General features: G+C 36.4%; 4 protein-coding genes, 3 non-coding genes and 2 pseudogenes across 11 annotated transcripts; 2 read left to right on the forward strand and 7 right to left on the reverse strand.

The window, feature by feature from the left end:
- Positions 1-6,584: 6,584 nt before the first annotated feature.
- On the reverse strand, positions 6,585-9,582 carry LOC136069287 (uncharacterized; annotated as a pseudogene).
- A 7,629-nt stretch (positions 9,583-17,211) lies between these two features.
- Positions 17,212-19,629, reverse strand: LOC111983109 (small ribosomal subunit protein mS80 (rPPR6)-like; annotated as a pseudogene).
- A 122-nt stretch (positions 19,630-19,751) lies between these two features.
- TRNAD-GUC (transfer RNA aspartic acid (anticodon GUC)) lies at positions 19,752-19,823 on the reverse strand. Its single transcript has one exon. It is a non-coding gene; the product is annotated as a tRNA-Asp (tRNA).
- Positions 19,824-19,919: 96 nt separating this feature from the next.
- On the reverse strand, positions 19,920-24,986 carry LOC111983095 (uncharacterized). 4 transcript variants are annotated; one of them, XM_065777698.1, is made up of 6 exons: positions 24,882-24,986; positions 24,654-24,780; positions 22,812-22,875; positions 21,706-21,767; positions 21,064-21,475; positions 19,920-20,705 (listed from the first exon to the last, which is right to left on the reverse strand). In XM_065777698.1, exons 4-6 carry the CDS (start codon positions 21,733-21,735, stop codon positions 20,188-20,190), a joined length of 960 nt encoding a protein of 319 aa, XP_065633770.1. In that variant the 5' UTR covers positions 21,736-21,767; positions 22,812-22,875; positions 24,654-24,780; positions 24,882-24,986; the 3' UTR covers positions 19,920-20,187. The 4 variants fall into 4 exon arrangements, with proteins under 4 accessions (XP_065633770.1, XP_065633769.1, XP_065633772.1 ...); XM_065777697.1 differs by having other exon boundaries at positions 22,812-24,520; XM_065777700.1 differs by lacking the exon at positions 21,706-21,767.
- Positions 24,987-25,440: 454 nt separating this feature from the next.
- Positions 25,441-26,919, reverse strand: LOC111983096 (uncharacterized). Its single transcript, XM_024014760.2, has 2 exons — positions 26,495-26,919; positions 25,441-26,056 (listed from the first exon to the last, which is right to left on the reverse strand). The coding sequence occupies exons 1-2, from the start codon at positions 26,883-26,885 to the stop codon at positions 25,557-25,559; spliced, it is 891 nt and encodes a 296-aa protein (XP_023870528.2). The 5' UTR covers positions 26,886-26,919; the 3' UTR covers positions 25,441-25,556.
- A 3,938-nt stretch (positions 26,920-30,857) lies between these two features.
- Positions 30,858-35,972, reverse strand: LOC111983097 (uncharacterized). 2 transcript variants are annotated; one of them, XM_024014761.2, is made up of 4 exons: positions 35,779-35,965; positions 34,109-34,179; positions 33,770-33,856; positions 30,858-31,073 (listed from the first exon to the last, which is right to left on the reverse strand). In XM_024014761.2, exons 1-4 carry the CDS (start codon positions 35,891-35,893, stop codon positions 31,050-31,052), a joined length of 297 nt encoding a protein of 98 aa, XP_023870529.1. In that variant the 5' UTR covers positions 35,894-35,965; the 3' UTR covers positions 30,858-31,049. The 2 variants fall into 2 exon arrangements, with proteins under 2 accessions (XP_023870529.1, XP_065633773.1); XM_065777701.1 differs by lacking the exon at positions 30,858-31,073 and adding an exon at positions 32,017-33,060 and having other exon boundaries at positions 35,779-35,972.
- LOC111983114 (U6atac minor spliceosomal RNA) lies at positions 33,406-33,535 on the forward strand. The gene has a single exon (XR_002879841.1). It is a non-coding gene; the product is annotated as a U6atac minor spliceosomal RNA (small nuclear RNA).
- A 267-nt stretch (positions 35,973-36,239) lies between the features above and the next one.
- On the reverse strand, positions 36,240-36,311 carry TRNAD-GUC (transfer RNA aspartic acid (anticodon GUC)). Its single transcript has one exon. It is a non-coding gene; the product is annotated as a tRNA-Asp (tRNA).
- An 8,392-nt stretch (positions 36,312-44,703) lies between these two features.
- Positions 44,704-45,114, forward strand: LOC111983094 (uncharacterized). The gene has a single exon (XM_024014754.1). It carries the CDS (start codon positions 44,704-44,706, stop codon positions 45,112-45,114), a length of 411 nt encoding a protein of 136 aa, XP_023870522.1.
- Positions 45,115-72,089: the final 26,975 nt, after the last annotated feature.

Consider the following 72,089-nt stretch of genomic DNA (forward strand, 5'->3'; position numbering starts at 1 on the left):
ACCAAACTTGATAATTTGCGTTACTCAAAAAAAAAAACTTGATAATTTGCAAATAATAGAACCATTTGCAATAATATTTGCATAGTTATATAGTTCCAGGAAAAGCAATCAAGCAAACTTTTAGTCTTCAAAAAACACATATTTTCCAGTGGTTAAACGTTCATCTTGGGTAGTTTTAAGTTTTCATATAATTTTACTTCTACATATTCATCTATTTTAATTAAAATTAAAAAAAAAAACTTTCATTTAGATATTTATAAGTAAGCAATGAAATAATGATTCATGAAAAAAAAAAAAGTCATCTATACATATTTATCTTAGTTGGTCTACTATAATTTAGATGATTACAACTTAATAATGAAGTCTATAAAGAAGGTATTTAAAACAATCATATTTCTATAATTCAAAAGTTCCCATTTATTTTTTCAAAAAAAAAAATGTCTTTTAAATTTCCTTGGAATTTAAAAAAAAAAAAAAAAACTTTGACATACCACTAACCTAACCGCTTCATACATTAAAAAAATTTAATGCTCATTATTACTTCCGTTAAGATATTATGGATGTCTTAATTGATTGAGACCAAACTAGAGAAATGTCTTTCATATTTCCTTAAAAAAAAACCTCTGATATACTACTAACGTAACTACATCTATAACTATTTAAGTCATCCATGATATCTATTTCTTATTGATAACTATAAAAACTACAACTAGCAAGTGAACATACAAAGTAATCAAGAAAAAATGATGGAAGAAAAAATGAAATAAAATTAAACGTCAATATTAACCATTATTTGAAAAATAAAAAAGTGACCAAGAGGAGTAAGAAATAAAATAGAAATGACCATACAAAAGACATTGAAAACTTTATAGTGCAACAAAATCAACCATTACATTCACTTAATTAAATCAATAATCAACAATTAAATATAATAATACAAAATGTAAACTTGAAACTAATCAAACTCTAACTAGGGAAATTATATCTCCTATCATAGCTAAAAATGAGATGTTCTTTAGTAATTTAGAAATTATATTAGAAATAAAGTTGGAATTTTTTTTTTTTTTTTTGGAGAAGGAAGTTGGAAAATTTTAAAATCTCATTTTTTGACATTTCATTTAACCTTATATATATATATATATATATATATATATATATATATCTATACCATGACTTAAAAAAAATCTAATGAAAAATTCTATCTCTTATTTAATGTTTATGTTATGCAAATTGTCAACCAATAAATATATGATAATGGTAAGAAACATTATAACAAAAATTATAAAAAAATACGATAATTTTTTTTTAAGTTCTTTAAAAAGTTTAAGAACTGAAATAATATTTTTACCTAAAAATATCACGCGCAACGCGCGGATTTACGACTAGTCTATATATTACTAAAAGCTGAAGCGTAGCGTTTAATGTTGCTACGCTCCAGTGAAGCCACGTCAGCACCATGTCATCATTTATTTTATTTTATTTTATTATTTTATTTTTTGTTTTATCGATTGCCATTTATTGAGTCTCTTTTTAAATTCAGGTATTACTTTATCTCCATATTTATCGCTTGTCTCTCCATTAACCCATAACCCATACTCTTGAGATGTTGCTATTATATGAAATTCTTATAGTCGCCAATACTTTATCTCCATATCTACCGTGTGTCTCTCCATTAACCCAGACTTTTGAAATGCCGTTATTATATGGAATTCTTATAGTCACTAATACTTTATCTCCACATCTATCATTTGTCTTTCCATTAACCCAGACTCTTGAGATGCCGCTATTATATGGAATTTTTATAGTCACCGATAGATTGCAACCTCCTCACCTCCTCACCTCTCATTTTTTTTCTATAAATTTTCAATTGTTCTCTGTTTACAAATTGATCGGTATGGCCTTCAATGCGATAGTTTCTTGAGTGTTTTTTCCATTCTTTTGGTCATGGCTCAAGTTCGTCTACCAAAACCCAATCAAGTGAGCGCAAGAGATAGATAATGACTCTAGAGCTTGCAAACGAAACTAAAGTAGATGAGAGGTGAACATTGGTAGCCCAAGTCCAAAGGGTATAAACTGAAAATGAGTTCTGCTATTTGTATATCTTCTTTTTTTTCTTTTTTTATTCCCATCTCATTATTAGAAAAAAAAAACGTAGTTCAATTTTGAGTTTTCATTATTAATGAGATTGAGTTTTCAATTTTGATCATGTTTGTTATAAATTGTTTTATGGTTGCCATTCTCTAGACTGTAGGAATGTTACTCTCAATATGTTTGTTCAATGTGATGTTTTTATTTTGGTCTTTGTTTTATAGTAAGAGCGTTATTCATTTTCATCAAAGAGAAATTGTTATTGTTCTCTTTTTCCCATCGTCTTATATGCTAAACTAAATTTCATTTTTATCTCTGTTTTGTTTGTTAATTCTTCGACAGATGTCAAAGATCAAGACTCGCAATCATTGGAGGCTTTTAATCTATCAAAGGTCATACTAATCAATTGGTAACCATTCTTTTCTTAGAATATTTTGAAGGAAAGAGGAATAAAATTGTTGCTTTTCTTGGGTGGTGCTTGATAATTTGTTTTTTATGGTTCAATACACAGCTATATTAGATTTCATTTCCTTATACTAATAATTTGTTTTTTATTGTTTAATTTGACTATTTGGTGTCCCAGAAATTGTGGGAAAATGGAAAAGAAAAGAGAGTAAAGTTTGAATCTTATTTATTTTTTATTTTTTTTTTTTTTTGTGTATGGAACTTGGGATGTCATAGTTTAAATTTTTTTATCTTAATATTTAAAGGAAACTCTAATTCTTCAAAGTACATTAGCTTAAGTAGATTGTTGTATTGTGGCTAGAATTTTTGTGTTTGGGACCTAAGTTGGCCTATTTGGTTGACGAATAATTTTGATTATTTAGCTTATGAGAAATTTTTTGGTATTTTAGGAGTGAGGAAATTCAAAGAATTGAATTATTTAAAATTCCATTAGTACCTAGCTTTATGCTAACTGTTGTGAGGATAGAAAAATTAATTGGTTCTTGATTTTTGAATACCTATCTTTAATACTATGTACATGAACAATAATTGGATTTTTAGTTTTAGATTTTGAATTATGCTATTTTTCAACAACTTGATTTTCTTTTTTGAATATCTAGAATACTATGTACATGAGTTTTAGACAAATCTTAACAATACTATTTCTTTTGGATTTTACTATTTTTTTCCTTATTAAACACAATATGATATAGTTGATGTGTTCCAATGAAGGCAGAAGCAATTGCTATTTTTGGGCATAGCAACTGATACAATCTGATAACTTCCTGTAGCCATTTGAAATTCATAACTTGGAATGTTAATAGACATCTTTCTGAGGTAAGAACAATTGGCCGAGTTAGTCAAGTTTACAATTCGTATACGCTCTATTTTGATTTTCTGTGGGAATTCAAAAAAAATAAATTGAGTGATTTGTATAGGAACACATTGATAAATGTCTGTAGTAGACATGGGTGGAATCAATGGCATATTACTATTTGACAATTTGGTGGTCTTTGATGGAAATTGATATAAGTGAGGATCTATTAATTTGATCATTTTGCTGAAGTAAGGTTTATTTAATATGTATTTTATTTATATACCTTATTGTAAATAAGTTTTTGTACGTGATGACTCTAACCTATAAAACTTCACTTTCCTTTTTTTTTTTTTTTGCGGTCTTATTCTTTTTTGTTGGCAACTAACTAGATATCACTTTTGGGAATGAAGGATTTAGCAACTGGTACGAAGGTTGCACCTCAAAATTTAGAAGAATTAAAATATAATACAATCTCATCATGGGAAAAAATAGAAATCTAATGTTGTGTTGGCATGTCCCTCCATTATTGGTTTTCAAATATCATATCTATAAACTTAAAAAAATAAATAAAATAAAATATAAAACCAAAATAATATAATGATATATTTGTAGAGATAGAGAGTTGGAAAATAATTTTAGAAATAGTTCAAGTTTTTAGGAAAAAACTATCTTCAATAAATTTTAGAGAATAAATTATGAATTGTATCATATTACAAAATATATATTCCCATGCATCGCGTGGGTCTGCGACTAGTATATATATAAAAGCAGAGACCTCATGCAGGAGTGCATGAGGTCATGCCATGTGGTGCTCTAATTTTACTTTTAGTTTTTTTTTTTTACGTCTTTTTATTAAGTATTTTTTACTGTTACCCAAATATTCATTAACTTATTTTTACTGTTACCTCATTAATTGACTAAGTTTACAACACAACTTTCTTTTTTCTTCATGTCTTTTACCATACCCACCATTTTAGTATTAAAAACAAAAGCACAAAAATAAATAAATAAATAAGGTACTAACCTAATAACTAAGGGCTAATATAACTAATCCAATAAGGTACTAGGGAGAGATAGAGAGACACAAAAATATTTTTGATTGTTAAATGAAATGCATTGTTCCACAATTACCGAAATAAAAAATTTGAGATTGACAAAGCATTTGTAAGAGAGAGAAAGAAAGGAATTTGAGGGCCACCACCATTGTCATGCTGGCTAGCCTCCCACCACCACCATGCTAGCCGGCCTCCCACCACCATCAAGCCAGCGAAACCTCTACGGGTATTTATTTATTTTTATGTTAATTCTTACCATGAACTCATTACTACCAAAATTCTATAAAATTATGCTATAATATATGTATAATATTCTCAAAACCATCAGTAGAATGTGATGTTTATAAGAATTGTAACAAAAGTGCATTACCTGAACTATGCTAATCTTATTTAAATGGTTAAAAATTAACTCTTTTTATTGAGATCATAGTCCTAGAGACAAAAGTCCAAGGTTAAGTTCTTTTGTTTTTGTGATAAGTTGCGAGTAGTGAAGCGTAATGCTCTAAGAGACCGTTTGGATTGAGAGGGAAAAAAGTGAAAGTGGAGGAGAGTAGAGTAGAGTTGGCTGAAAATAGGTTAATTTGGGCCAAATCTACTTTATTCACCCTCCCTCTCTTTCAATCCAAACGGACCATAAAGTAGAGACCTCATACTGGAGTGCATGAGGTCATGTCATGTGGCGCTCTAATTTTGCATTTAGCATTTTTTACGTTTTTTCATTAAGTTTTATTTTTTATTTTTTTTACTGTTACCCAAAATATCACATTAACTTATTTTTACTGTTACCTCATTAATTGACTAAGCTTACACCGCACCTTCCTCTTTTCTTCATGTCTTTTAGGCTTTAGCATATCCGCCATTTTAGTATTAAAAAAAAAGTACCCCAAAAAAAAAATTTTAAGGACTAATATAACTAACCCAATAAGGTACTAGAGAGAGATAGAGAGACACAAAAATATTTTTGATTGTTAAATGGAATGCATTGTTTCACAATTACCAAAAAAAAAAAAAAAAAAATTGAGATTAACAAACATTTGTAAGAGAGAGAAAGAAAGGAATCTAAGGGGCCACCACCATTAAGCCAACGAAACCTCTACATGTTTTTTTTTTTTGGTTAACTCTTACCATGAACTCATTACTACTAAAATCCTATAACAATTATGCTATAATATATGTATAACATTCTCAAAACCATCAGTAGGATATAATGTTTATAAGAATTGTAGCAAAAGTGCATTACCTAAACTATGCTAACCTTATTTAAATGGTTAAAACGAACTCTTTTTATTGAGATCATACTCCTAGAGACAAAAGTCTAGGGTTAAGTTCTTTTGTTTTTGTACAGATAAATTGCCAGTGGAGGAGCGTAATGCTCTAAGGGCCCATTTGGATTGAGAGGGAAGGAGGAGAGTAAAGTAGAGTTGACAAAAAATAAGCTAATTTTTGGTCAAATCCGCTCTACTCCCCTCAATCCAAACGGCCATAAAATATTGAAAGATAATCACAAGCAGCATATGCAATTAGTGCTTCCTAAGTCCAACACATTCTTTCTTCTATTTTTTCCCAATCAAAATAAGTGATTCCCCTATTTAACTTCAAGTGAGTTAGTGCTTCTTTTTTGTTTTATTGCAGTCATTCATAATTTGCAGTGTTAAAGATAAAAATTATGTTAATGAAAAAAAAAAAAAAAAAAAAACAAGACCTCATGCAAGAGTGCACGAGGTCTTGCCATATGGTGCTCTAATTTTACATTTAACATTTTTTTATCTCTTTTTATTAAGTATTTTTACTGTTACCAAAAAGTTTACATTAACTTATATTTTACTGTTATCTCATTAATCTCCCATTGATTGCCTTAGCTTATACCATGCATTTTCTCTCTTCTTCAATTCTTTTAGCATACCCACCATTTTAGAATTTAAAAAAAAAGAAAAAAAAAATAATTAAGGACTAATACTAATAACTAACCATGTTCTCTCAAAAAAAAAAAAACCTAACTAACTAACAATGTAAGGCACTAGGTAGAGATAGAGAAACACAAAAATATTGTGGACNAAAACAAAACTTACCAAAGAAATGAACAGGATCCTCCACTTTACAGCTAAGTCATGAAGTGCATGGCAAGTTTTGAAAAATCCAACTATTATATTGGATTTTCTCCTCCATTTTTTACCTTGTTGCTGGTGAAATAGTATAATGATTAAGGTGGTGGTTTCCCTTACAATGTTTGTTAGGACATTTTGGCAAATTGAAACTTGGTAAATTTGGCTAGTTGTTTATAGTCTTTGATTAGTCTCTTTGAGCAGAAGTTAAATTCATGTATTTTTCAATAATCATCTCTGGTGAAAAATCAGTCCACTTCCACCCCTTCTTCAGCTGCTAGCATCTCAACTTGGTTCTGTACCCTATCTGCACCAATTTGATTTGGCTCCAAGAGCATGCAGGCAATCTCGGTTGAATCCTCTCCATGAACCAAGCCTAATGTCTGCATCGTGGGCAGCCCACCACCTCGAGCACTCACCATCCTTGCAATTCTTCGAGCCATTGAGAAATTTGTGGACAAGATGGGTATGTTGTACAATGCAACCCATGGACGTGCTCCAATCATTATGATGCCTCTTGCTCAAGACACCTCAGACGGACCTTCATTGGGCTTCTCCAAAAGCATATCAGGCATGGTCCATCTTGCCCATTGGTTGCCCATAAAGTTAGGCCGATAATATCCAAGCTCACGCCTAATGGTGTCTACAGCCTTGCTTGTTGGATGTGCTGCAGCATACAAAAACACTGGCACTGCAACTAAAAAAGAAAATGTTGTCATCGAAATTACTAGTGCAAATACATTTCAAGTAAGAATAGTTTTAGGGACTATTTTCTAGAACACTTTTCACAATTGTTGATATAGCCTATTGTGATCGAAAGAATATCACTTTTACTTGTCTCCACTACTGATATTATTTTTATTATGTATTAATAACATGTTATGTCAATAACCGTGAAATAAATTGTCTTTAGACTTACTCTTCAAGTAAAACTGCATTTTTCTGTTATTAAGTCTAAGGACACAAATTTGTTCGTGACTGTTGACATACTCTGTTATCCATGGTATATCTAGGTAAAAGTTATGTTCAATCACAATAGGTCGCATCAACAATTGTAGAATTTTTTGTCCTACTTAACTTGGCAACAACTGGAGGATGCTTTAGAAGGGTTCAACTGACCTTGGAATTGATTTGCAATGTCTGTTGCCACTGCCTTTGCAAGCCAAGCTGCTTCATCCAGTGATGCTCAAGCCAATGGATGGAAAAGAATTTCGTCCACAACACCAAGCGGGGGGTAAGTCCCGGAGTGCAACTCAAGGTTAATGGCTCCAAATGCAGCCTCAACCATGGCTAGGACAGCTTGTTGCAAGGGACTAGAAATGGCCCTCCCTGTGATATCTTGCACAACATATCATACAAGAGTGTACCGAGCCCTATTATATGCTTGGTCCTCAAATTTGCTGACGATGATAGTTTCTGGGTTAAGCCTTGCAGTTAGTTCAATAGCATCAAGGGCAGCACGGTTACGTGATTCAGAGATAAAGAGCTTGCAGCACAGTAGCACAGATTGGTCTATGGTTTTCTTCTTATCCTTTTGCAAGAGAAGCCAACATTCAAGTAAAGCAATTCAGCCTCTTTTTGTTACTATGATATATGAATCTTTATTGATGATAAAATGAGGGTTATTTGCCTTCAAACAAAAAAAGAGGGGTTATTTCATTTCCCTTTAGACCATATGTGATTATTATATGTTAATTATTAACAATGGAATGACTAAATTCTAGTCTAATTGTCAATCTATCGTATCCTTCCTTTATCTAGATTTAGATTCGACTATAAACAAAATTTATGACACTAAGCACATACATATTTGGAATTGATTTTTTTAACTGGTAAGTTATGCATGCATCCATTGGGTCTTGAACTCAGTACCACACCTGCCACCTAATACTTATAAAGAGAGGAGGTGCTAGTTGAGGCAGAGTTAGTTGGCATTCTACAGATTTAAAGCCCTCTTTCAAGAGTCAAGGCCTAGGACAAAGTAATAAAATATCTTACCCACTTTTCATTATTAGTGCCAATCCATTTTTTTTCCTCATGGTTGATTAGAAAATATGTTTGGTCTTTAGGCACTCTTCAAAGCCAAGTTCATCTATCTAGATAGACTGCACGTGTGTCACATGTTCACAGCTAGCTTCCACTACCACTAGTCAATGAACAAGTGTACGGCATTTTTCTTCATGTATTAGAGGGTTTGAGGGTTTGTCAGTTGTTGCTTTGTTTGTTTGTTTGTTTTTTTTTTGCTTGCCTTTGGTAATTGCTTCAAATCCTCAGCTACCACCTCAGATATCTGTCTTATTACTGAGAATTAAAATTTCCACATTTAATATTGTATATATTGTAAGAGTTAAATAATGAAGATAGGCATAGAATAAAGCTTGATAATTTAAATAGATACTGGATAACGAGGTAGGAACTACTGCATGATGGATTTATTATTATGTAATGCATAAAACTTAATCAAAGGATGAGTTTTCTTAGAATATGTTTCTTTGAGGTAGTACTTAGGGGTGACATTTATGAGTTTTGTCCACTCATCTTTAGTTATCCAAAAATGGATAAGTGAACCTAAATTATAATATATCAATAGAAAAAGTTGGTTGAGATTCTTTTTTCTTTTTTGTCAAATTACATATAATTAAAAAAAAAAAAAATCAGAAAACTAATTTTCCTAGTTGCGTTCAAACTAACTACACATTAAACCCAAGGTTGAATAGAGTATGGATAAAATTGGCTAAAGCTCCAAATTAGATCACTTCTCTTCCCTCACCTATTTCATTTTTACCATGATTTAAAGGAAAATAACCAAGGTTGAGTGAAAATGTACACAAATATTTTAACTTTGAAGGACCCTTGTAGTGATATAGCACCTAGACAAAGAAGGAAAAAAAAGAGAGAGAGAGAGAGAGAGAGGAAGAGTCCTTACCTTGCAACTTGGGCTGAAATCCATTCCTTGCACCACTGCCCTGCTTAACCTTTTTCTGCTACCACCTACTTTGTATCACAAAATCTGAATGGGTAAGTGCTTTGAGAAATTGAGACTGAGATGCATATAAAAGGCATTGAGGTTGTGAGTCAGCATTGATACAAAAACCCATATAATCCAATGTTCCCACTTCCCACTGCTTGACGTGTCAGTGCTCAATAATAATGAGAGGCACGTTTGCTAGAGCCATGAATCATATGGTGCTACTAAGCATCATCACCGACTATGGTTTACTTCAATCAAATTCTTACACCACAAGCATTGCAGAAAATTGATATCCATTTACTAGGAGATGACCCTGTCAATCAATGACGGTCCATTGTATGTGATTATGTGTATAATAGGAAATATTAGTCCAAAGTGATCATTTTTTTTAATGCAATAGAATTAAAAACCTATATCATGCACTCCATAATGATTCAAGTCATGACACCAATAAATTTCTTCTTTTGTTGTAAGTGGAATTTGAACCTAATCGGTGAAAATAAATGTTACCATACCCACCAAAAAGTGCTAAATCATGAGGTTTGGAGCTTTATGATACTCTACATAAATGTGGAAGCATGCTTTGTTTGTCATATATGCACTTTGAAGAAAGAATTTGCATGTTTATTATCAAAAGATGCCTGCTTGAAAGCAGTTTCTCCCATTTCTAATCATGGAAAAAAGATATTATACAAGCCACAGAATCAAGGTTATAAATAAATAAAATGAAACCCATTGTATTGGATTCTTTCCAGATTCCTTTAGGTACGCATGTGAAAACCCAGAAAGCAAAACTAACAGTGGTCCTATATATTCACTTATTCAAATTAGTTGTTTGATAATTAATTCACCTTTTGCAGAATAAACATAAGAAATATATTCACATATCATATGGTATTATCAGACAAGAACACGTATATGTCAGATATCCTTGTGCACATATATTTAAGTTTTTCTCGTGCACAACATGGTGATTATACAAATGGAGCTACGATGTTTATCTGCACAGTACTATGGCCAAGTTGATAATTATTAGATATTATTAATTACTACTACTACAAACAAAATAGTAAGGCATTAGAAATTGTACTTTATTTTTTTCTTTTGTGAAGGTGTTACTATATATATTTAAAACTAAATCACTGCCCTAACTAAATAACAAGGTAACTAATAGTCTCATACAAGCTAACCAGATGAGGTGTAGAAGTAAAAAACTTTAATACTTTCAGTAGTAATTACAATACAACACTAGGCTTACCAATTTATACTGCAAAAAATTTAATGAAAAGGCAAAGGTGAGATGCAGATGGTTCTCATAATATTTATGGACCCTTTTACAAAAAAACTGCTGGAACAAGTTTCAAAGCCTCCAAGAACTTTCAAAACTTGTCTAATTCAAGCTTGGGAGCCCCGAAAAACTTCTAGATCAAAATTTTCGTATTTGAAAAACATCTATCTCTCCAAGCCTTATAGTTCTACTAGAATCAAGCTCTGCCAAGAATTTCAACCGCTGATAAGTTAGAAAGTGGAGAGAGTGCATTGAAAGTATCACATTCTACTTCTAGAATAATAATATGGCTGAACTGAGCTTGAACAGAACATGTGAGGGTGAATAAATAAGGCTAAGTTTTAGCTTCTCTCCATAGTGAGCAACCTGAAACTTACACTCCAGGTTATTTGTATTTGTTTTTAGATTTTTAGGTAGATTAAATTACACTTATTTACTAATTGAGCTAATTGGACCCTATATTTGTTGTAACTTAAAAAAATATAACATTACTTAAAGTTTTAATGGAATAAATATTTTGAAAATTTCACGATTGAATTCCAAGTATGCTAAATTTCATGTCAATAGGATATATATATATATATATATATATATAAAAACACACACACATTTGACTGTTAGTTCTTTAGAGTTTTGGCCTTATTTGTGCCTTCAAGTTTATTCATATTTAATATATTTGAGCAGTTTGGTAGTTTAGGACACTCAGTCACAGCTGGGGATAAAAAATTAAACCTTCTTCACATTTAGTTCTTGATTTCAGAATTTGGGAGTTAAGTCACTTCATTTGTGCCATTGTCAAATGTATGCACTTTACATAAAACCCATGTTTTATTCTGAGAAACATTGAAACCTCAGGCTTTAAAATGTTGTTTATATACTCATTATGAAGTTGACTTTGGTTCTGCTACTTAGCTTCCTTGCTTCCCTTTGGATCTCTTCTTCTATTCAGAAAATTGGTGGGTTTTGCTTTATTTCTCAACTTTTTTCAGGGATTCTCAGCTAATTCGGGGAATTGGGTCTTTAGCCAAAAAAGAATATAGTACAAGAAATTGATGTCGGGAAAAATGTTAATTCTCACCAAAGAAGAGTTTACTGATAGGAGTTGGTTTCTTCCATTTCTTAAGAGTGTGATCATATCAATTGTGCTGTTTTAGACAGCATCTTTTGGGCTATTTAACTCTCCCTATGTTGGAGAGCAATTGTCATTCAACATTATCTTGTTTGTTAAATGAATCTTAATTGGGTATTTTGTTGAATTGGATTTGAAAAATTGTTGGTGGACAGTAATGGGGTATCCAAAATAAAAGCACGTAGATTCGTATATCTGATTTTTGGGACTAAGGGTGATAGTCATAGGATGATGAGGACCTTAGAGGCAGTGTATTAACCAAGATGCCAATATATTGTATATTTATATCTTGAGGCACTGCCCTGAAAGATTGGAATTGTCAATTAGGTTTGAATGCATGCTAATTCTTTGAAGGTTATTTACCTAATGTTGCTTTCTTGACTGTTTTACTTTAAGTAGTAAAAAAAAAAAATCCTTTTCTTGTTCTCTTTTGTGTTATCTATATAAAACTCTATTTTGTGGAAGTAAAATATCATTTGCTCTTTAAATGTACATATTTACTCCATGTTTACTGGGTGGACATTGTCAGTAAATAGCATGAGCAGTGTGCAACTACCTAAGAAGATTCTTTCCTTTTTGTTTAATCATATTTATAATGGGGCCATGCAATAGTTAACTATGTTGTAGGAGCCACAAAGCAAATCATTCATCAGATCCAGGACAGGACCTATCAGAAAATCCGTACATTGCTTGGACCACTCAATGTCAATTGCTTCCCATTTCATTTAAGATATTTACAGGTAAGTATGATATATGATGTAAAATTCTTATCTGAAAATGAATTTTTTGCCTTTCTGTTTTTGGATGAATTCTGTTTATGCATTTTATAGTAGCATGGATAGAAAATGGTCCCACCTTATTTCAAGAGTCAAAGCCGGCATTGTATTGTAGGACAAAGTAATAAAATATCTTATCCACTTTTCATTATTAAGTGCCAATCCATTTTTTTCCTAATCATTGATTAGAAGTTATGTACGGTCTTTAGGCACTCTTCAGAGCCAAGTTCATCTATGTAGATAGACTGCACTCTTCAAGTGTACGGCTGTTTTCTTCCTGTTAGAGAGGGTTCGTTAGTTGTTGCTTTGTTTTTTTTTTTTTTTTTTTTGCTTCCCTTTGGTAATTGCTTGAAATCCTCAGCTACCACCTCAGATCTCTGTCTTATTACCGAGAATTGAAATTTGCAGATATAATATTGTAAGAGTTAAATAATGAAGATAGGCATAGAATAAAGCTTGACAATTTAAGTAGATACTGGATAACGAGGTAGGAACTACTGCATTGATGGAATTATTATCATGTAATGCATAAAACTTAATCAAAAGATGAGTGCGCTTAGAGTATGTTACTTTGAAGTAGTGCTTAGGGGTGACATTTATGAGTTTTGTCCACTATCTTTACTTAGCCAAAAAAGGATAAGCGAACCCAAATTATAATATATCAATAGAAAATTTTGGTTGATATATATATATATATATATTTTTTTTTTTAATGGTGGCAAATCACATATAAAAAATAATCAGAAAACTAGTTTTCTTATCTGCACTCAAACTGTATATTAAATCCAAGTTTGAATGGGGTATGGACTAAATTGGCCAAAGCTCCAAATTAGATCACTTCTCTTCCACCCCCTGTTTGATTTTTACCATGATTTTAAGGAAAATAACTAAGGTTGATGAAAATGTAGAAATTAATATTTTAACTTTGAAGGACCCTAGTAGTGATCTAGCACCTAAAAAAAAAAAAAGAAAAAGAGTGCTTACCTTGCAACTTGGGTTGAAATCCATTCCTTGCCCCACTGATCTGCTTAACTCTTTTTTTTTTTTTTTTTTGCTACCACCTACTGTTTATCACAGGAACTGAATGGGCAGGTGCTGTGAGTCTGAGATGCATACAATAGGCATTGAGGCTGTGAGTCAGCATTGATATAAACACCCATTTAAGCCAATGTTTCACTGCTTGACGTGTCACTGCTCAATCATAATAAGGAGACGCACGTTGGGTGGAAACATGAATCACATGGTGCGACTAAGCAGCATCACCGACCATGGTCTCCTTCAATCAACACCATACACACTGCCTAGATTACTAGAAGATGACCCTGTCAACCAATGATAGACCCTTGTATGTGCTTATATGTATAATAGGAAATGTTAGTCCAAAGGGTACACATATATATATATATATATATGTTACGTTTAAGAAAGATATAGCATGGTGTTCATTTCGTGGTGATTACTCTTTGGCATGAGATTATGACACTAATTAGTTTTTTTTTGTTTTTTTTTTTGTTTTTTTAGGCATGATTTGAATCTAAATCTACTCCAACCCACCAATTACTATGCAGCCCATCATCCCACACACACTAAGTTAAGCTAACTTCAACTCATCACATGGGTTAAATTACTATTATGCAGTCCGTCATCCCTCATACACACTACGTTAGTTAAGCTAACTCTAACCCATCATATGAAATCCTTTGGGGGTGGGCCTAAGATGTTGGCAAGAAGCTTCAAGATCTCATGGATATCATGAGAGCTTTAGAATCACTTAGAGGCTGTTTGGCTCCACATTTTTCATCACTCAATTTCCGTCACTCATCACTCATCACTCATCACCCATCACTCTAAAATACCACACCCGTTTGGCACCATCACTCAATATTTTTCACACTATTTATGGGTCTTATACCTGTTATTTGGTCAGAGAAAAAATGTTTTGTGGGCCCACCATTTTCTCTTTTCTCATTTCCCCTCCTTCACCCCTGTTACTCTCCCAAAACACAAACCCGAACCCAGCTAAGCTTCAACCACAATAACGAAAACAAAAACAGCAGCAGCAGCAACAACAGCAACAACAACAACAAAATGTGGCCAATCAGACGGCTAATTCCACCTCCACCTCAGCCGGCGACGACGATGACGAGCCGATACAGAACCGATATGGTGACGGTCTTCGTCCACGGTCCACGGTCTTCGTCCATCAACCGATATAGAACTGATGTGAGATCTTCGTCCATCAACCACCGTGTTTAAGGAATGGGTATTTAGAAACCCATTCATGTGGGTATTTTGAAACCCTAAATCTAAATCCAAACCCATCCTTACCCGGTCATGGAGTGCGGTTTCAGACCAAAAAATTTTGTGATGAAGAACAACCAAAAAAAAAAAAGAAACTCAGAAACCCGAACCCAGTGAAAAAAAAAAAAGAAAAAAAGAAAAAAAGAAGAAGGAAGAACTGAAGACTGAACCAAGTAAAAAAAAAAAAAAAAACCCAAAAACCCGAACCTAGTGGAAGAAGAAGGAAGAACAATGGAGATGAGAGAGCTTTGCCAACTGAAGAGAGAAGTCTGAGATGAAAGAGCTGAAGAGAGCCGTTGAGGAGAGCATCAAAAGGCGCGCCTCACGTGAATGCCTCTGACTGTGTGACCGGGTGTGTAATGTTATTTACAAGTTTGCCATTGAAAACAGAGAATTGGAAACTGAAAACAGCAAAATGTGTTTTCAGTTTCCATAACTCATAACTCACAAATTAGAGAATTGAGTATTTTGCTATGGGTCTCACCATTTTTGAGAATTGAGTTATGGAAACAGAGAATTAAATCATGAAAACTAATGAACTAAACAGCCTCTTAGCCCCTTTGGGTTCAGTAGTAATTTTTTCTTTAGCAATTCAATAGTAATTACAACACAAAACAAGATCTACCAATCTAAACTGCAAAAATTTTAATGAAAAGGCAACGGTGAGATGCAGATTTAGTACGAAGGCCTAATTATTTGGTTCTATTGGGTCCATAGGACTATGTTGGTAAACTGCAATCTTGTATAATCAATTTAGAAATCTTAAGTGGCTCGAGTGTGTTTTGAAGACAAGTTCAAAACAAGCCAAGGTTGAAGCTTGAAAAGACCCAAGGTTTCTGGAATCTTAAACTTACCTCGATTCCAGCTCAATCCATCAAGTTTTTCCACCTCTCTTGAAACATCAACCGGAGATCCAAATTAAGTTCTAAAAAGCCGGTGATTGGAGTGAAGTTGCTGCAATTCAGTTCATCAAAGTTGCTAGTACAAAACTTCAAGTGGGAGGCTCACTTGCCACAAGATCCAAAATAGAAAAGTCTGTGGATTCAGAGTTGCATGAGGTCTCATTAGTAAATAAATAAATAAATAATCCATGAGATAGCAGCAGATTTAGGCACGTCATTTGGTTGTAGTTTCAGTGGTTGGGAATTGATTAAAATAGGAAAACTTTCTTTTCCATTTGCTATGTGGAAACTCCTTACTAGTTGGTTCCCATGCTTATAGTTTCCCTCTAGCTAGTTAATACAATATTTGTTGCACGAAATCTAACAGCTTTCTGATTAAAATTTGGCGTATTAATCTGGTTTATAATTGGAATGAATATTTTGAATGAGATGATCTGTGAATTTAATTTGTTTCAAAAGCTTCTTTGCTCTTCTTGTACACTGGTTCAACATGGCTAATGCTAACCCAGCCATATGTTGAGCACTGTGTATGGGGATGGGATAACCTCCCACAACGATCATTTATCTAATACACAAAATTCAACTCTCCAGGGGGTTATTTTCACTGTTATTTGCAACAGTCCAGAATTCCACAGCACCGCAAGTAGCAGTGGCGGCGCCACGTTCATGTCAGGGTGTTCCCACGTTCATGTCACACTGTTATCTTTAGTTTTTTCTTTTCTTTTCCTCTTTCCAATACACAATTTTCTAACATTGGTAATCCGCATAACTCATTTTCAAGAGTTTGCTCTGCCCTCCCTGAATAATACAAATACCATATAACAATGTGTATGGACCTTCCAAATCCAATAGAAAAGTAATAAAAACAAAAAAATGGTAATAGATGGTGAAACATGAAATGTCTAAAGGATGAACAGACATCTCAAGATAAAACAGGTTAAAATTTTATAGTAATAATAAAATAAATAAATAAGGTAAAAAGAAGTGCATGTAAAGGTCAAGTAGAGGAATGTTGAATGAACTAATTAAATTTAAGCAAGTCAAGATATCATAGTAACAAAAAACAAGATCACGTGATAAATTAAACAAAACTTGACATTTGCATTGCTGCAACCAAAACCATTGTTTCTACAGTCTGTAGAATGCATATCCCTCACTTGGATAAGACAGCTGCTTAACAGAATGTAAGTGAACGCGAAATAATAGAGAAAGAAAAATAAATGAAGCTTCTCTGTCAATCTGACTGATGTGAAGGAATATATAATGCAATCCTTCAAAGAAGTCATACACAAGGCTTCACTCTTTATGTCATTTAAAGAGGAGGAGGAAGGGGGGGGAAGGGGTGGGGGGGGGCGCGTGTGAAGTCTACAAAACTGGCCCATCGGTGTCTTTGTATCACATCTACTTCCTACAACCAGCTAAACAATTTAGGCCCCCGGCCCTCCACAATTATGAACCCAGCACTAGCTCCTCCTCTTCCATCTCCTTGACTGCTCTTATGAGACCCTTTGTGATTCCATTGAGGTGCAATCCTTTCTCTTTCATTTCCTCTAGCAGTTTCTCTGCTGTTTCCCAATCTAAAGCCTTTAGACAAAGAGATTGGATCAACTTATTGTACTCATCAACATTAGGTTGAACGCCAAAATCCTTCATCTCAGCCAACAACTTCAAAGCCTTGTCAAACTCTTCAAGTTTAGAATACCCATGAATGAGTGTATGGTAAGTCACAGGGGTCAGTTTAGAATGCTTCTTTTTTGCTTCTGACAAGAGTTTACAAGCTTCCTCCATCTGACCACCATTTGTGTAACCACCCATCATGACAGTATAAGTGTACACATCCGGTTTCAATCCCCTACTCTCCATCAGCTTCTTAATCTGTATAGCTTCTCCCAGATCACCTGCCTTGGAATATCCACTGATAACGGAATTGAAAACTGCATTTCCAGGGGGTGGACCCTCTGCGATCATCTTAAAAAGCAACTGTTTTGCCCCATCGACATTTTTCATCCTACACAAACCATGAATGACAGCAGAAAACGGCTTAATTGCATATTTCCGTGCTTCTCCTGAAAAATCATCCAACATCTCCAAAGCCAATTTCACAGTTTCATCCTCTCTACAGAGTGAACTGATCAAAAAATTAACAGAAGATCGAGGAGTAATTTGGTTCTTCTCCTTTGCAAATAAATATACTGAATGGGCATCCTTAGCCTTCCTCCCCTTACAAAGCCAAGATATGATCTTACCCACTTTCTCATTCTCAGGCAAACTTCCCTCATCAAGCATCTTCTCACAAACAGACCAAGCCCAGCCAAACATTGATCACCTAGATAGAGCTTCAATCGTGAAATAATCCGTATCAACATTTGGGACACAGCCAAAATCCCCAAACTTGTTAAATACCTCCCAACTCGCCTTCCCTTTTCCCAATTTCGATAACAAAGCTATCAACTGATTGAGAATCTCCACATTCAACACACCATTCTCTTTCACGAGAAATTGCCCGCACAAGCGCATCCACCACACAGGTAGTGACCTTAAACTCAGATTTCTTCTTTAAACCCCACTTGAAAAACCTAATCAAATTCTCACCCAAAACAAGTGGGGTTTCCAGAACTTTCACCACAAACTCCTCATGCAGAGTCAAACCCATGTCATCAAGAGCTGACTCCAAAGACCCATCAACACTACTCTGCAATAAAGACAACACATTCTCCAACTGCTCCAAATTAATCTCATAAACCTCCTCCTCTTCATCCCCATTTTCCTCCCCACTGGCAAAACTATCAAACTGGGCATCACCAGATTGGTCCGAGACCCCAAAAATCTCAGCCCAATCCCCAGGGACAAAACTATCCAACTGGGTATCCCTATTTTCATCAATACCAACTAAACCTTGCTCAGAAACCCCATGAATCTCAGAATTCTCCAACTGGGTATCACCATTTTCAACAAAACCCACTGAGGTCTGAGAGTAGAACCTGGGGTTTTGGGAAATAAATAATCTTTTGGGAAAACCCCAATTTGTTGAGAAAACAGGAAATTCAGACTCAGTAGTTTGTGTTTGAGTTTGAGTTATAGAAGATGAAAAAGAAGCAGGTACCTCGTGTTTCGGGTTTTGAGTTGCATAGAACCTCTTCCATACTGCTCCACCTTGTCTGGACAACACAGCAGCTCTTGCCACCACCACCGACCTCCACATCCTCCCTCTCTCTCTTTAAGAAAGACATACACAGATACTTCATACTTGTGGAACTGTAAACACTTTACCCTACAGTTGCTGTTTCATGCTCCAATAAAAATTCGACACCTGTATTAAAAAAAAAATGACAGATCAGTAAACTAGCTCGTTTAAATCAAAAGTACAAAAATGCCCTAAAAAATTTTCAAAGTCCCGCCACTCAACACGCTTTACCAGCGGCGCCGGCGAGGCCACGGCGGTGAATGAGATGAGGCGACGACGTTTCAGGAGATGCGTGTCGAGTTAGAGCTGCGGCTCTACGAGCTGCTGCTGCTGCCACAGTAGCCATTGCTTTGATGAGAGAGAGAGAGAGAGAGAGTGTATGAGAGAATGTGAGAGAGAGCAAGCAGATCGGAAATGGAGACACAGCACAGTATATATGAATGAATAAGAATATGCCAATGAAATGAATAATGGATTAAAGCGACGTCGTCTGCTTCTTCTTACCAGTTACTAGGTCGAAATCAAGTAAGCTTTCAACGGCGATATTTCTCGTCTCAAAAAAGGAAGGTTGTAAAGTTTAAAAAGGAAGTATGTATATTAAACGACGCAGTTTGATTCTTTTCTTTTCCTGTCTTAATAAATAGGTTGACTTCGTCGTTATAAAATCATATTTCTCGTGTCCAAAAAAATAAATCGCCGTTGCCGGGGATCGAACCCGGGTCACCCGCGTGACAGGCGGGAATACTCACCACTATACTACAACGACTTTGATGCCAAAATCTAAATGTCAAATACTTGATCCTTTCATAGACTATGTTGATAAAGAGCTTCTAGGTGGCTGAAACCGTTTTAATGAATTACTGTTACTTATCAAACATTAAAAACATTCAAGTTTTAAACGTAATCAACTTACCAAAGAAAAAAGAACATGATCCACTTTACAGCAAAGTCATGAAGTGCACGCCTCTAAGTTTTGAAAATCCGACTTTTATCTCAGATTTTCTCCATTTTTACCATTTTGGTGGCAAATAGTATATTAATGAAGCTGGTGGTTTCCGTTACAATGTTTTTTTAGGACATTTTGGCAAATTGAAACTTGGTAGATTTGGCCAGTTGTTTATAGTCTTTGATTAGTCTCTTTGAGCAGAAGTTAAATTCATGTATTTTTCAATAATCATCTCTGGCGAAAAATCAGTAAAATAGCCCTTCTCCACTTCCACCCCTTCTTCAGTTGCTAGCATCTCAACTTGGTTCTGGACCCTATCTGCACCAATTTGATTTGGCTCCAAGAGCATGCAAGCAATCTCAGTTGAATCCTCTCCATGAACCAAGCCTAATGTCTGCACCGTGGGCAGCCCACCACCTCGAGCACTCACCATCCTTGCAATTCTTCGAGCAGCTGAGACATCTGTGGACAAGATGGGTACGTTGTACAATGCAACCCATGGACGTGCCCCAATCATTGTGATGCCTCTTGCTGGAGAAACCTCAGACGGGCCTTCATCTGGCTTCTCCAAAAGCATATCAGGTATGGTCCACCCTGCCCATTGGTTGCCCATGGAGTTAGGCCGATAAAATCCAAGTTCACGCCTAATGGTGTCTAGAGCCTTGCCTGTTGGATGTGCTGCAGCATACAGAAACACTGGCACTGCAACACACAAAGAAAATGTTATCATAGAAATGACCAGTGCAAAAACATTTCAAGTAAGAGTAGTTTTAGGAGACTATTTTGCAGAACTCCGTTCTCAATGGTTGATATAGCCTTTTGTGATTGAAAGAACATCATTTCACCTAGCAATGTCGTGTCAATAATTATAAAAAATGTTGTCTTTATTAGACTTATTGTTCAAGTTAAACTACAATTTCTTGCTGTTGAGTCTAGACAATTTTTATGATTGGTGATTAAAAAGTGGTGTCTGTGGTAGACTTAGGTGAAAGGGATGATACGCCAATATTTTTCTACTTAATTTGACAACAAATGGACACTTTAGAAGGGTTCAACTGACCTTGGAATTGATTGGCAATGTCTGCTGCCACTGATTTTGCAAGCCAAGCTGCTTCATCCAGTGATGCCTGAGCCAGTGGATGGAAGAGAATGTCATCTACAACACCAAGCCGGGGGTGAGTCCCAGTGTGCAACTCAAGGTTAATGGCTCCAAATGCAACTTCAACCATGGCTAGGACAGCTTGTTGCAATGGACTATAAATGGCACTCCCCATGGTATCTTGAACAACGTATGATACAAGAGTGTACCGAACCCTATTATACGCTCGGTCCTCAAATTTGTTCACGATGACAGTTTCTGGGTTAAACCTTGCGGCTTGTTCAATAGCATCAAGGGCAGCACGGTTACGTGATTCAGAGATAAATAGCTTGCAGCACAGTAACACATATTGGTCTATGGTTTTCTTCTTGTCCTTTTGCAAGAGAAGCCAACATTCAAGTAAAGCAATTCAGTTTGGAAAAACAGTACTTAAAAATAAACTCTTTCTATTACTACGATATATGAATCTTTAGGTAATGATAAAATCCTTTGTATCATACGTGATAATTATTTGCTTTAAATACTTGGACAGATCGATAGACTTCTTTCCGATTCAAGGCCCACATTGTATTGAGGGTCAAGCAAAGTTGTAAAATATCTTACCCATTTTTCATTTTTTAGGTTCCAATCCATTGCTTTTCCTCATAATTCTAGTCTTAGGCACCCTACAAAGCGAGAAAGTGTCTCATGTATTAAATATATATACAATCTTTCTCATTGTATGTTGGTTCCACACAATTGTAAAGTTTACACACTATGATAGAGAGGATACATATATCCGATGCATAAGATAATTATTAATTCAAAGTCAAGTTAGATAGTATGTGCCTCACATGTTATCTAGCTTCCACTAGGACTAGTAAGTGAACAAGTGTACGGCTGCTCTCTTCCCGGATTAGGAGATGGTTTATTAGTTGTTTTCTATTTTTTTCCCCACCTTAATTAGTCTTGATTGCATTGGTAATAGATTCCAATCCTTAGCTACCACATCAGAAATCTTGTCTCATCACTGATAATTGAAATTTGCTCATAATATTTGTATGTGAGAGTTAAATAATTGAAGATAACGATCACATAGTACAAAAGCTTGATTATATTATTAGATACTGGATAACGATGTAGGAACTACTACACTGATGGACTTATTATCATGTAATGCATAAAACTTAATCAAAGGATGAGTGTGCTTAGAATTTTAATTTGAGTTAGTGCTTAGGAGCTTAGGGCTTACATTTATGAATTTAAAGAATGAGTAAGCCCAAATTATAACACTTCAAGAAAGTTGGTTGGGTTTTTTAGGAGGGGCAAATCAAAGAGTACATCATCTGATTGAAAAAGTTAGTTGGGTTTTTTTTTTTGGGTGTGTGTGTGGGGTGGGGGGGTGTGGGGGGGATCACATACAAATTCATAACAAAAAGTAATTTTCCAAAATGCACCCAAACTGTAAATTAAATCCAAGGTTGAATAAGGTAGGGACAACATTGGCCAAAGCTCCAAATTAGATCACTTCTCTTCCCTCCCCTACTTAATTTTTAACATGATTTAGAGGGGGGGGGGGGAGAATGGTTGGTCAAAATGTACACAAATAATTTTAACTTTAGTGATGTAGCACCTAGACAAAGAAGAAGAAGAAAGAAAGAAGAAACTTTGAAGGGACCTTGTAGTTAAGTAGCACCTAGACAAAGAAGAAGAAAAATAAGAGTCCTTACCTTGCAACTTGGGTTGAAATCCATTCCTTGCCTCACTGCTTTGCTTAACCCTTTTAGCTACCACCTACTTTGTATCACAAGAACTGAATGAGTAGGTGCTGTTAGTCTGAGACGCATATAAAAGACATTGAGGTAATAAATATACTTGCGTGAGTCAGTATTGATACAAACACCATATAAGCCAATGTTCATAGTGCTTGACGTGTCAGTGCTCAATTATAATGAGAGGCTCTTTTGCTGGAACCATGAATCACGTGCTTCTAATAAGCAGCATCAACAACCATGCTCTCCTTCAATCAACACCACACGCATTGCTGGTCCCATGTATGTGTTTGTGTATAATAGGAGGAGATATAAGTCCAAACGGTTTTTTTTTTTCTTTTTTTTTTTTTTTTAAAAGACATGATAGGATTAAAAATTTATACGGTCTTTGCTTAATGATGATTGTTTTTTACTGTTAAGTCATGATACCAATTGGTTTCTTTTAGGTGTAATAAGTAGGATTTGAGTTGAAGTCTCTTATTTAGTGACAAAGAACTTTATTAATTAAGCTAACTGCAACCATCAAAAGGTTTAAATTGTTACGTTTAGAATTTTATGGTACTCTACACAAATGTGGAAGCAAGCTTTGTTAGTCATATTTTCACTTTCAAGAAAGCATTTGACAAAAAGACATTATACAACCCACAGAATCAAGGTTATAAATAAAGTAAAACCCACTGCATTGGACTTTTTACAGTTTAAGAATTTGGAAGTCTATTATGAAGTTCTGTATCCAATAATATAGGTAAGCATGTGAAAATTGAAAACCCAGAACGCGAAAGCAACAATAATCCTATTCACATATTCATATAAGTTGTGTTTGATAATTAATTAACCTTTAGCAGAAACATAAGAAATATGCTCATATATCATATTGTCAGACAAGAAAATGTCTATGTCAGATATATACTGGTGCATACTGCATACTTAAGTAATACTCATGCAGAACATGGTGATTACATAAATGGAACTACGATGGTTGTCTGGAGACTCTGGATGGTGCAATGGCCATGGTGATAATAACTAGATATTATTAATTAATACAAAAAAAGTAGTAAGTCATTAGAAATAATACTTTATTTCTTCTTTTGTGAAGGAGTTGTTAATTTTTTAGATAAAATCACTGTCCTATATAACAAGGTAACTAATAATCTCATACTAGCCAGCCAGTTGAGGTACAGAACTACAAAACTTTAATACTGCAGTATTAATTACAATAAAAAACAAGGCTTACCAATTTAAACTGCAAATTTTTTAATGAAAAGGCAAAGGTGAGATGCAGATTCAGTACAAGGCCAAATTATTTGGTTCTCATAATATCTATGGACCCCTTGCAAAATCTGTGGGGGTTTTCACGTGAGTTTATCTATCTTCAACTAACATTTCTATGAGTCATTCTCACCTACCTTTCATAAGTATTATCATCCACTGATGAAGGACAAAATAGATATTAAATGCCAACTGGAAAAACAGACAAAAAGGGAATTTGTGTAGTCAATCCAATTTTAGTTTGGGATAAGGTTCACTGTTCAGTTGGATGAGGTCTGAACTAGAAGATGAAACTTCAAAAATAAGAACAGAGATGGCACTTAATAGTTTTGTCCAAAGAAGAACAACAAAATATCGAAGTAGGAATGAAAGACACAAGTGATCTTCTGAGAAAGGACCTGTAAATGATTAACAAAGAAATCTCAACGGAGAAACACAAGAAATCTCTAAGGAGAATATCCTAATCTTATAACTATTAACTGCTGAATATATATATATATATATATATAGATGAAGGGGCTGATGCCAAACCTTGAGCCAAAGTGTATGGTTGAAATTTTTTTCATGTTAGCTTGTTATCAGTTGTGTCTCCTGTGCATCCAGAAAATAGAAATTCCACGAGCCTCCTGTCTCCTAAACTACTGCTATGCAAGTGAATCTGCAAAAACAGTTTTGTTAGAATACCCAGGATTCCAAAGTAATTAAACTCTAATCAACTAGGCATTTCAATTTCAGGAGGAGGATTTATTGTTCATCTACCTCTATAATATTGACAAGGGTATAGCCAAGGCTGACTTGAGTCCAAAAACCGTTTTCTTTGGTAGGACAAAGGGAGTGTCTAAAACATCAATAAGTACTACTTCTAGTCCCAACTGCCAACAAGAACTTTCAAGTCAAGGTTTTAATCACTTAAAATTCTTCGCCACACTCATGAATCTGGGATCAGGCTTCAGTACAGAATATATTTGACTAGAAGCACCTCAGTCATCAGTTAAAATTTGAATTGGTCAAAGCATGGCACCTTGTTTGTTCACTGTAACAGATTTTTTTTCTGTGATTCCTTGAAAAAGTCCTTTGTTAGCGAAGATATTGCTAGTGGTGGCCCAGGTCGGTTTATGTAAAACTGATCTTGCATCAAACACAGCTTTCTACCTTAGCAAGTTATGAAAAAGGTTATTTCCCTGGCATTGCTCTTATGTAATACCTCTAGAGAACAGCTTAAACTTCTTTGCAATCTTTCAAATGTAAATTCCAACACCATCCACTTCTAAGGTTGTGAAATATGGACAAAAACCGCAAAATAGTGAGCACATAGGACTAATGGACAATTACAGATATCACTTAATTAGTATAAAAAATCATCCAAGACAACAGTATCACCTTTCATTATAAATCCTTTAATAAAATTTTACAAACAAAATGTTTTATTTTTGCTTAAAACTTTAAATATCTGTCAACTATTTCTTCCTGTGAAAGATCAGTGAAATATCCCTTCCCCACAGCAATATTCTCTTCCCTTGCAAGTCTCTCAACTTCTTGCTGAACTCTATCTCCTCCAACTTTACTTGGTTCCAGCAAATTACAAGCTACCTCAGTAACATCTTCACCATGTGCTAGTGCCATGGCTTGTACTGAAGGAAGTCCACCTCCTCTCCCACTTACTTGTTTTGCAATTCTCCGAACAACAGCAATATCAGTAGAGAAGATGGGAACATTGTAGTTATCAACCCACCGGGTTGCTCCAATTACTACAACACCTTTTTCTTGAGTCACTTGAGCAGGACCCTCATCTGGCTTCAGTGGCAGGAACTCAGGTTTCGGACCCCCAATCCATTGAGTTCCACTGGAGTTAGGCTTGAAATAACCCAGCTCTCTTCTAATTGTATCAAGCGTCCTCCCATCCTCATTGGCAGCTCCATATAGGAAAGTAGGGACTGCAGGCTATACAAATTCTAATTAGCAAAGAAAACATTAGAAAATTCAGGAAAAAAAAAGAATCTAAAAAATATACATTGATACTATGTTACTATCACATAAGAAAAACATTCTGAAACTGAAGTCCTTAGAAATTGCTATGCAGCTTGCGCTGTGTAATGCCTATTTCTAGTAAGAACTTAGATCAGTCTTGCATTCAAGAAATCAATTTCAGCTACTCATAATAGAATGACAATGCAAAATTTGAATTGCCAAGCTCAAAGGAGTATGATTAGTGGACTAAGCACCTTGAATTGATTCCTCATAGTCAAAAGTAACAAAATAGAGAACAAAGGAACAATGAGGACCATAGTCACCCTCACCAATGATTTACAAAATCATTTAGTAGTTTACTACTAGCTACAGTTTGATGCAATCCCAAGGCTAAGGGCACAAACCTTGCAAACTAGAGCCAATATCAGCTGCTGAAGACTTTGCAATTTCAGCCATTTGATCCAACGAAGCGAGTGCTAGGGGATGAAAGCATATATGGTCGACAACTCCAAGCCGAGGATGACTTCCACTATGCAACTCAAGGTCAATTGTCTCAAAAGCTGCCTTAACCATGGCAAACACAGCACTTCTCAAGTGACATGAGTTGCCAGATGGCTTTGGAGCTAATTTGGAGACAAGGGTGTAACCAACTCTATTGTAAGTCTCATCTTCAAACTTATTGATAATAGCAGCTTCTGGGAATAGCTTAGCTGCTCTTTCAATTGATTCCAACGCAGCCCTGTTCCGACTTTCAGATATGTATAACTTGCAGCAAGCAAGCATCAGCTTTGACATATTCCTTCAACTTACTGTGGTTCTCAAACTGCAGAGAAAGATATATGCAACTCAAGGTCAATTGTCTCAAAAGCTGCCTTAACCATGGCAAACACAGCACTTCTCAAGTGACATGAGTTGCCAGATGGCTTTGGAGCTAATTTGGAGACAAGGGTGTAACCAACTCTATTGTAAGTCTCATCTTCAAACTTATTGATAATAGCAGCTTCTGGGAATAGCTTAGCTGCTCTTTCAATTGATTCCAACGCAGCCCTGTTCCGACTTTCAGATATGTATAACTTGCAGCAAGCAAGCATCAGCTTTGACATATTCCTTCAACTTACTGTGGTTCTCAAACTGCAGAGAAAGATAGTTTTCAGATAACTAAATGACATCACCAACAGAATTGTGAGTTGTGGCTTTTTCTTGGACCACAAACCCCACCTCCCAAGCCACTAGTTTACACATAATGGTAAATAGTAAAGAATGTTAAACACAATTGCAAAATTGCACTAGTAAAATCGAATTCAAATTCCACCTTCAAAGTATCAATAACTCTAATGAAATAACTGATGTGGCAACTTAGTGTACAATAGAAGATTAAAAGAAATGTCAATGGTGGCCCATGTGAAAGTGATGCAATCACAATCTGCCATCTCAACAAGTTATGAAAAAAGTTGTGAAATTTGTTGTGTCTGTATCATTGTTAAATTGGTAAAACCTATTGCACACGTGAGATGAAAACACTTTGTTTCCAACTTGAAATTGAGTTTTCAACTCATGATTTTAGTTGTTTTCGTACCTGTGTGTATGGACATGTGTGCAAGTTGATGTGTAATTAACACTGCCCATATTAAATATAGCTTACAGGGTTCTGGGTACTACACAAAGCAACCTACTACCCATTAATATCAAGCATGTTTGCTAAAAACACAATAAGAATAAAATTAGTTTTATATACTGCCCATTCTAATTACTCTCATGAATCTAGTGCAAATCCATCAAAAATAAATAAATAAACCAAAACCACAACAACCCAGATAAATATTTCTAATGATGGTTACATTTTAAAGGGTTCTTGGGCCACTCTTTTCTGAGGCTAAAAATTGACTAAACAAGCTCTTGATTTCTTAGATGTTTCAAACTTTTTGTAATAAAGATCCACCATGCCACAACCACAAATTCAAGAAGAAAAAGAAGTGCGGGAGGGACAAAAAGAAGTGCGGTAAAAAAGCATAACGATTTTGTTAAAAAGAAAGTGCGGGAGGGACAAAAAAAAAACCTATGTTTATAGTACGTACCTTGTTTGATGGTCTGTTTGTTGTGGCTGATGTGTTCCAATATCTAGAAGAGAACGAGAAGTAAGAAGCTTTTGTTTGTTGAGTGTAGAAAAGGTGTGTATCTAAAAGGTTACGTGTAATAATAATATTGAGATACTGAAAGTTTCAACAACTTCCACACATTCTGAAACTGAATTCCTTTGAAATTGCTATGCTGCCTGTAATGCCTATTTCCAGTAATAAGAACTTAGATCAGTCTTGCATTATAGAAATCAATTTCTGCTACTCATAATAGAATGACAATTGCAAAATTTGGGTTGCCAAGATCAAAGGAGTTGGATTGGTGAATTAAGCACCTTGAATTGATTTTTGGATAATAATGACTGTCATAATCAGGTTTGTTGGTACTTCCATTCCTTCATATATTATGTATTCCTATTTCTTGCCTAAATCAATTGCTAGCAAACTTGATTCTTTATTCTACAAGTTCCAATGGGGTGCCTCTAAGTAAAGTTATAGTCTTTGCGCTTTGCAGATTTAAATATTTGTACTCCTATTCCTAATGCCAATGGTGATTTTGGGGCTAAGAAGATGTTGCTTTTATTAAAGTGCTGGTGGAAAAATTGACTTGAGAGCTGCCTGAGGGCCAAAATAAATTGTGGATTCAGATATTTGGAGGTAGGTCTTTATCAACTTGAACAAAACCCACTAATTTCTCCTGGCTGAGCAAAGAGTTGGTTGAAAAAAGAAAGTGTTTCAATGGATCCGAATGCTGTAAATTTTGATACCAGGCAGTGGGATCATGCTGAATTGATTGCAACCTTTGAGCCTAATGCTGTCAATAAGACTAATATTCACCTAACTTCTCAGGCCTCGTAGGATCAATAATTTAAAGGGTTACAACAATTTCATAAAAAATTTCAACAGTCCAACTAGCTTTGGAGATTAATAGTGTTAGGCAACCAATGCTGGCCTGGAATGTAGTTTCAGACCAAAAGGTAGTACCCGGACTGCCAGGCAATACAACCACATGATCGGAGTTCCAGATGGCAGTTATATTAACTAGAAGGTTGCCCGTGCGTTGTGCGGATAATGTTATAAGCTTTTATGTAAAATGGTTTTTGACATAGAACATGTCTAGATTGGTGATTATTTTAAAACTTTGCTACCAGATAATACTTAACCCCTCAATAGATAAAAGAAAATTATTCACCTAAAAATAATAACCACTTTCTTACCCGTAGCTAATTTAATTTGTAAAGTTGAAGCTTCAATCTCCCCGAGTCTGTCTTCCCTCAAACATTGCAAACTGCAAACTCAGTATCCCAAATAAAATTTTGAAAAAAAAAATTTGAAAGAAAGAAACAAAGAAAGAGAGAGTTAGCAATATTTATTTATTTACAAATACTAAGAAAGGAGCTTTTGTCCATGAACTCATGGAGGAATTGTTGATCCATCAATATATAATTTTCAAAATAAACAAATACAGTAGTGTGCGTTTAATTGAAAAGGGAAGTGAAAGAGTTTTTTTTTTTTTAGAAGAAGTGAAGAGTTAAGAGACAGATAAAGAACTGAAGAGTTAAGAAAGAGAATGAATGAAATTTAATAAAATTAAGATGGGTTTAATCTCAATGGAAATTACTTGGAAAGTATAATATTATTGTAAAGGTGTAATGGTGCAAAGCTTGGTCTCACTTTGCCAAGTGCTTATCCATAGGGTGCATTTAAATTTGATCGGGGAAGTGAAAGTTTTTTTTTTTTTTTTTTTTTTAATTTTATGGAAAGAAGTGAAGAGTTAGGAGAGAGGAAGAAGTGAATTGATTTTTCCATAGGGTGCATTTAAATTTGATCGGGGAAGTGAAAGTTTTTTTTTTTTTTTTTTTTTTAATTTTATGGAAAGAAGTGAAGAGTTAGGAGAGAGGAAGAAGTGAATTGATTTTTGATGAAGCAATAAGTGCTAAACATAAAAGCTGCATTGTTTTAATTTTTGAGGTTGGAAAACATCGTTTCATAATAAAGAGGATTGCAAAGAACTCATATAGAGTGCGCTACATGGCAAAACCTCATGCACTTTTGCTTGAGGTCTCTGGTTTTATATATACATATTGATTTTATCATTTGGCCGAAAAGCTATATCCTGCATCTAGCTATTTTACTGATCAAGTTTGTGGAAATATGGTAGGGGATTTCAATCTTTTGCTCTTCTAGACTCTGTTTTGGGAAGCCGGAAACATCATTCAACCCAATTTCATCTAAAAAAAGACGAAAGAAGGTGCGGTGATCTGAAACGTATGATGTAGCATACCACCCCATATTTGCCCAGTTTAAAGAAACCTCAACAAGATCAATCCCGTATGAGCAAATCGCAAATCAGGAATTCAACATTTATTACCGAATAAAAAATGTCTAGAATGTACACAAGTCGCCTATTCATGCAGAAAATTGTACATCTAGTAGAGACACTTGGTTATTTTCTGTTTGTTTCACAAAAGGATTTATATGTAAAAAGAAATCCCGCTGATCATTACTCGCCAATTATCGTTGGCATTGTGCCTGCGTAGCATTTTATCACTTTATGGCAAATGGGTCAGATAGGTCACCTGCAGTTCAAATTCCATCAACGGAATTTTGAATTTAATGATGGTTTCACATTATTAGAACATTGACGGCAATGTATCAAATTATGAGAATAACTAGAAAATAGACAACAAAATGAAAAGTGCTGATTGCATTCCGACAAAAGCAATTAACCGCTAAATTTTATCACAGGATCAATCACAATGGATTGATCATCAATCTCCAACAGAAATGTTTGCCAACCAATAAAATGAAAAGTCAAAATATGTGAAGTCCAAGCCCACAACTTATTGCCAGGAAATTCTGTAACAGTTACAAGCTCCAACACTCAGTGTGATGCTTCCACCAGTTTCTGTAAACAGACAAGAACGAGTACAGAAAAATTATAATTTAAGACATTAAGAAAACAATATGCATATAACTGATTACTAAAATGGTAACATTTCCAACAAATTTCTATATATCCAGGTAGCATTTCTGTATTAGATGCGCAAGGTACAAGGATGGTCCAACCAAACCCTCAACCCAAATCTATGACTAGCTATAGAAGGGCAGTAAGTAGACCATAAACGGTGGTGATGTGTTCTAAAAGCCACCTAGATGTATTTTTCTCTGTTGATTTCCTTTAACAACTCTAGTTTAGACATGTGGCATGCATGACACTATATTTTCACAAAGTCAACGAGCTCTAGATCAAGTAACACCTCTTTTCCTTATAAGAACAAGGTAAAGGGTGAGATCATGGATTGAAGTTGTAGACCCACCAAAAAGATAACATAGACCAGAAACTAACATGATTAGATGGATTTGAACCATCAGATACCATACACCATATTTAAGCAATATGAACATTTTGAGAAATAGATTATTATATGACAGTCCATCTCCCTTTTTCTTTTTCTTTTTTGATAGATAAAATAACTAACAACCAATGGTCCTCAAAAGTCGAACCCACATATATGACAGTCCAATTCTTCTAATACCGACAACTTTTTTTTTTTTGGTTGATAAATTACAAAACTCCATAATTTAGAGATTAAACCCCACACTTTATTTTGTTTTGATAATTTGATAGTTGGGAGAGTAGGGATTTGAATGCTAGACTGTAGACCCACCAAAAAGATAACATAGACCAGAAACTAACATGATTAGATGGATTTGAACCATCAGATACCATACACCATATTTAAGCAATATGAACATTTTGAGAAATAGATTATTATATGACAGTCCATCTCCCTTTTTCTTTTTCTTTTTTGATAGATAAAATAACTAACAACCAATGGTCCTCAAAAGTCGAACCCACATATATGACAGTCCAATTCTTCTAATACCGACAACTTTTTTTTTTTTGGTTGATAAATTACAAAACTCCATAATTTAGAGATTAAACCCCACACTTTATTTTGTTTTGATAATTTGATAGTTGGGAGAGTAGGGATTTGAATGCTAGACATCTCCATTGGAAAGACTAGGGGATACCGGTTGAGGTACAAGGCTCTTGGTAGTTAATAGACCCATTACTTTAAAAAATGCTTTAATAGAAAATGCTTTAAAAAACCATAAACCCATTATGTGTAATGTTGTTAATAGAAAATGCTTGAACAAAATGATGATGTGCGGCTTGGAATGAAATGATGTCCATATATAATAGACATATGTGTTGAAGAAACCACATAGCATCATTTTGTTTAAACATTTTCCTTAAACTAAAACATTGTAAATTGGCGTATGGTCTGAAACATTTTCAAAGTGTCGAGCTTAATTTGAACTACCCATAAACTATAGGTTTCAATTTTAATTCCCCCCACCACTCTTTGTTATAAGTATGACGAGTTTTAAAATGAAATCCACTAACCATTACACATCCAACGATCAAAATGTATACAAGATAAAACAATGTAACAATAGAAAAGGGAAAAGACAACAATGAAGGTTTACTTCTTTTGCTATTCATAGTTTCAAACAATCTCCTCCTTAAACAAGGCATCATTTTATTTAAACTTTCTCCACTAATGGCGTAATCTTAAATGTGTACAATAAATTGAAATGTTCTTGAAAGTATAGGATTGAATTTGAAACTTCTAAAAATACTCTCAATTTGAAACCACATAAATTTGAAACCACCCCTAAACTATGTGGTTTAAATTTTAACTCCGCCCTCCCCCTCTCCCTCCCACTTTTTAAATAAGTATATAGAGAAGTATAACATGAATACCTTTAACCATTCCACATCCAACTATGAAAATGTACAATGAACTGATGAGGGGTTTCTTCTTTTGCTTTTCACATCTTTTTATTTCCTCATGGTTACACCATAATTCTCCAGTGTACCCAACCTAAGAAATTGTAAACTTAACAGAAAGTTAATCTGTTACTTGCATGTGAATCTATATGATATCTCACGTAAAATCTATGGAGATTTTATAACCAACCCCCCTCCGATGTTCACAAACCGACTGGAATTGACCAAGCTGATTGAAACCGATAGGAAGTATACTAGAACAACTCCTAAGATAATTACCTTCAACTGTTATTAGGTATGCTGTACACAAAAGTTTTTCATTTTTTCATCATAGGGTGTGGGTGTAGCAGATGTTCCATGAGTGCACTAAACTTTGTGCATCAAACTATTTCCTTCTTAACATGTGCAAATAAATATCACATGCTTTGATGAAGGGAATGTGTTTGTAGAAGGGAGAGATGGTTGGCATCTCCCCTGACAGGTACAAGAACAGCCTTCAGGCTTACCTGTTACCTACACATCTGGTTAAGGCTTCCCACCCTTTGAGGAAGATCCATAACCCAATTTAAAACTTATCCAAAAAAGAAGGGGACAATCAGAGGAACTGACAGACTGACTAGAGATAGTGACCAATTGGCATCACAAAATTTTATTACTAAAGGAACAGAATGCACAGAGCCACAGACCCTCTAGCAACAAAAAATTATAGTGCTTTAAATTTCTCATCACTAAGGTAGACCATACCATTTCTTTTTTCTTTTATAATTTTAATGATGGTCAAGTTAAAGAAAATATAGAAGTACCTCTTCCTTCTTGTCCTTGCCGCCCGTAAATAATTTGTATGCGGAATAGAAAAGTAGGCCCCAGCCAGACAGAGAGGCGATTACAAACTGCAAAAGCATTATATATAGTCAAGACAGTTTCCCATGTTTACTACCTACTCATTTCAGTTTCATCAATGCCTCAGGAAACAGCACTAACAAAAGCCTTAACACCATAACATTAGTTTGATCATAGTGAAGCGTAAAGTACCAATATGACCTCCAAAGAAAAGAAAGAGTGTGAATGTTGAGGAAAAGGGAGGTTAACAAAGAGGGGGGAAGGGCTTTTGGAGATCTGAGTTTTCAATAAATAAGACTCACATGCTCTTCCTTCCACTTAGATGGGCTCAATGGGTCTTGCCAAATGTTAACCCTTGGTGGACCATGGGGATCTGCAATAAACAAACAAATAGGTAGTGTTCATCAATTCATAATTTGTTACAACAAAAGGATTGTCCTTAACTAAAGATAAAAAAATACTTACACATATAATATCATATCTATCATTAAGACCCATATATTTTTTTTTTTAATTCATATTTTAACATTGCAGAATTTATTTATCAATATGAAAAAGACAAAACAACAATAAAGCATTCCTGGCCTAAACGTGCTCAATAGTATTTCCTTTGGCTAGAAAGCCATCTCTGCGATAAAAAATTATATATAGTTCCCCAAATCTTCCAATCGACTTATACATCCAAATTTCCAAATTTAACAAACCCCTTATGTATATTTTTTTGATAGATAACAAACACCCCTTATATATGAAGAAAACAAAACATTATGACTTGCACATTTAAATATATCTTTGATAGTTTCCCCTGAACTTTTTTTTAAAATAAAGCTACAATGGAGTGAATGTCTTACATGTGTAATATCATATCTGTCATTATGACCCATATGTTTTTTTCTCCATATCTTAACATTAAAAAAGTAATTCAATCAATATGAGAAAGACAAAACAACGATAAAGCATTCTTGGCCAAACAAATAAACTCAATTAACACCTCCTTTGGCTAGAAAGCCATCTCTGCTATAAGAATATCATACATATTTCACCTGATCTTCCAATCCACTTATGCATCCCAAATTTTAAGATTAACAAACACCCTTATATATAAGGAATACAAATTAAAACAATATGATCTATACATCTAAAAATATCTTTGCCAATTTCCTCTGACAATTTTTTTTTTATAGATTTTAGCCAATGAGCTATAACTGGAAATAAAATTTAAATAATAATAATAATAATAAATCCCACCATTAAACAGGTTCATGCTCAACATTTGTCATATTTCGCCTTATCAAAATCACATTTTTGGTGTTCTCCCTCTTCAGGATTCAATGTGTGTGGCAAGGATGATTTAGGTGATATCGGAGTAGTGAAATTTGAAAGGCTATTCCCCATTGCTTGATGTTTTGACGGGTGTGAGGGCCGACTATATTAAAGCTGAAAGAGTATTTTATGAAGACGCTACTCGAGGGGATGATATTTTCTTTCTCAACTTTAGTTGAGCTTATTGATTTTGGGTAATTTTAGAGTATTATTGTGATTTTCAGCTAGTAATAAATTTTATTATAATGAATCCCAAATATATATCCTCTCACACCATCATTGAATTTCAACTGTTTGGGACCTGGGAAAACACAAACAGTTAAAAGACCTTCACTCAAACCCTAAAAACACAACCATTTACTTTTACACCAAAATTCACTTTTTTTCTTTTTTTTTTTTTGATTTGTTCAGATTTTCCAGTAACCAAAACAGAGAAAAGAAAAGTCAAAACCTTTAAACTCATTAAAAACCTAATCTACCATAAAGACGCCCAAAAAAAGAATAATATTTTCCAAAATTTTCTCGGCAACCAAACAGAACCTAGAATATGAGGATCTGATATTGTGCAACAAATAAGACCGATAATCGAGAGAAATCAAAGCGCGTATATATATATATATAGATATGAATGTAAGTACGAAGAAGTTACCAGCGGCGCCGGCGAGGCCACGGCGGTGAATGAGATGAGGCGACGATGTTTGAGGAGATGAGAGTCGCGTTAGAGCTGCGGCTCTACGAGCTGCCGCTGCTGCCACAGTAGCCATTGCTTTGATTAGAGAGAGAGAGAGAGAGAGAGAGAGTGTGTGTGTGTGAGAGAGCAACAGATCGGAAATGGAGACACAGCACAGTATATATGAATGAATAAGAATATGCCAATGAAATGAATAATGGATTAAAGCGACGTCGTCTGCTTCTTCTTACCAGTTACTAGGTCGAAATCAAGTAAGCTTTCAACGGCGATATTTCTCGTCTCAAAAAAGGAAGGTTGTAAAGTTTAAAAAAGAAGCATGTGTATTAAACGACGCCGTTTGCTTCTTCTCTTTTCCTGTCTTAATAAATAGGTTGACTTCGTCGTTATAAAAATCATATTTCTTGTGTCCAAAAATAAATCGCCGTTGCCGGGGATCGAACCCGGGTCACCCGCGTGACAGGCGGGAATACTCACCACTATACTACAACGACTTAGATGCCTAACTATCTCATATGTTAGATATATATTTGATTATCACTTTCATAACAGTTCTTTTGTTTTGCCCCTTTTTCCCAAAAAAAAAAAAAAAAACAAAAAAAACAAAGTGGGACATGAGCTTGAGCTAGCAGTAGCACGGTAGAATAACTTGAAGTCTTCAATTCCATCAGCGTTAACATCTCCAAAATATAATTCTTAGGATTATAAACTTTAATTTTTGTTTTCTTTAAGAAAAAAAATTATACTCCAAAATCCTTAAATATATATATATATATATATTTATACATATAAAAATAAAAAAAAGTGATGTCACACAAATTTTGAAAAAATTATTTTATTTCTTGCCGATGTGACATCTCATGGATTAATAATATGATAGGTGAAACTTAAAACTTTGTTTTTGCAAAATATCCTTTAAGTATATTAAGCCTATTATTTGAGTGCCCGAAAAGGACACAATTCGGTGAACAAAACATGAATACGAATATACAATACAAGCTTTTGGTGGTTAGTGTTTAGTGTAAATGAATTCTTTTGATAATCTTCAATAACCAGGAATCCTCTATTAATGAAGAGAATGAACTTGACAAGTCTACCAACCAAGAATCCTCCACTGTCTCTGCATCATTAGTTCCACCCCATGTAGAATAAACTCAATAAAGAAAATTGTGGATGTACGCTCTAAAGGTCGAATCACGTTTAAAACCTTACTTCATTTTTCCTTCATTTCATATTTTTACATGGCATCATAATAAAATTAATCTCTGTTGACCCCTTGAGAATCTGATTCAAGCTCTTTTAAAATAGTTCAAGGGCTCACAATATTTCACATACTCTACAATGTGAATGAATTGGTGGCCTGATGGTAGGAAACTCTCGTGATCCACTTTGTAAGCCTATGGTTGTGGGTTTGAGTAGTAATACACCTCATCATGCTTGCATGGCTGGTCTCACACCATGTCAAATTTGGGTTTAAGTAGGCTAGGGCAATGACATCACCAACGAGCGCCCCCCCACCCCCTCGGGCCTTTTTTCTTCCTTAACACAAAAAAAAAAAAAAGGAAAAAAAAAATCCTCTAAACAAACTACTCAAATGTCATAAGGATTATCACAACTACAAATCAAATGTTAGGGCACAAATCCTTCAAAAAAATAAAGCTAACACGACCAACAACACTTGAGTTTTAGCTACACTAGCCATTTATGCTTTGATTATTTGATTACATGTCCACATAAAAGCACAACATATGTGAACAACTTAAATATGAAGTAAACAACTTGCTTTTAAAGTCATCTCGTTGATTTGACTTTTTGCAAACTAGCTGATTCAATTTGGTAGTATCTGTTTGGAAATAACTTATCTAACATTTTTTATTTTACTGAAAGTACTATAAAATAACTAAAAACTCTTTCGACTATATATATTTATATAAAGAATTAGAAAAATCAAACAATATGCAAAAAGGAAAAATGATAATAGAAGTATCTGGTTATAAGATTTTCCTTTTGACACAAGCAATTTACGTACTTTCAAAATCATGCCCTGAGTAGAAGTGACATAAATATTTTACTAGTCTTGCACAATAACTTCACAATTCCTTTAATATAGAAATAATAAAAATCATACTTGTTTATCTCAGGTGCTTGCTGCGCAAAGTAATGAAAAGGAATACTAAGAGATAGATGAATAACTAAAATTGAAAATAAAGATATTATGGCTCTGCTGCCCATATTTGTCAATGAAAATGAAGCTCGTAATGCAATTAAGTAACTAATACAAGCTTCTCAAAAAAATGTAACTAATACAACTAAATATTGCAGTGAAGAGATATAGTCTTTTAACTCTGCCATGATTTAACTTGAAGTGGCGCAAAATTTATATTTAACACTCATGTTTACACATGTGGAGGAACAGATCCAAGATTTTAAACTAGTGGAGGTTGGAGTATAAAGAAAAAAAACTCCAAATATGCATTCATATGGTATTAAAAAAATTATATATACTCAAAAACATTGTTTCTAAATACATTAAGACGCAATCATTTCCCAACAAAAACAAAAAAACAAAAACAACTTTTTTTTTTTTTAATACTAGGCTGGCTAGGATTTTTTTCCGTTGAAATTAGAGCATTCACAGTGGTGGTGCTAAAAATTTTAACTTTTAGCACCTCAAAAAGCCACCACCACACTTTATAGTACACCTAATATCAAATGTTCTATTTTTTTATTACTTCATTTAAAATGATATAAACAGCTCATTAAAATAATAAAGGAAGAGAGAGAGAATTTGAGTTTTGTAATTGAAGAAAGAGATATATTTTTAATAAAATATTGTATTTTATTTTTAACAACTTGCTACAGTCAACTAGTATTTATACCAGTTTACTGTAGTTGTAAAAAATTTAGCCTTATTATCTCCAATAACACATGATTTTTTAGTTTTTTTGTGGTAAAATAATTTTTTCTTTGCTAAAATACAATCATTATTGTGAATGTTTTCATTTTTATTTTTGTTAAATTTTTGGATTAGTTGCTATTTGTGTGAGGCTAACTAGGCTTATTGAGATGAAATGGGGCTTAAGGTTTTGTAAGGGAGCCCAAACTAAAAAAGGAAATATATAATAACTTTAAAAAAAAAAATATATATTTGGACCTAGGGAGAGCCTGGACCCCTAAGGCCCCCACCTAGGTCTATCCCTGTACATGTACACACACATACATATATATAGTATTTAAGACCAGCTTGAAATTGAACAAGTCATTCATGGGAATGCAAAGAAAATTTATTGGTGTTTATAATTCGATATTTATTTATTAGTGTTTGTTTCATATAAATAACAATTTTTTGTTTTTACTTTTTCAATTCATAATTTTATTTACAAATGATTTTAGAACAACATCTACACATATATTGTCACGACCCAAACCTGTACTTTAGAATTTAGAGCATGACCGGCATGTTAATATCAAATTTACCTCAATACTAACACGAACCAATCTAACCTAAAGGTGCTAATCAAGAATTTGTTTCTTGAATTCCTACTTATTTTCTAGCATAAAAACGATAATATACAAAAAAAATTATGAAAACCTTGAACTTTGCAAGATTACCACTTGGCTGAAACTTCAGGTATTCGTGTAAATATTACATAGCTAAACGTTTAGCAAAACTCTTATTACAAACCTAACCCCAAAGACATACAACTGGGGTTCAAAACAAACTAAAGTTCTAAATTACATCAATGCTCGAGGATCAAGTACATCTTGATTCCCCTTATACAACAAAAGAGCTAAACTACTATACAACAAAAACTATACATTCTAATAAACGAGAATCACAGAATCTTTACCACCTCTAATACTCTTGCTGCTTCTAGGAAGAACCTGTGGACTGAAATATAATAGGGTGAGCTATGAAACCTAGTAAGGTTTTACGCTTCATAGGCCTTTAATAAGAATGCATGTAAATCAAATATTTTATGGATATGCCAGCTTTAATAAAATAGCCTTCATACTGTTCATATTGTTCTTAAAATAACTTACGAGCTTTTAGATGAAAATATTTCATTTTCCTTTCATATAATAATAAAAGGACATAATAAGAAACATAAACATAATTCCGTAACCTTATCTTTAAAAAGATTATAATATACTTTATCATAAACTTCTCATCAGACTTAAAACATATTCACCATACATTTTTTATCATCATACTTTTCTTATAGTTTCCAAATAGCTTATTTATAATATATATTAGTCAGTCCAATTGTAAGTTTGTCACAACTTTGGGAGGCTTTCAGCACATAATGCCAGGCATCCAGCATTCTCCACAATGCTAGGTAATCCTGAGATCATATCATAATACATATCTTCAACCATGGGGGTAGGTTGGCATCCTTTACAAGTTAGCCGTTACCAATAAGGGTGGGTACAGCAGAGCCAGTCCCACTTTCAATGGCCAATCAAAATTTTTATGGAAATAATAGTACTATAACTCCTATTGGCTGAGTTTAGATCATAACAATGGAATAATTGAAAAATATATTTTTCTAATAACTTTGCTTTTACATAAATGTTTCACAATAGTAGCATATCCATTTCATTCTTAAATATTATATTCGTGATATAAATAATAGCATTAATATGCTAAAAATTATCATGTACATAAGATTGAACAACTTACGAACATATATTTTACTTAGGGTGCGTTTGTTTCACCTGAAAATGGTTTTAGGAAATTATTTTACACCCTTGCAGGTGTTTGGTACCTATGGAAAATTCGGTCAACGAAAAACACACCCATGTTGATCGGAAAATAAGACCCTCAAGAGTGTAAAATCTTTTACACTCTTATTTTACCTTCAATGTGTTTCGAGAAAACACACCCAAAGAGAGAGAGAGAGTGTGAGAAGTGATTCCATGTTGGTCAGATCACTGTCTATGTGGACTTACACACCCGGAGAGAGAGAGAGAGAGAGAGAGAGAGAGAGAGAGAGAGAGAGAGAAACGGTGAGCAAGAACAAACCGAGCTCCAATTTGATGACCACAGACCGAGCTCCGATCCACCCACGATGAGTTTCCTTCACTCCAATCCACCCTTCAGTCTGATCCACCCGCCGAGATCGTACCCTTCTAGATCGCATCGGACCGTCATCGTCGTCGTCGTCACCTCCTTCAAACCCATTCGCCCATCTCGCCTTCTTCAGACCCACTCATTGATCTGTGGTCATGTACCAATATTTCTCTCAATCTATCTCTCTCTCTCTCCCTCTCTCACGATCGGTGCTGATGAAAAGAGAAAGACTAAATTTTTTTGGTTATGTTTTATGGTTGATTTGGTTTATATATTCAGATTTCCGATTATAATATTTGTTTGGAAGCTGAGAAAATGTGTTTTCTAGAGAATTTTTAGAAACACATCCAAACACCTTAAAATATTTTCCAAAATATTTTTTTGTGATGGGACCAAACACCAAAAATCATTTTCATTTCCGAAAAATATTTTCAGTTGAAAATATTTTACATCTTGAAATCATTTTACATTGAACCAAACGCACCCTTAAATCATGCTTATACGTAATATCTCTAATTAAAAGGTTTTAATGCATAATAATTTTCTAAATTTTTTTTTTATACATATCAAATGCACATGTCACATATCCCTTACCTGAATATAGAAGATGCGAGAGATTTGTACAAGAGGAGCTCAAGTGTCCATGTTCTCGTTCTCGTCACCTAAATGAAAGACCAAAACTTATTACTAACAACACTTCCTAAATATATAAACTTATACCTCAAACACAACCTAACTCTCAAACTCAAGAAAATCTTAATTCCCATCACATAAGGTTTCCCCAAAAACAAGGTACATTCATCAAACAAATTACATACCAAAACATAGATAAACCAAGGCACAAAAATTCATCTATGATCTAGACATATTAAAGGATGAGCATACTAATTTCTAACTCAAAAAATTCACCCTAACTTCAAAATTAAATCCACAAAGTCAAGTGTATCATATGTTGTTCACTGCTCATTTCAGCAGCATATGCCCCATTTGTAAAATACAAATGGGCTGTCTGTGTACATCCAAATGTCATGTAATATTACAGAACTACTCTCCTGGATGTCTAGTATATACCTTAAAAATTTCAGAGTCAAAGAATTAAACCATGATTTATTAAAAATCATACAAGGCAGCATGCTCAAATCTGTCCGACAGAATATCTTGCAATTTAGAAATTAAACCATTATTTTTCTATTCATCCAAATGCTGTGAGACCACTTCCATAACAACCATACGTGTCTTGGGATTCATAAAAACTATTCCTAGCATCCTAATTCACAGAAAATGTTTTAATACAAATTTTTCTTGTTGTGAACCCCAAATCAGTCACAGTGACAGCTTCAGCACATGTTATTACAAAATCATCAATTAATAGCAATATGCCTTCATTTCATTTGGGTATTTTTATACCTATACTATACATATTAAAATACGTTATTAATCATCCAAATGACCATAATATCAACAATCTTTCAAATTACTAAAATAGAATCACAAGTTCAGCTTCTAAAATTAGATTAGAGAACATAGAACTGAAACTAAAGCAAATCATTACACCATTATACCTATAGGGATGAGGCCTAAAATCATATATTGGGCCTTGGGTTTTGTCTGATGATGTTGACAGGTCCGAGGAGGGATAAATAGTTATGAGGGATTCCAGTTCAGAGTCTTATAAATAAGAAATGAATGGAAGGCGGTCCGAGGAGGAATTCCTCCTCGAGTATGATAGATATCGTTCATATGTGTATTCCAACGATGAAAGTAACCTTCGTAGAAGCCCCAGTAATAGGGACATGCGTCATGAACATATGAGAAGGAAGGAAACCCAAAAATATCTAAGGAAAAGCTGCTATCACCGTATTAAATGCACTATAGCTACTTTTCTGGCTGCATTTATGTGAAGAAAACCCTTGAACAGTGTTGCATTGGCTATCACAACTCACAGAAAGCCAAAGAGGGTGTCTGATGGGACAGGTACTCAAGTAAGGGCTTAAATGATCAACAAGTGTAGGATCAAGATGAACTAAGAGGATCTATATAATGTAAGAGATCCTCCATAAGAGAAGGATCGAAAAAATAGAGAAAGAATATTGTAGCAATCAAATTAGCAATTGTAATCAGTTTTATTGATTTATAACAAGATTTGCCTCCTCGGACAGGGAATTCATTCAGTCTTATGTGCCTTGTTCTTGCTTGATCATCTTTTGAATCTATACTAGCTGTTGTCAAATTCACTAAGGCCTAGTTCTTTACCCACTCTCTACAAATTTATTGTACTGGGCTCACTAGGCCAAACACTTCTTACATTTTGGCCTTGGGCCGCCAAACGTGGCCTTACAATTGGCGCTGTCTGTGGGAAAAAAATTGTGTGATAGTGAGTGCAATGGTTAATGATGATAGGTTCAGGTCCACACCAAGCAGAGTCTTTGAGATCCCAGCATGGCAACCCTTTTGTTAACCTTGAGCGGAGAGATGATCGTGAAGGAAGTGTGTATACCATACACAGTGAGATGAGTCAACCTCGAGGTGGAAGCCATATCTCCCATGCAAAGAGTAACAGGGGCATGTAACTGGAGATTGACCAGTTGAAGAGGAAGTTGCACTATGCATGGTGAATGCAAACCCCTTCAAACTCTGATGTTTCTTCTGATGACGAAAGGGATGTTAGTTACAGGCGATAACTATCGAATCTTTCTCCTATGAGGAGGAACACTATCGTGAACGGAGGGTTAGAAGCCCACCTCGCAAAGGCATGGGAAACGATACTATGAGCAGGGCCTTGAACTAAATCTCCAAGTCACTTTTCACATGAAAAATCGAAGGGGTGAAACTTCCTCAACGATTCAATCAACCAACGTTCATTATCTACAATAGTCGAATAGACCCAGTGGAGCATGTGAGCCATTTCAACCAACGAATGGCTGTTAATTCCAAGGATGAAGCCTTGATGTGTAAGGTGTTCCCCTTTAGTTTGGGACCCGTGGCAATGAGATGGTTTGATGGTTTAAGGGTGGATTCCATAGGTTCCTTCCAGGAGCTCACCTAGGCATTTGGCTTTCAATTTGTCACTTGTAGCAGAGTTCCTCGACCCATAGGCTCCCTACTGTCCTTGTCCATGTGAGAAGGGGAGACCTTGAAAACGTACTCAGAAAGATACTGGGAGATGTACAATGAGATAGATGGTGACTTTGATGATGTCACTATCAGTACTTTCAAGGTCAGCATCCCAACCGTGGACGGTCTGAGGAAGTTTTTGATTGGCAAACCTGTCACCAGTGTGCGCTAACTCATGGACCAAATTGATAAGTATAAAAGGGTTGAGGAAGACCAGCAGTAGGAGAGAGAAAAGGATAAGGTTATCCCTTAAGAAATGAGAGATTTCAAGTTAGGACCTATACAATAACAGTTGGCCATGGAGAGATTTTGCTGGGCAGTCAAGGTTTGCTAATATTCAGGCGGTCAATGCTATATTTCGAGAACCGGTGCATCAGGTTCTGGAGAAAATTAAGAATGAGTCATTTTTCAAATGGCTAAACAAGATGGTAGGAAACCCTATGAGGCGCAATTAGAACCTCTATTGCCAATATCACCAAGACCAAGGACATGCTACAAAAGACTGTAGGAACTTGTGGGACCATTTGGACTAGCTGGTCTGAGAAGGAAAGTTGAAGCACCTCTTACATCATTCTAGTGGCTAGGGGAACCAAGTTAGCCAGGAACCACGGAGAGATGCTCCTTCGAGACCTCCTTTAGGCACGATAAATGTTATCTTCGCCGCTCTAGGGAGGACCGAGTCTTGCCCCTCCAGGGTAATGACTGTTGCTCGGCTATCCACCGAGGGCTCAAATTTTGAGCTAAAGAGGGCTAAAATGAACGCTCGACTGGCGTTGAGCTTTACAGAGGAAGATAAGGTTGGAACCATACAGCTTCACAATGTTGGTCTGGTGGTCACGCTCAGGATTGGGGGATATGATGTAAAAAGGGTAATGGTGGATCAAGGTAGTGGCGCAGAGATCATGTACTCCGATTTGTACAAGAGACTGAACCTAAGACTCGAGGACCTAACGGCCTATAGTTCTCTTTTAGTAAGTTTTAATGGGAAAGTTGTCATTCCGAGAGGTCAAATCAGGCTACCTGTGCAGACTGGTTCAGAAGTAGTGGAGGTGGACTTTATCGTGGTAGACACCTATTCCCCTTACACGGCCATTGTGGCCAGGCCCTGACTTCATGCCCTAAGAGCCGTCTCTTCTACCTTGCACTAGAAGATGAAATATCCGTCACAGGGCCGAGTTAAAGAAATTATTGGGAGTAAATATGTGGCTAGACAATGCCTAGTAGCTACCATCCGGTGTCAGCCCAGAGCCGAGTCCTCGGCCCTTGCTGATGGGGGCTTATAACAATTAAGAGCTCCGGTGGTGCCTGTTGATGGGTTAGCCGAGGAGGCGAAATGTGAAGATTTGGAAACGGTTGTTGTTGGTGATGATCTGAAGAAGTTCTTCTAGATCGGGGCTCAGTTGCTTACTCTAGAAAAGGAAGAGCTGGTAGAGTTTCTTAGAAGAAATGTTGATATTTTCACATGGAATGCTTACGAGGCCCCAGGGGTGGATTTGAGCTTCATCTGTCATCATTTAAACGATAATCCATTTGTCACCCCCAAAAAGCAGCCACCTCGGCGTTCATTCAAAGATCATACTGATGCTGTCAAAGATGAGGCGACGAAACTTAAGCAAGCGGGGGCTATCAAGGAGGTGTTCTACCCAGAGTGGCTAGCCAATACTGTGGTGGTGAAAAAGAAGAGTGGAAAATGGCGAGTGTGCATAGACTTCACAGATCTAAATAGGGCGTGCCCAAAGGATCCTTTCCCCATGCCTAAGATAGACCAGCTGGTGGACGCCACCATAGGCCATCCTCGGATGAGCTTCTTAGATGCCTTTCAGGGATATCACCAGATACCACTAGCCCTAGATGACTAGGAAAAGACAACTTTTGTCACTTCCACAGGGAACTACCACTACAAAGTGATGCCTTTTATCTTGAAAAACGCAGGGTCTACCTATCAAAGGATAATAACTAGAATGTTTGAACCCCAACTGGGCAAGAGCATCGAGGTCTATATAGACAACATGGTGGTGAAGAGTAAGGTAGTATCCGAGCACGTGGGAGATTTCGGAAACATTTTTGAAATTTTGAGGAAGCACAAGTTGTGCCTTAACGCCTCCAAATGCTTTTTCGGTGTGGGATCAAGCAAATTTCTAGGCTACATGGTTTCTCATCGCAGAATTGAAGTTGACCCAGATCAGATTAAGGCAATCAATAGTTTATAACCACCTCGGAATCCCAAGGAAGTCCAGAAATTGACCGTAATGACTGTTGCCTTGAATTGGTTTATCTCTCGGTCAACAGATAGGTGCAGGCCCTTCTTCCTACTGATGAACAAGTGGAAAGGGTTTGAGTGGACCAAAGAGCGTGCTTTAGCCTTCCAGCAGCTTAAGGATTATCTCTCTCGGCCACCTATCATGTCCAGTCCTAAGAAGAATAAGGTCTTGTTTGTCTATATTGCTGTGGCCCCTCATACTGTGAGCTTGGTCTTGATACGAGTTGAGAGCGGCATATAAAAGTCAGTTTATTACGTGAGTAAGTCACTACATGAGGCCGAGGTTCATTAGCTGCCACTAGAAAAAAGCCATTTTAGCGGTGGTACACGCTACATGTAAACTCCCCCATTACTTCCAAGCACATACGGTAGTTGTCTTAAATCAGCTCCCGCTCAGAGCTCTACTCCGAAGTGTTGATAACACTAGGAGGATTGCTAAATGGGGGACAATGCTGGGAGCTTTCAACATCAAATACATGCCTCGCATCTCTGTTAAGGGCCAAGTCCTCGTGGATCTGGTTGCCGAGTTTGCTAAATCCCCGTTAGAAGAAGAGGCGGAAGCACAACATATGGATGAAAAATCGGTTAGCGTGATCTCCCAACAAAGTCCCTTATCTTAGAAAGTTTACGTTGATGGTGCGGCAAATCAGAAGGGTTCCGAAGTGGGGCTAGTACTAGTATCCCCTAAAAGAATCACTATTAAGAAGTCATTGAGGCTGGACTTCTCGGCCACAATAACGAAGCTGAATATAAGGCTCTGTTGATAAAAATGACTATGGTTCAAAAAATGGACGGAAAGGCCGTAGAGACGTTCTCGGACTCAGGATTAGTCGTTGGCCAATTAAAAGGAGAGTTTGAAGCGAGAGATGAAAGAATGCGAGGGTACTTAAGCCAGGTTAGACACCTACAGTAAGGGTTTGAATCTTTTAACTTGTTGCACATCCCAAGAAGTGAAAACACACATGCTAATTCCCTAGCCACACTTGCGACCTCCTCGGCACAGAGCCTACCTCGGGTCATTCTTATAAAGGATTTGTATAGACCCGCGGGGGTGAGGAAAGAGGTGGTCCATGTTCACCAAGTCAGAGTATGGCCTGGCTGGATGGACCCTATGGTATTATTCTTGAAGGACGACATCCTACCCGAAGAAAAGCCAGAGGCAGACAAGGTACGTAGAAAGACTCCTCGATTTTGGCTGTCCAAGGACCAAAAGTTATATAAACGCTCCTTTTCTGGGCCATACCTGCTATGCATACACCCTGAGGCAACAGAATTACTCCTTGAGGAGTTACATGAGGCGATTTGTGGGAGTCACACCAGAGGTAGATCTTTGGCGCATAAGGCCATCACTCAAGGCTACTGGCCAAACATGCAAAAGGAAACACAAGAATATGTAAGGAAGTGCGACCAATGTCAAAAGTTCGCACCAAACATACACTAACAGGAAGGAGTCCTTATCCCTCTGTCCAGCCCTTAACCATTCACGCAATAGGGTTTAGACATTGTAGGCCCTTTCCCTAAAGCAACAAGAAACAAGAGATACCTATTAGTCGACACAGACTACTTCACTAAATGGGTTGAAATCGAGCCTTTGGCAAATATCAAGGATGTGGACGCTAAGAAGTTTGTTTGGAAAAACATTGTCACACGATTCAAAGTTCCTCGTACCCTAATATCGGACAGCAGCCTTCAGTTTGATAGCAAATCTTTTAGGAGATACTGCTGTGATTTGAGAATTATGAATAGATACTCTACCCCAGTTTATCCCCAAGGAAATGGACAAGCTGAGGCTGTTAACAAAGTCATAGTGAATAGACTGAAGAAAAGGTTGGATGATGCGAAGGGAAAATGGGTGGAAGAGCTATCACATGTCCTCTGGACATACCAAATTGCACCTCGTAGATCAACCGGGGAAACCCTCTTTTCAATGACATACGGAGCCGAGGCTGTTATTCCTTTAGAAACCGGCTTCCCTACACTGAGGATTAGCTTTTTCAATATGAGCAATAACAATGAGTTGCTAGAAAAAAGCCTAGACTTTATTGAAGAAAGAAGAGAGAATGCGATGGTTTAATTGGCATACTACCAACACAAACTCAAGCAAGGTTATGATGCCAATGTAAAGCTAAGGTCATTAGTGCCTGGTGACTTGGTATTGAGAAAAGTTTTAGGTACTACAAAGAACCCAGCGTGGGAAAAGCTAGGGCCCAACTGGGAAGGACTGTATCGCGTCACCTTGGTGGCTGGTATAAGAGCGTATTTTTTGGAAGATTTAGACGAGCATGTGATACCATGCCCTTGGAATGTAAACAATGTGAAGATGTATTATTATTAATAAAAGTTTCATTTATCAATATGTTCACTTGTTGTATAAAGGCATTGTACTTCCTATTATTCTTTCTTTTATAAGTGATTAAACAGAACCTTAATCGTGCTTGGGTCCTTGGATCAAATGCTTTGGGGAAATTAATATTCTATGACATCTTTATAAGTGATTAAAACAGAACCTTAGTCATGCCTAGGTCCTCGGACCAGATGCTTTGGGGAAATTAACACTTTATGACATTTTTATAAGTGATTAAATAGAACCTTAGTCATGCCTGTGTCCTCGAACCAGATACTTTGAGGAAATTAATACTCTATGACATCTTTATAAGTACTTAAATAGAACCTTCGTCATGCCTGTGTCCTCGGACCAGATGCTTTGAAGAAATTAACACTCTATGACATTTTTATAAGTGCTTAAATAGAACCTTAGTCATGCATGTGTCCTCGGACCAAATGTTTTGGGAAAATTAACACTTTATGACATCCTTACAAGTGATTAAACGGAATCTTAATTATGTATATCTCCTCAGACCACAAACTTCAGGGAAAACCAACATTCTGTGATATCTATTTGTCTTTCACTAAGTGTCGAAACAAATCTAAGGACCACTTCATAGTTGGGCAGAATCAAGAATATCTCCCACTTTTTCCTTTTTTACAAAGTCCATTACTAATCTTTATTAGATTTAGCCTTCATTACAAAAGGATCATTTCACAATACCGGTATGGGGTAAATCTCTTTGTTGCTAATACTTAATCAAATTATTTAAACTACCAACAAGGTGTTGTTTTCTGTTTTTATTAAAGTTAGAGTGGCAACAATTTTATTTTATTCACAATAACAGTAAGCTTGGAAGCATATAAAGTAAGGGTGGTAGCAGTCCAATACCATTAGCAATAGTGATAAGCTTCAAAGCATATTGAGTGAAAATATAAGGGATAAAAGGAAAATCATTTTCATTAAACAGAAATGGGAATACATTATGTTTGATGGTAGATTTCCATTACAAATATATATATATATATATATGCGAAGAAAAAACTACAAAAGAAAGTCCTACATCTAGGCCTTGGCTTGGGGAGGGTCTTTCTTGGGATCAACAGCCTTGGAGTGGACATCATCAGCTTTAGACTTAGCCTCCGTGTCCTTGGCCTAGGAGACCACATCCTTGATTGTAAGGGCATCCTCGGAGGCCTTGGCCTTCATTGGTGGCTGAGCCTCTTTACCCACTCTAGCCCCTTTAGGAACTTCGTCATCAGAAGGGGGAGCTTGAGTGGTAGGGAGTTGCTTGGGATGAGGGACCGCATCTGGAATTTTTCAAATATCCTTTGGGAAGAAAATATTCTCGGTCCTCCTCAGCTCAGAGTCTGCAAGAACTCTCGCTCGATCCATTGCTACTCCCCATGACTTGGTACAGTAGTCCCTGCACACTACGGCCACCTCCTCTGCCAGCCGGGTCTCCGTGTCTTGCACCCCATGTTCGTAGGATGCCTTCACTGCGGCCTTAGCGGCTTCCCTGGCCACCCGAGCTGCATCCTTGGCTTTTTTCAGCTCCGCTTTGAGATCCAAAACAATTTGTTTTTCGGTGGCTAGGTTTATCTCAGTTATGTGCAGTTATTGGCACTGATCCTCAACTTGCCTCTCTACGGTCTTTAGACCCGCCAAAGCACTCAGACGAGCCTTGTTCGCTTCTTTCAGCTTCTCAGACAGCTCAGTCTGTTCTTGCCTTAGAGCCCCCAACTGCTTCTAAACCTCTAAACGAGACTGGGCCTTAACCTTAACCTCGTCATGAGCATTCCTGACCCACTCCTCAGCTACATAAATTTGCTAGGTAAGCTGCATAAATGTAGCAAAGAGGTCATTAAAATATATATATATATATATACATGTTTGAATAGATGTGTGTCTAAATGTTTGACGAAAAAGGGTATTGACTGACTTACCATAGCTAGGTCCTTCTTCAGGGACATGAAAAGGTCAGGTTGCCGAGTACGCCTAAGACCTTCCATATCTCTAGGGAGGAGAAGGGGTTGCTCTAGGGCCTCGGCAAGGATGGTGGCATACCCCCTTTGAGACTTCCAGATCGTGGCGTCCCAAGGAATGGGAGCACCCTTCACCTCTAGCCAAGGGGCCCAGGAGCATTGCCCTCAGCGCACTTTGGCCTCATCCCGACTCTCCACCGATTTAGCCCTCTTATCCTAGGGATCTTTAGTTTTCTTCTATTGCTTGGCACCCTTTTGAAGTGCCACCTCACCTTCCTCTAGGTCCTCAACTGGTCTTTTCTTCCTTAGGTTTGGATTGGCTTTCAGTCCGAGGTCAGTAAAGGGCTGAGGGGGAGGAGGAGGAAGATTAAGAGTAACTTGAGTTTTGGGGATGTCCTTTGAAGTAAACCCCTTGTTCCTATTGGCCATCAGTTCTTTTAAGCCCAGCCTTTGATTTAGGTTCATGCCTTCTTCTTCCTCAGAAATAGTATCTGGCTGAGCGACTATTAACCTTGGATGATGGACTGTAGAAAATCTATTAGACTCAGTCTTAGAGTTTGAGAGCTCTACAGGCCTTTCCAGTTCCCTCTCATCTTCTTCGAAGTGGAACTAGTTGATCTCGGCGTCTAGAGAATGGCAGGACGAGGCTGACTCCTCTCTCAGAGTAACTACTTGTTGAGGAACACGTTGGAGTGGCAACTTAAAAGGGGGAAGGTCTCTTCGAGCCAAGAACCCAGGCTTAGAGACGTCTATTCGAGCAAGCTTAGGGTTACCTGCTCTTAATGCTTGGCTTGTGTCCTGAAATATGTGCGACAAGGGCTTGTAATCTAAGATCAAGTGAGCAGCCTGTAGCTGTCCATCTTCACTTGCGAATATTTCCGACCTCAGCAAGTAATTGAGCCTTGGAACGTTGACAAGACTAAGTTTCGGAGAGACGTGATCTTTATTTGCAAAAACATTCGAAAGGAAAATTATGGTTAGATCAATAACAACTATTATCCGAGGAGACGAATGGCTTAGAATGAATAGAAGAAAAACTTAGAAAACTAAGGTCCCTGCCATGGGACCTAATCCTGGGGTACCCCAACAGGTGTTCTTGCCCTAACTGGGCAGTAAAGACCGTCGGTGAGAGAATGGCACTCATACATGTGCACTCATACCAGGTAATCGTCCTTTAAGCCTTTGTTGGACTTGGGAAGGCAGGATATCGATCTCACCTCTTCAGATTGAGATTTGAGGTAATATCCCCCGGCGAGAGAATGACTCATACATGTGAGCGACGTCGTGTCATGTAAGCCTAAGATTCATCTGGTTGTTTAGGGCATCTACACTCCCTAAGACTCTAAACATGTTGGGAGCGCACTGATGGAGGCATAACCTATGATTGAGTAGATAATCTCTGGTTATCCTACCTATGGGAAATGTCATTCCTCCCTCTATAAAAGCGATCATTGGAATGACAACTTCACCCACCTCTCTATTGGTAAGTATTCGGTCTGGGGGCCAATATTGTAAGCCCATTGCCTGTGGGATATGGTATTTGGCACTAAAACCCTCCATACCGGCCGGAGAATCCACTAAGTGCTTAAATCTACCCATTTAAGTAAATGTGGATGACAAGGAGAAAGTTTTCTAATAAGGAAGAAGGCCGAGGAACTCGGACGAGGAGAAAAAGAAAGTTTGAAGAAATAGATACTTACGAAAACAAGTGAGTGTGCCAAATCTTGAACCTTTAGAAAAACCTTTTGGTAATTTCTTAAGGAAAAGAGTTAAGGAAACTTGGGGATGTACGGAGCTTAATGAGTTGGAGTGCTTGAGATCTCTTAAGGACTTGAGAATTAGTAAAGTAAAGGAAAAATGATTTCCCTCAATGCTTTATATAGGGGGTAAGATTGAATGGGAGTTATCCTGCTCAAAACCCAAGGAAAAATATCAGCCATTGGATTGACGTCCCACCGTTGAATGTGGGGAACATAACGCCGCCTGGAGCAATTAATGATGCATCGCGCGTTACGAAGTGTCAGTAGCAATAATGGGGCGCGCAAAACGGTAATTTCACATATACAAACCAGAGAAATAAATGCTCTTATCTCTTAAAAATCAAAACCTCACTTTTTCTCCTCAGATGAAAGGGAAAAATCAAAGTTTTAAGGGGCTATTGTAGGTATGAGGGCCCAAAATCATATATTGGGCCTTGGGTTTTGTCCAAAGACGTTGACAAGTCTGAGGATGGATAAATAGTTATGAGGGATTCTAATTCAAAGTCTCATAAATAAGAAATGAATGGAAGGTGGTTTGAGGAGGAATTTCTCCTCAGGTATGATAGATATCGTTCAGATGTGTATTCCAACGATGAAAGTAACCTTCGTAGAAGCCCTAGCGATAGGGACGTGCCTCATGAACATATGAGAAGGAAGGGAACCCAAAAATATCCAAGAAAAAGATGCTACCAACGTATTAAATGCACTGCAGCTACTTTTCTAGCCGCATTTATATGGAGAAGACCCCTAAACAGTGTTGCCTTAGCTACCACAACTCACAGAAAGCCAGAGAGAGTGTCTGATGGAATAGGTACTCAAGTAAGGGCTTAAACGATCAACAAGTGTAAGATCAAGATGAACCAAAAGGATCTATATAATGTAAGAGACCCTCCATAAGAGAAGGATCAGAAAAATAGAGAAAGAATACTATAGCAATTATAATAAGTTTTATTGATTTATAACAAGATTTGCCTCCTCGGACAGAGAATTCATTTAGTCTTATGTGCCTCGTTCTTTCTTGATCATTTCTTGAATCCATATTAGCCGTTGTCAAATTCACTAAGACCTAGTTCTTTAACTCACTATCTACAAATTTATTATACTGGGCTCACTGGGCCAAATACCCCTTACATTTTGGGCTTGGCCGCCAAGTGTGTCCTTACAATACCTATAACAGAAAATAAACATATATACTTACCCACAACTGAAGCTAAAATTTAGTAAGAGTTTGATTTCTTCTTATAGAGAGATGTCTATGATTTTCGATGAGAGAGTGAACTGATGGTGAGATGGTGTTGCCGTGTAAGAAGAGAAGAACAAAGAAAAAGGAATAGAGAAAGAAGAAAAGGAGCTGTTGACCTTTCTGGTGTAGCAAAAAAAAGATAAGGGAAATTGACTTTGGGGTGGGGGCACGTGTAATGCTAAGGAAAGAAAAGATCACAACCTACTTTTTCAACTTTTAGCATTTATACTTTTCACCCCCTTATAAGCTTATATTTCTAGAAAGGCTCAAACAATAATATAACTTTACATATAAGCCCTTACCTTTATAAACTTCTTTCCATAACATTAAAAGAGCATATATGTTTTATAATATCACAATATCAAAGTTTCATGCACTTAAAAGTAATTAAGATAATAACAAGCATATAAACCCATAAAATTAATTATGCAATTAGGTTGGGGTGTTACACATATGATATATATTTATATGACCCAACACAAACAACAAAGCAAACATATTTTATAGTTATGTTTATGTCATTCTTTACACACACACACATACACATATAATATTTAAGACCAGCTTGAAATTGAACAAGTCATTCATGTGAATGCAAAGAAAATTTTAAATGCAAGAAAATCCACAATAAAATAATGTGTTCATTGATGGATATTTATTTATTAGTGTTTGTTTCATATAAATAACCATTTTTTGTTTCTACTTTTTTAATTCATAATTTTATTTACAAATGATGTTAGAACCACATCATACACATATGACATATATTTATATGGCCCCAACACAAACACAAACTCAAACATATTTTATAGTTATGTTTATGTCATTCTTTTCATACACATGTGAGTTGAACTTTAATGTCATTTTGCTAGTCCATTAATGCTTTAAAATTTTGTTTGGGCAAGCAATATAAAATTTTTAGGGTAAATTACAAAAGCTTAGTCCCTAACCTTTACAGTGCATGTCAATTTGATCCTTAATATTTCTCAAATGTGTTAACCCTTATCTATGATTGGAGTTTTCTTTAACTTGTTCTTAGCCCTTCTCTTGTTGTTTCTAGCTTGTAATGCCTTGTTTCTTTTGGTCTTTAGTTATACTACTATTGTTTTTTTTTGGTTGTTGTTGATGAAAGTTTTGCGAAAGCAATATTGAACAAAAAAATTTATATTTTCATTTAAAGATCATTGTACCACACAACCATAGATTCTAAATAGAACAAAATTGCGTACCTCTCTTAGCAACCCAAGAGTGTTGCCTCCCAAGGTATTCACATCTCTCTCTCTCTGTTTCTTTTTGAGTTTTTTTTTTTTTTTTTGAAGACTACAGTATCACCCAGTAGTTCTGATGGCCAACCACTAATTTGATATTTTAAAATCTTATTTTTATTTAAGACTTCTAAAACCCAAGAGAGAGATTGGACGTGGGATCCTTAGGGATCCTAATCTTCAGCTGTAGGATTCATTAATAACTTTTTTTGAACGTTATTGACTTATCTTGAAACTCTTTCAAAATTAATCCTTAATTTTCTCAACCATATCAAGAAAATATTTAAACTTCTACAGATTGCAATAATGTCCATCAACACATTGCAATTGACCCTTGAAGATAAGAGAAATACAAATGAGGTCCCATTACTTACAATTTTATATCTATGTCCTTCCACCATACTATATTCCCACAAGCCACTAGGACTAGATTAATATCACTGTCATGTCCTTAGCTTATGTAACCCTTAATTTCTTGATTTCATAATTTCTATTGGATTCCAAAATATTTAAAAAATAAAAAAAAAACTCTTTAAATATATATATATTCAATATTATATATATATATATATATTTTAAATGTCACTGGCCGGTTTTGTTTTGAATCCAATTTCAATATGAAAACCAACTGAATATACTATCTACTTTAGAGGCTAGTGGATTTATTGTTAAGCATTTATATATTTTACTCATTACGCACATAACCCAACGTGTTTGTATATAGCCTTTAAAATTGGCATCACCAATTGACATTGTCAAAGTTATGTGCATAATAAATAAATATACACGAACCCCTCATGTTTGAGGACAATAGAAAAATTGTGATAGGACAACCTTTTAATTAACAGTGATCACTCCATAAGGTGTCCTTGATTGGATCCAATTCAGTATCTGTACTTGTTACATTACACCCACTTGTTTGCTTAAAGTCACTTCCTCAATGATGGAGTAAATCATCCTATCATATAGCAGCACAACAAGCGTAGGCTTCAGTAGTAATATTCAATTAATATCCACAGTCTAGAACAATTTAATAATCTATGAAAAATCATTACTCCTTGTCTTTGGTTCCTTAACCATTAACATGATTTTTCTACAGAGGTGACATCACATGCCACATTTAAACAATAAAATATACCTATAAAAATTATGAATGTGAAAATAAAATTTTATTATCAAATAAAAATGCATAGTATTGTTTTTGAGGGCACATAATTCTAACAGTTGATACCAGCAAGACTTAGTCAAATGATGTCTGCTGGTAAATAGTTTGTAGATATATTCGAAAGTTTGTTTTTTAATCTGCGCTCCCTTTTGGGTATGTAGGTACTAAGAGTCTTCTCACTACCAACCAATAGTCATCATATATATTTATTGATATTGCGAAGGAAAAATAAAGGTGATATTATACGTTTTGAAATATAAATTATGTAAAATTATTTATGGGTGATACAAGACATTGTCAAAGGAATTTGTTGGGTGGTTAGGGTGGGTTGTGATTTATTTATTTATTTATTTGGATTGTAAATGTGAATGAATAAAAAAATAACGTTTAATTAGAATAGTGATAGAGTATTGAGACTAATGTATATCTATTAGAAACATAAATAACTAAACTAGAAAAAGGTGGAGTTTTTTTTTATTTTTTAGCTAAAAATTTGAGAAGGCTAATGAGAATGCTCTTAGTTTAGTCCCTAACTTTTTGTTATTATGTTAAAGTATTCCTTATCATTAAAATGGTTATTACATGTGCCACATTAGATGACATGTGCAATACCATGTGGAATATTTTTTTTTTCCTAAAAAAAAAGAAAAAGAAATCATAAGCAAACAATTGGGATTTCAAAATCATTAAACAAAACCAAAGCATGGCCTTTAAAAGAACATGCAAATCCCATTAGGCCTAGCCTAATAGCCCAATTCACTGAGGACAGCTGAGATTTTCCCTTCTAGCTTGGTCCAACATGTTAAACAGTCAATAACCAGGCATACCCGACCCATTAAGCTTATGGGCAGGCCTAGTCTAGCCTATTGCCTACCCTTACCTTCACTCAACATACACACATATACATAAACATATTGTATGATTATGTTTATGTTATGTTATTGATACACGTATAACAGAAAATTTGTGCCATTTCTTCAAATCATTACTGCTTCACAAAATTTTCTAGTGCTTCTTATATATAACCAAAATCAAATGAGGTTCAATAAGTTGTGAATAGCCTGAACTAGTATTATTCCTTTGAGTGCACACTTGACTTAATCACTAGATTATAGAGTTGGCCAAAATGTGTTGAAAATATTATTCCTTTTATAACCTTTCTCATGCTTTATGGTTTTCCTCCCCAAAAGTTCAAGTTGACCCAAGGATAATAACTTTGAATCCATAGGTAGAAGAGGATTGAAAAGTGTTGTGTTGATTTTTTAATTCAGGAATTAAGACTCAGTTAAATTCACTTATGATGATTATAGAGGCCATGACCTTTGTCTTTTTATTTTTATTTTTATTTTTTTTAATGAAATCCTGCCAGTTTTAGGAAATACTTGTTTTAATTATGTAATATATGATCCACTAACCATTTGATATATATATATATATATGTATATATATTGTGTTAGATCTCCTTTTAGTGCACATCTCACTTGATTATTAAATTACAGAGTTGTCCAAATTATCTGAAATAGATCTCCATATAAGCTTCCTCATGTTTTGAAAAATCTATTTTTGAATGTCCAAGTTTTGTATCATTATTCGCAACAGCTAAAACATTTCCTTACTCAAGACTTTTTATGTTAATAAATAAAAAAACATATAAGACAATAGGGTGATGCCAGAGTACTCTAAATTAAATCAGGATATTTTTCTTTAAGATAGAGTTACAAAAACATATTTTTAAGTACAATAAAGTGAAGCTAAGGCCCATGCATCTTCGTTCACGTTCATAAATTTTTAGATCAATATCAAATGAAGAACTTCAAAAAATCTGATTTACTTATCACATGAATATAAATTTCACCAAGAACCACATGTATGCACATATATTTATTTAGTCCCCATTGACACACACATATAAACAGACATATAGTATGGTTATGGTTATAAGCAAGGAGTAATGGGAAGGAGCGTGGTTGATCTATTTTTGTTACACAAGTTTCTAGCAAGGGGTTGTAATTAAATCCAAGAGGTAATTACCTAAAAACCTTAAGTAATATTTTAAATATATAAAACGACTTATTTTATTCTTCATCAAAGGTCCCAGAATGCATAGAGCTTCCCCATTTACATGCAATGGAAACATATAAATACTTGTACATTAAGACATACACTCCTAAAAATAGAGGAGAAATCCCTCACGACATGTGTCCATACCACATGAGCTAGCAATGATCATCAAATAGGAAGGTGAGAGAATGAATCCATGTTTCCTTGTGATGTAAGTCCAATCTTTATCACTTTGCCATTGTCAACAATTGCGACGTTATGAAAGAAATTACGCTCTCAACAGAAGAGCAAGAAGAGCTGGTACGGAGCGATAAGAAACCAAAGGACGTTAAACACGCAGGCTACCGGGAGAGACAAGATACAGATTTGGTGAGTCCTAACCATGAACAGGGAGGATGGTCTGATAAAGGGTCATTCAAGGATAAATTCGTTGGGGATAGTCCAGGTGCTTACAACCAAGCTTTCTGTTTTGAAGATAACATGGAAGATGATGAGGGATCCGATGAGGAGGTCGAAAACCTCCGTGAAGGCCTTGTTGCTGTTAAGTTCTCTAGAGGCTTCAAACAGCTAATCCGCAAGCCATGGATGAGAGCTCTTATCGTGAAGGTTTATGGAAAGAATGTTGGGCTAAGCTTTCTCCAAAATAGGCTACTCTCTATGTGGAAACCTGCTGTTAGGTTGGACTGTAGATTTGGAGCATGGGTTCTTCCTAACTCGGTTTTACTTGAAAGAAGATTATGAAGCTACACTCAGGAGGGGACCTTGGTTTATTGGAGAGCACTTTCTCTCCATTAGACCATGGGAACCAGATTTCCGACCAGAGACAACGAATGTTACATCGGTGGCTGTTTGGATCAGACTAAAAGCATTACCTATTGAATATTATAACCCGGAAGCTCTTTTGCAAATTGGGAAATCCATTGGCAATGTGCTAAGAGTTGACACGCATACTGCGAATGAAGCAAGGGGTCGGTTTGCAAGACTTTGTATTCAAATAGACGTGGATAATGTTGGGCTTTGTGGAGCCTAGTTTATTTTTGGCCCGTTTTGTAGTCCATTGTAATCCTGTGCGCAGGATATAAAAGCCACTTTTGTGATTAGGGTTTAAAAATTGTTGTTGTGTTTTTAGAGAGGGAGAAAAATACTGTAGCCGCACTTTGTATTTTTCCTTGATAATAGTGAAATTCCTGCAACTCCGTGGACGTAGGCAAATTGCCGAACCACGTAAATACTGTCTTGTGCGTGTGATTATTTTTCTTTGACGTGTGTTTTCTCTATTTATTTTTTTGTTTCTCACAGGTTGGAATTTAGGTTGAATTCTCAACAACTGGTATCAGAGCCTAAGGTTAGGTTTGAGTGGGAGCAATGGCAGAGGAAGCAGGAAAGGCGTCTGGAATAGAAAAGTTTGATGGCACAGACTTCGTGTATTGGAGGATGCAGATTGAAGATTATCCATATGGGAGAAAATTGCATCTGCCTCTTTTGGGGACAATACCTGAGGCGATGAAGGCTGATGAATGGGCTCTTCTTGACAGACAGGTACTGGGAGTTATCAGGTTAACTCTGTCTAGGTCTGTTGCACATAATGTTGTAAAGGAGAAGACCACAACAGATCTGATGAAGGCTTTGTCTGGTATGTATGAAAAGCCATCAACAAACAACAAGGTGCATCTGATGAAGAAACTGTTCAATTTGAAGATGGCAGAGAATGGATCAATAGCACAACATCTGAACGAATTTAACACTATCACAAATCAATTGTCGTCTGTAGAAATTGATTTTGATGATGAGATTCGTGCTCTGATCGTCTTAGCTTCTTTGCCAAACAGTTGGGAGGCAATGAGGATGGCAGTAAGTAATTCTACAGGAAAAGAAAAGCTCAAGTACAATGACTGAGGAGATTCGCAGAAGAAATGCAGGTGAAACCTCAGGATCTGGTTCTGCCCTAAACCTTGAGACAAGAGGCAGAGGTAATAATAGAAATTCAAATCGGGGCAAATCAAAATCCAGAAATACTAATCGGAACAGAAGTAAATCTAGATCAGGCCAACAAGTACAATGCTGGAATTGTGGGAAAACAGGCCACTTTAGGAACCAATGCAAAAATCCTAAGAAGAAGAATGAAGATGATTCTGCTAATGCTATAATAGAAGAGGTACAAGATGCATTACTTCTTGCAGTAAACAGTTCACTTGATGATTGGGTTTTGAACTCAGGAGCTTCGTTTCATACCACTCCACACTGAGAAATCATACATAATTATGTTGTAGGTGATTTTGGTAAGGTGTATTTGGCTGATGGTTCAGCCTTGGATGTTGTAGGTATGAGAGACGTCTGGATATTATTGCCCAATGGATCTGTTTGATTACTGGAGAAGGTTCGACATATTCCTGACCTAAGGAGGAATCTGATTTCTGTTGGATAACTTGATGATGAAGGGCATGCAATACTATTTGTTGGTAGTACTTGGAAGGTTACAAAGGGAGTTAGAGTATTGGCTCATGGAAAGAAGATTGGTACTCTATATATGACCTCAAGTCCAGGAGACATAATTGCAGTTGCTGATGCAAGTACTGATACAAGCCTATGGCACCACAGACTTGGTCACATGAGTGAGAAAAGGATGAAGATGCTACTGTCAAAAGGAAAACTACCAGAATTGAAGTCCATTGATTTTGACATGTGTGAAAGCTGCATCTTAGGAAAGCTGAAAAAGGTGAGCTTCTTGAAAACTGGTAGGACACCAAAGGCTGAAAAATTGGAGTTAGTACACACTGATTTGTGGGGGCCTTCTCCGGTTGCATCCCTTGGAGGTTCAAGATACTACATCACTTTCATTGATACCTCAAGCAGAAAGGTATGAGTTTATTTTCTGAAAAATGAATCTGATGTATTTGAAACTTTTAAGAAGTGGAAGGCCATGGTTGAGACAGAAACATGTTTAAAACTAAAATGTTTGAGGTCTAATAATGGAGGAAAGTACATAGATGGAGGGTTCGGTGAGTATTGTGCTGCACAGGGAATTAGGATGGAAAAGACCATTCCTGGGACACCACAGCAGAATGGTGTGGCTGAGCGCATGAACAGAACTTTTAATGAGCGTGCTAGGAGTATGAGGTTGCATGTTGGACTACCAAAAACTTTCTAGGCTGATGCTGTTAGCACTGCAGCTTACCTGATAAACCGAGGGCCATCAGTTCCCATGGAATTCAAACTTCCTGAGGAGGTTTGGAGCGGTAAAGAGGTAAAGTTTTCCCATTTAAAAGTTTTTGGTTGTGTTTCTTATGTTCATATTGATTCTGATGCTCGTAGTAAATTTGATGTTAAGTCTAAAATATGTTTTTTCATTGGCTATGGTGATGAGAAATTTGGCTATAGGTTTTGGGATGAACAAAACAAGAAAATCATCAGAAGTAGAAATGTGATATTTAATGAACAGGTTATGTACAAGGACAGGTCAACTGTAGTCTCAGATATTACAGAGATAGATCAAAAGAAATCTGAGTTTGTCAATTTAGATGGATTGACTGAAAGTACTGTCCAGAAAAGGGGTGAAGAAAACAAGGAGAATGTAGATTCACAGGTAGATCAGAGTACACCTGTAGTTGAAGTCCGCAGATCTTCTAGGAACATTAGACCTCCACAGTGTTATTCACCCACTTTAAATTATCTACTATTGACTGATGGTGGTGAGCCAGAGTGTTATGATGAAGCCTTGCAAGATGAAAATTCAAGCAAGTGGGAGTTAGCCATGAAGGATAAGATGGATTCCTTGTTGGGGAATCAGACATGGGAATTGATTGAATTGCCAGTAGGAAAGAAGGCTTTGCACAACAAGTGGGTATACAGAATAAAGAATGAACATGATGGTAGCAAACGTTACAAGGCCAGATTAGTTGTTAAAGGGTTCTAGCAAAAGGAAGGCATTGACTACACAGAGATATTTTCTCCAGTTGTGAAGATGTCAACAATTAGACTGATGCTGGGAATGGTGGCTGCAAAAAACTTACATCTTGAGCAGTTAGATGTGAAGACGACATTCCTTCATGGTGATTTGGAGGAAGACCTTTACATGATTCAGCCAGAAGGGTTTATTGTTCAAGGACAAGAGAATCTAGTCTGCAAACTGAGAAAGAGCTTGTATGGCCTAAAACAAGCTCCTAGACAGTGGTACAAGAAATTTGACAATTTTTTGCATAAAATTGGGTTCAAGAGATGTGAAGCTGAACATTGTTGCTATGTTAAATTTTTTGACAATTCTTATATCATTTTACTGTTGTATATGGATGATATGCTCATTGCAGGGTCTAGCATTGAGAAGATTAATAATCTGAAGAAGCAATTGTCAAAATAGTTTGCAATGAAGGATTTGGGAGCTGCAAAGCAAATCCTTCGTACGAGAATCATTAGAGATAAGGCTAATGGTACATTGAAACTTTCACAGTCAGAGTATGTGAAGAAAGTTCTCAACAGGTTCAACATGAATGAATCTAAACCAGTGAGCACACCCTTGGGTAGTCATTTCAAACTGAGCAAAGAACAGTCACTGAAGACAGAAGAAGAAAAGGACCATATGAGCAAGGTGCCCTATGCCTCAGCTATTGGCAGCTTGATGTATGTTATGGTGTGTACAAGGCCAGACATTGCACATGCAGTGGGAGTTGTGAGCAGATTCATGAGTAGGCCTGGAAAGTAGCATTGGGAGGCAGTCAAGTGGATTCTGAGATATCTGAAGGGTTCATCAGATACATGTCTTTGCTTCACATGTGCAAGTTTGAAGCTGCAAGGTTATGTAGATGCTGATTTTGCTGGTGATGTTGATAGTAGAAAGAGTACTACTGGGTTTGTATTTACTCTGGGTGGTACAGCTATATCATGGGCTTCAAATTTGCAAAAGATTGTTACTTTGTCTTCTACAGAAACTGAGTATGTTGCAGCAACTGAAGTTGGAAAGGAGATGATTTGGCTACATGGTTTCTTAGATGAATTGGGTAAGAAGCAGGAGATGGGCATTCTACACAGTGACAGTCAGAATGCAATCTTTCTTGCCAAAAATTCGGCTTTTCATTCAAAGTCAAAACATATACAGACAAAATACCACTTTATCCGGTACCTTGTTGAAGATAAGCTGGTAATACTTGAGAAGATATGTGGATTTAAGAACCTAGTAGACATGTTGACTAAGGGTGTCACTATTGAGAAGCTGAAGCTGTGTGCAGCTTCAGTTGGCCTTCTAGCTTGAGGATAGGAGGATGAGTTGCAGGGATGAGGGATTGTTTTTAGAGGATAGCGGCTGATGTTGGTGATTGAACTAGTCTCCAAGTGGGAGATTTGTTGGGCTTTGTGGAGCCTAGTTTATTTTTGGCCCGTTTTGTAACCCATTGTAATCTTGTGCGCAGGATATAAAAGCCACTTTTGTGATTAGGGTTTGAAAACTGTTGTTGTGTTTTTAGAGAGGGAGAAAAAAACTGTAGCCGCACTTTGTATTTTTCCCTGATAATAATGAAATCCCTGCAATTCCGTGGATGTAGGCAAATTACCGAACCACGTAAATACTGTCTTGTGCGTGTGATTATTTTTCTTTGACGTGTGTTTTTTCTATTTATTTTTTTGTTTCTCACAGGTTGGAATTTAGGTTGAATTCCCAACAGATAAGCCCTTGCTGACAGCTGTGTTGATTGGGAAGTTTGAACAATCGGTCTGCTATGAGGGAATCCAAAAGCTTTGTTTTTCTTGTGGAAGATTAGGGCATAGGAAGGTTAACTGTCCGTACACAATCCAACCAGTCTCGCCGGAAGAGATGAGGAAGGAGGCATCGGTGTCTTGCGTAGAGGGCATGGACAGGCCATGCGATACGCATGCCTTTGAGAAACCGACCATGGTAGTGGGCCAAGGAATGAATGTGCATGGGAATGTGTCTGAAGAGTGTCAGGATAGGACGTACGGTCCTTGGATCGTTGTTGAGTGCAGGAGGAATGTGCAAAGATATCAGAGGAGTGGTGGGTCCCATACTGTGATAAACAACGGTAAGCTACGCCAAAAACAAAGGAAGGCCGAGAGTGAGGCCAGGTTCCAATTTGCGGCAGGTAAGCAGATCATTAAGGATGGGCCAAGTAGAGAGGCTAAAAGGAAAGTGTCTTCATCGAAACAGATAAACCAAGCCCAAATAGCGAGTTCAATTAGTAGCATTAGGCCCAGTGGCCTCCAACAAGCCCACAAACCTCCAACCCATAGCTCAGAAATGCATAAGTGGACTGATGGTTCCATTTAGGCTGATCATGAGGTTCGGTCCTACAAGCTGAAGCAGAATGACTTTATTAAGGGTAAAAAGGCCATTGCGCGATCAAGGGCACCACAAGCTTTGTCCACTAGTGCCGTAAGGGAAGATACTTCACAACTTTCAACTCAAAAATCTGCTAGAGCAAACGTGCAGCAGGAATTAGTCTCCAGATGAGGCACTAGTTTAGGAAAAGGAGGGGTTGTCAAGGTTTGTGTCTGTTGGGCTGTCTCGGCCAACGATGGCAGTCAACGTGGAGGAAAGGGTGACGGCCGAAAGGTGTGCAATACCAACTCGGGTGATGGGCTGGTACTTTGAGATGGTACGGGGGACTGGGAGGTTTTCATTTCCTCAGCCAGAAGTGAGGATTCTGGTGTGGCAACTTCTGACCGAGACACTCTTGCCGGTGATGGATCGTTACTGGGTGTGGGGATTGTTGATGAGGATTGTATGGAATTGGAGGGAGGAGGTGAAGTTGCTGCCGAATTTTGATGAATGGCTCCACACATCATCGATTTATAATGAATATTATTATTTGGAACTGTAGATGTGCTCTGAAGCCTTCATTTCAAAGTCATGTCTGAGAGCTAGTTCGAATTCATGATCTGGCGATTTTAGTTTTAATGGAAACCAAAATTGGGGGGGGGGGGGATAAGGCTAGAGAGATTTCAAGCAGGCTCCCGTTTGATGAAGTTGTACATATCGAAACCATTGGCTATGCCGGTGGGCTCTGGATGCTTTGGCACTCTGATAGGGTCGAGGACTCTATGCTAGCTAGTACTGAGCAAGAAATTCATGCTGTTGTTAAGGTATTAAATTCTAATTTAAACTGGCTATTTACTGCTATGTATGCTAGCCCTAGGCTGCTGAGAGACACATTTTGTGGGAAAATTTGAATAAAGTAGCTAATCTGCATAATATGCCTTAGGTAGTAGCGGGTGATTTTAATGAACCTCTCCTTAATGAGGATAAATTTGGGGGGAGAGCGATGAGTGTGAATAGGACTCTTTTATTCAAGGAATGCCTTGATAATTATGGGATGATTAACATGGGTTTCTCTGGTCCTCGTTTCACTTGGACTAACAAAAGAGAAGTTCAAGCTCTCATCCAAGAAAGAATAGATAGATTCTTTGTTAATGCTAGCTGGTGTACTTTGTATCCTGAGGCAACGGTTGTTCACCTCACAAGATGTCACTCAGATCACTGTCCTGTCTTGTTGGATATGTTACCTGGGAATCACACAGGTAGGAAGAGGCCTTTTAAGTTTCAGACATGCTGGTTGACGGATCCTACCTTCCCTATGATTGTTTCCCATGCATGGAGGCAACCTAGTATGCTCGTGGAGGCCATTGAAAATTTCACCAAGGAAGCAGTGATTTGGAATAAGGTGAATTTTGGAAATATCTTTGCTAAGAAAAAGAACATTCAAGCCAGGCTGAACGACATTCAGAAGGCAACCGAGGTTAAACCTTCTACCTTTCTTCTTGAGCTTGAGAAAGACCTTCTAAGGGAGTTGGATACCATTTTAAGGCAGGAAGAAGAGTTGTGGGCTTTAAAATCTCGTGTTAATTGGCTGATACAAGGTGACCGTAATACCGCTTTTTATCATGTTTCCACTTTGGTTAGAAGGAAAAGAAATCAAGTGCTAGCAATTAAAGATAACATGGGGGAATGGCTGCATGAGGAGGCGGAGGTTAAGGAGTTTATCAGGGAAGGGTTCACCAAGATTTATACAACTTCTTTGTCCTGTGCCTCTTGGTTAGCTCCTCTATCATTGCCTTGGCAAGCCAAGCTCTCGGATGAGGAGAGGGAGAGCATTAGTGGGGAAGTGACTGAGGAGGAGATTAAAGTGGCCTTGTGATCTCTTAAGCCCTTCAAAGCGCCAGGGCCGGATGGTTTGCATGCAAGATTCTTCCAAAGATTTTGGTTAGTGGTGGGTGGGTCAGTCATTGATGAAGTGAAGAGGGTTTTTATGGAGAGGTTAATGCCTAGCTACTTGAATAAAACTCACATTACGCTCATTCCCAAAATTCAAGGTCCGGAGACTTTGGGCAATTATAGACCCATAAGCTTATGCAACACCGTCTATAAGATTGTTACTAAGGTTATAGTTGCTAGACTTAGACCGCATTTGGATAAGCTTGTTTCACCAGTTCAAGTAGCCTTTGTTCTTGGTAGGAAGGGTTTAGACAATGCAATTATTGCCCAAGAAGTTATTCACACTATCACCAAGAAGAGGGGGGAAGTTGGGTATATGGCACTGAAGATCAATTTGGAAAAAGCTTATGATAAGCTTGAATGGAGTTTCATTAAGAATATGCTTACTAGAGCTAACATTCCGGTTGACCTTATTGATATCATCATGAGTTGTGTTTCGACGGTATCCACTTTCATATTGGTGAATGGAGAAGCCTTAGATCCGATATAACCTTCGAGAGAGATTAGACAAGGGGACCCGCTATCTCCATATTTGTTCATCTTGTGTATGGACTACCTTGGCCAACTCATTGAAGAGAAGTGTCATATGAAGCTTTGGAAACCGGTGAAAGCTTCTCAAAGTGGACCGGCCTTTTCCCACTTGTTTTTTGCGGATGACCTTGTGCTTTTTGCTAAAGCGGATTACATTAATTTCTCGACAATTAGGGATGTTCTTGATTGTTTTTGTAGTGCCTCCGGCCAAACTATCAGTGAAGCCAAGTCAAGAGTTTACTTTTCTCCTAATGTGGATAGAGATACTAGAGAGTCCCTTTGTGATATTCTTGGTTTTGCTTCAACCCTAGAGCTTGGTAAGTATTTGGGGATTCCCATCAAGCATGGGAGCACTTCCTCCCAAGACTACAATTTCATTTTGGATAGGGTGAAGCAGAAACTAGCTGGTTGGAAGGCAAATTTGCTTTCGATGGCAAGCCGAGTTGTTCTCATCCAAGCCTCCACCGTGGCTATTCCTTCATATGTGATGCAATGCTCTCATCTTCCGGTGAAAATTCTTGGGGGTTAGATCGGGTTAATTGTAACTTCCTTTGGGGTTCTTCGAAGACATCTAGGAAGATTCATTGGGTTGGTTGGCATAAGGTGACAAGAACTAAAGAGGAAGGCGGACTCGGCTTGCAAACTACAAAGGGAAGGAATGTAGCTCTTCTTGCCAAATTGAATTGGAGATTCAATAATGAAAAAGAAGCCCCTTGGGCTAAGGTTCTAAGATCTAAATACTGTAACAGCAGGAGAGTAACTTCGTCTAATGTTGATAGGCTTCCTTGTTCCTGTATTTGGAGAGCAATGAAGAAAGGAAAGGAGGTGTTCAATGCAGGTAGTATGTGGATGATTGGTAGGGATAGTAAGATGAGCTTTTGGCATGGGAATTGGATTCAAAGAGGACCCCTTCGGCACCTCATTCAAAGGCCTCTAAATTTTGAAGAATCCAAGTGGGAAGTGAAAGACCTCATGATGGATACAGGGTGGAATTTAAGCCGGATTTCCTTTGTGCTCCCTTCAGAAGTGAGTCTTATGATCCACGCTACTCCATTTCCTTTAGTAGGTAGAGGAAGTGATAGCTTAGCTTGGCAGAGTAATCCTAGAGGTGTTTTTGATTTAAAGAGTGCGTATAGTCTTGTCAATGGTGCTGCACAAGATCCATCATTCTCGGCTAAATGGATTTGGAAAGCTAACATTTTGCCTCGAATTAAAACCTTTATGTGGCAATGTGCTCACAATAGCATAGGAGTGAAGGGGTGCCTTAGTAGAAGAGGGATGGGTGTTGATGATGAATGTCCTTTATGTCAAGAGGGAGTAGAAACTGTGATGCATGCTCTTAGGGACTACTCATGGGTTAGATCAATATGGAGGCACTTGGGAGTGCTGCCTTTAAACCAGGTTTTTTGGAGAGCTGATTTGCAGGAGTGGCTGGTTTATAATGGGAACGCTAATCTCACTGGCATGACTAGGAGTATGCCTTGGAAGATGCTTTTCCCCTTTGCTTTATGGAACTTATGGAAGAGTAGAAATGGGAGTGTTTTTAGAGGGAAAAATCCGAATCCAGATTTGGCAAAGGAGGTAGTTAGTCAAGTGAGGGAGTTCATGTACTGTGCTTCAACTCCTAGAGATTTGGCTCGTCGCACCATCAAAGAAGTTAGATGGGAGAAGCCACAGGTGGGTTGGGTTAAATTAAATACGGACGGGGCTTCTAAAGGTAATCCGGGTCTAGTAGGTTGTGGAGGAGTGGTGAGGAATGAGGATGGAAGGTGGATTGCGGGGTTTGCTAGGCGTATAGGGGTGACTACCAGCTTTGTGGTTGAACTATAGGGGCTTCGGGAAGGTCTCTTACTTTGCAGCAACTTAAACGTCCTTTTTCTAGTCATTGAGCTTGATGCTAAAGCTGTGGTGGATGTTTTTCTCAATCCTAACTACCAAAATAATGTTGTTTCACCTATCTTGGAGGATTGCAAGCAATTGATGCTCCAGTTTCAACAGGTTCAGCTTAGACATTGCTTTTGTTAGGCTAATCGCTGTGCGGATTTGTTAGCTAGGATGAGTTTTGGTCAAGTTTCAGATTTTATGTCATACAACTATCCGCCTGTGGACATTAGAGGTATATTAGAAGAGGATGTAGTTGGTCTGTATGTTAACAGATACTGCACTGTAACTGATTTTGCAGTTTAGCCTTTGAATAAAATCATCTTTCAACAAAAAAAAAAAAAAAGTCCAATCTTTATATACATAGTGCCCTATTTGATGTTTGTTTGTGTCCAAGACGAAGGTTCGATGCTTATCTCTTTGGCTTGCTACCTAAAGTCATGCATAACTTGGCTCTATAGGGCATGATTGGGAGGAGCAAAACTAAAGTTAAGTAGCATAAGGCAAAGGGAAGATGATCTCATAACACATCCTGGTTCCATGTTTGCATCAAAAATTCATGTCAATTCTAGGAATACTGTATGAGACATAAATGTGGTTACATGACCTATTCGTTTTTTTCTTAAGTTTGGTTGACATTTTATCTATTTTGCCCTTACAATTTAGGCAAAATTACACTATTTGTTCCTAAAATTTACATGTTGAGTGTAATTGCTTCTTGATGTTTTAAGTGGGCATTATTGGTCCCTAAAATTTTAGAAATAAGCATTATTTATTCCTTCATTAACTTCTGTCTACTTTCTTGCCTATGTGCCTAACAGAACAATGACGTGGAATCTGCTTTTAGAACTAAAAAATTACTTGTCAACAAACACACCACCCTCCTCATTCCATATTCTCTCCTCCAACTCCCACTACCTCAAGTTAGCCATTGTCTCCAACGCCACCTCTGGTTCTGACCAACACTTCATCTCCCGTCTCCAACCCTTCCTCCTTGTTGCCAACACCTCCTACAACCTCATCTAGATTATCTCTAAGTCCAATCAAACAAACTCAACAATTTCTCCCAATGGGTATCCCAGATTCCAATCTCAAATCAATATTAGATAAAATTTGCCCAAGATCTAAGCTTGAATTACAAAACCCATTTTCAGTAGCCCCAGTTACAACGAAATAGATCTAGCTATAAATCTTAAAGTCGGTATCTTTGGAAACAATCTCTGCCTTTTCACAAAAATAAGAATTGGGTATGTTAGAGAACAAGTTTAAGCTCACAAAACCACAAAACCAAGAGTTGGGCCTTGCTCTAAATTATTTTTGCTAACTAGGTCTTGCTACAAATTGATGGTGGAATTTAGTATTGAAAAATAGCAATATTAATAGATATTATAGAACAAGATATGAAGGACTAGGAAATGAGTGGGCCTTTAGCTCTTTTTTTGGATTCAATGTGCAGTGGTTTAGGAAATTAGGTCCAAGTAAGGTTATTTCTAGTGGAGGCGATGAGAAGAAGGGGTTGGGGTGGAGAGCCAAGGAGGAGGGAGACGAAGTACTGGCAAGAGCCAACAATGGTGCTGGAGAGTATGGTGGACTTGAGGCAGTGCCGTTCAAAGGAGAGGACTTGGCATGAGAAGGGTGGTGTGTTTACTGATATGTAATTTTTTATTTTTTGGTAAAACTCCATTCTTGAAATTTACCCACTAAGCACTTTTAGTCCTTATAGTTTTGACTGAGCCGTCTCTAAAGTTTCAAAACTATATACAATTGGCCCCTGTTAACTTCCATTAGTTTTTATTTTTTTTATTTTTTTTTATTTTTTATTGCTTCTGTGTTTAATAGAAAAAGAAAAAAAAAAAAAAAAAAAAAAGGAGTAGGCATTTTTTTACTAATGTGTTAACATTTTTTAATTTAAAAAATCCAAAAATGTCTCCTCTCCATTTTATCCCATGTGTGTGTAACTTCTGGCAAAAAGTAGTTTCATATCTTCAAAGATGGCAAGACAAGGAGGTCTGCAAACAAGAGATCCATACATCGGAGAAAATATCTTGTCATGAAGACTTTAAATTAAATTTTTCAGTAATCCAAGAGGGACCTTTTGTTTTTCTTCATCTATCTCTCTTGTTTTTAATATTTATATAATTTGTCTTGGTATTTGATTTTATGATTGGTCTACTCTCTGAGCAAAAATTTACTACTATCTTGATTCCTCTTTGTATTGCCATATTCATCAAATATTTCAAATATTTGGCTAAAAATGCTGTAACATTTTTATATTAAATAATTAAAATGAATAAAATTTGCAAATTAAATGTAAAGATGTGAGAGTTAATATGGAAGATGAGGCGTTAGTAAAATGTGTGCTCTCACATTGAAAATCAGAGAGACCCTTTATTATTTTTAAGTGTGAGTATTAATGGACTAGAATGTGTTGGAGTAGATATTGAGTCAAATAAGTGCGCAAGAGAATGTGGAGGGAGGATGTGTCAAAATTTCATATGGTCCCTAATGGTACAGTGTAGTTTAGCCTTTTTTTATTTATTTTTTTTATTAATAAAAATAGTTGCCACGTGATTAAAAAAGGTATTTCATTATTCAATTAGACATAGGCAAGAAAACTAACAAAGCTGATGAAATGATCAATAATGCTTGTTTTTAAAACTTGATGGACCTATATCTCTCACTTTAAATTTGAAGGACCAATTTCGCTTAGTAGGTAAACTTTAGAAACTAACAATGTAGTTTTGCCTAAAACTTATTATTAGTGTTAATTAAAAGATTACTAAGTAAAAGTAATTAAAATAGATATGGACATAACATGAATCAATTGTAACTCTATACTAGCTTGTAATCCTGTGGATATGCATGAGATACATTTACAAATAAGTATAACTAATTTACAAATGAGTCTATATGTTTCCTTGTATATGATAGGATTTCTAATTTTCAAGTTGGCTTTCTCATAGGGTGTATTACCAATTGGACAAGAAATTGCAGTGAAGAGGCTTTCTCAAAATTCTGGACAAGCTACATTTTAGCTTGTCCAATTCTTTACTATTGTCTTTAATGCTGCCAGGATTGCTTTGATAAATGCCGAATAATTAGCTTCATCTTCGAAGAAAAATTATGTAACACAAATTTGAATTTTTTTTTTTTTGGTAATTGGGTGAAGGGTGAAGATAGGGGCGTAGCCAGGAATAAATATATGGGGGGGGGGGGGGCGCCGGGTTGTAACATAAATGTACTAAATATAATTCTTAAGTCTATTGGATACAAAATTATCAACTTTCATATATCATCATATACTTGAACATGTTAGGAATTCAACTGAAATTCAAAACCTGTGAGAAACAAAAAAATAGAGAAAACAAAATGCCAAAAGAAAAACAATCACA

The sequence above is a fragment of the Quercus suber genome, unplaced genomic scaffold (genome assembly GCF_002906115.3).
Source record: "Quercus suber isolate HL8 unplaced genomic scaffold, Cork oak 2.0 scaffold_161, whole genome shotgun sequence".
NCBI classification, from domain to species: domain Eukaryota; kingdom Viridiplantae; phylum Streptophyta; class Magnoliopsida; order Fagales; family Fagaceae; genus Quercus; species Quercus suber.

Excerpts from the sequence above, each read along its gene's own strand:
- LOC111983095 (XM_065777698.1), bottom strand. The coding sequence starts at position 21,735 with ATGGATTGGAACCTAAAAAATGAAAAATGG. Across the intron at positions 21,476-21,705 it reads ACCTAAAAAATGAAAAATGG|GACAAGAAGAAAACCATAGA; the intron begins GTAAGATATTTT and ends CTCTTGCAAAAG. Across the intron at positions 20,706-21,063 it reads CATTGCCAATCAATTCCAAG|TGCCAGTGTTTCTGTATGCT; the intron begins GTCAGTTGAACC and ends TGTGTGTTGCAG.
- LOC111983096 (XM_024014760.2), bottom strand. The coding sequence starts at position 26,885 with ATGTCAAAGCTGATGCTTGCTTGCTGCAAGTTATACATATCTGAAAGT. Across the intron at positions 26,057-26,494 it reads TATTGGCTCTAGTTTGCAAG|TCCCTACTTTCCTATATGGA; the intron begins GTTTGTGCCCTT and ends TATAGCCTGCAG.
- LOC111983097 (XM_065777701.1), bottom strand. The coding sequence starts at position 35,893 with ATGGCTACTGTGGCAGCAGCGGCAGCTCGTAGAGCCGCAGCTCTAACG. Across the intron at positions 34,180-35,778 it reads TGGCCTCGCCGGCGCCGCTG|ATCCCCATGGTCCACCAAGG; the intron begins GTAACTTCTTCG and ends TGTTTATTGCAG. Across the intron at positions 33,061-33,769 it reads GCAAGGACAAGAAGGAAGAG|GTTGGGTACACTGGAGAATT; the intron begins GTACTTCTATAT and ends ACAATTTCTTAG.
- LOC111983094 (XM_024014754.1), top strand. The coding sequence starts at position 44,704 with ATGACTGTTGCTCGGCTATCCACCGAGGGCTCAAATTTTGAGCTAAAG.